The 72089-nt window shown below is 33.8% G+C and overlaps 5 protein-coding genes across 6 annotated transcripts; 3 read left to right on the plus strand and 2 right to left on the minus strand.

The window, feature by feature from the left end:
• The first annotated feature begins 20082 nt into the window (after positions 1 to 20082).
• LOC145061740 (putative protein phosphatase 2C 6) lies at positions 20083 to 22992 on the plus strand. Its single transcript, XM_079009293.1, has 5 exons — positions 20083 to 20732; positions 20918 to 21286; positions 21469 to 21586; positions 21804 to 22027; positions 22200 to 22992. Exons 1-5 carry the CDS (start codon positions 20430 to 20432, stop codon positions 22680 to 22682), a joined length of 1497 nt encoding a protein of 498 aa, XP_078865419.1. The 5' UTR covers positions 20083 to 20429; the 3' UTR covers positions 22683 to 22992.
• A 4191-nt stretch (positions 22993 to 27183) lies between these two features.
• LOC145062749 (glycerol-3-phosphate acyltransferase 9-like) lies at positions 27184 to 30157 on the plus strand. Its single transcript, XM_079010348.1, has 13 exons — positions 27184 to 27425; positions 27521 to 27578; positions 27813 to 27931; positions 28013 to 28112; positions 28209 to 28304; positions 28386 to 28482; positions 28569 to 28656; positions 28789 to 28885; positions 29043 to 29128; positions 29203 to 29322; positions 29419 to 29517; positions 29810 to 29860; positions 29975 to 30157. The coding sequence occupies exons 1-12, from the start codon at positions 27247 to 27249 to the stop codon at positions 29856 to 29858; spliced, it is 1188 nt and encodes a 395-aa protein (XP_078866474.1). The 5' UTR covers positions 27184 to 27246; the 3' UTR covers positions 29859 to 29860; positions 29975 to 30157.
• A 158-nt stretch (positions 30158 to 30315) lies between these two features.
• LOC145062748 (RNI-like superfamily protein) lies at positions 30316 to 32632 on the minus strand. Its single transcript, XM_079010347.1, has 4 exons — positions 32295 to 32632; positions 31981 to 32186; positions 31797 to 31890; positions 30316 to 31714 (listed from the first exon to the last, which is right to left on the minus strand). Exons 1-4 carry the CDS (start codon positions 32616 to 32618, stop codon positions 30416 to 30418), a joined length of 1923 nt encoding a protein of 640 aa, XP_078866473.1. The 5' UTR covers positions 32619 to 32632; the 3' UTR covers positions 30316 to 30415.
• Positions 32633 to 32766: 134 nt separating this feature from the next.
• On the minus strand, positions 32767 to 36127 carry LOC145062750 (Ribonuclease E inhibitor RraA/Dimethylmenaquinone methyltransferase). 2 transcript variants are annotated; one of them, XM_079010349.1, is made up of 3 exons: positions 35976 to 36127; positions 33702 to 33764; positions 32767 to 33377 (listed from the first exon to the last, which is right to left on the minus strand). In XM_079010349.1, the coding sequence occupies exon 3, from the start codon at positions 33343 to 33345 to the stop codon at positions 32845 to 32847; it is 501 nt and encodes a 166-aa protein (XP_078866475.1). In that variant the 5' UTR covers positions 33346 to 33377; positions 33702 to 33764; positions 35976 to 36127; the 3' UTR covers positions 32767 to 32844. The 2 variants fall into 2 exon arrangements, with proteins under 2 accessions (XP_078866475.1, XP_078866476.1); XM_079010350.1 differs by lacking the exon at positions 35976 to 36127 and adding an exon at positions 33874 to 34037.
• A 29731-nt stretch (positions 36128 to 65858) lies between these two features.
• On the plus strand, positions 65859 to 70054 carry LOC145061107 (receptor-like protein kinase BRI1-like 3). Its single transcript, XM_079008485.1, has one exon. The coding sequence runs from the start codon at positions 66192 to 66194 to the stop codon at positions 69747 to 69749; it is 3558 nt and encodes a 1185-aa protein (XP_078864611.1). The 5' UTR covers positions 65859 to 66191; the 3' UTR covers positions 69750 to 70054.
• Positions 70055 to 72089: the final 2035 nt, after the last annotated feature.

Genomic DNA, 72089 nt, shown 5'->3' on the forward strand with positions numbered 1-72089 from the left:
ATAATGTTAGACTTTTAATGTTATATATAGTATAGGGTGCATTTTAACACTTTTAAAATACTATGCGGTTTAATTTAACAATTATACTTTTAATTCAATTAAATTGTAAACCTAAACTTTTATGGATTTATTAAACTTCTTTTAATTATACACCTTAATTAATTAATAAAACCATAAGGGTGTGATTTGAACTTTTTTCAAAACATACTAGAGTTTTAGAATTTAACATTCCTAATTAAACTTTTAATCAACTTTTAAATTCCAAAACTTGAGGGCAAGTTTTGAAACATTTCAACACATTAGGGTTTAGAATTTAAATATGCATCAAAATTAAACTATTTAATCAAAATTTAAATTCCAAAACTTGAGGGCAAGTTTTGAAACCTTTTTTCAAAACATTAGGGTTTCAACTATTTAAATTTCAAAACTACAAAAACTTTTGGGTTCAAATTTAAACTATAAAACCTAAAGGGCAAAATATGAAACGTTTCATAACAACAAGGATCAAATAAAAAATAATTCAAATTAACATTTAATCACATAATTATCCATATTTGATTTATTTAATGATTTCTTGCAAAACAATTTATCAATTTACTCAAAATAATTAATCAATTATCTTATAAGGAAACAATTATCTTATTAATTGATAAATATCTTCAATTAGATCAAAAATATTGTCAAACATATCATATAATCAGATTAATATTGATCTAACATGATAAGGTAACTATCCATAAGCAAAAACAACAAGAAATCCTGGAATACCCTCCATATGACAAGCCGACTCGCCGAGTCAGGCATGGACTCGACGAGTCACCTTGGACTCGGCGAGTTCATCTATGGACTCGGCGAGTCCAGACTCCAGAAACACAAAATTCGAAATTTTCAAACATATCAAGCATCAATACAATAGAAACCAATCAAGGCTCTGATACCACTGATGGGTTTTGGTCATAAGACATCCTATGTGCTCATACAAACCCTAATGCTTGGATCTAGGTTTCTCTATTGTACATGCTTTGAATCCAAGACTATAAACCCTAATTCTAGCATATGGAAATCAATATTAACATATAATTAGGTTTAAGATATTACCTTGATTGTTATGTAGCAATAACAATTCCAATTCCTCCTTGAATTGACTTTGGAAGGCTTAGAGTCACAAGTGTCACTCCTCTAATGGCTTACAAACACCAAGAGCAAATGGAGAAGGTATAAAGAGAGAGGAGAGAGGTAGGAATTCGTCCTTAGGACTTCTTGGGAAGGCTTAGACGAATTCATGAGCCTTAGGGGGTTTATATAGGTGTAAAGATTAGGGTTTTAGTCCTTATCCTTATCTAGTTGCTTGCCCACCAAGCAACCATAAGATAAGTCTTAGAAACCCTTATCCTAGTCGAATTCTAAGGCATTATCTCCTTAAATTCGTTCACCCTATATTTAAGATAATCCTTACCTTATTTTGCAACTATCACATAATTACAATTCAGCCCCTCTAGTTTAATTAATTACACTTGATCACAAAATTAATTCTTAATTAATTATTGACCAATATTAATTAAACAAATATGATTTCTCCTTTAATATATTATTCTTATAACATATTAACAAATCATAATAACCTCTCTCTCTATTTATTTCTCCAATCAAATTGCTTTGGTGAAGGCAACCCAAAAGGACCATGCACCATCGGGTCAAGTACATACCAAAATAGTTATGGACTTAGACACTAATCCAACAAAGTGACCCTCAAACCGGATAAAAGGACCAAAGTGCAAAATTTAAACAAAATACTCGACTTTATTGAACCTAAATGACTCCAAAGGGTAAAACCAAACATTTCATGATAATTTAAGGGCTTTTATGGCAATAACCCAATTTCTGAAACCAAATTAGAATACTTAAGAGTTTTCAAATACATTATTTTCAATAACTTACAACAAAAATAGTTAAAATGTGACAACCGTCAATTTCTGGTCAAGTCAACGTCAAACTAAGTCAACGAGTCAAACCGGTCAACTCAACTAGTACTTGTATGGTAGGACTTAGTCTATGTTTACTAGTGTACAACTCTCTATCCAAATACAAAGAATTACTCGGAAGTTTCAAATGTTTAGAAAACCTAAACCCTAAAGCGGATGAGTGATGTAACGACTCTATAAAGCACTATTACGTACCCTTCGGGGGCATAAAAAAACTCACAACGAGTCATATTGGGGTCTACAAACCTTGCACTAAGGGGGCCAAACACTAATAAAGGCCACCGGCAAAGTCTCTAAAGCCGCTGTCAACTCTGATCCTATCAGATACGCGTGTCCTTAGATAAGGGATCATATATTCCTCCATTATAGATATCATATGAGATATGATTTCAAATCATTCTCTTTGTACTATATCTCGAATCCCGATTTATGACGACTGACTAATTGAACAAATCAAATTAGCCCTAGCCCGACCGAGCATTTAAGTTTGTCATCACTAAATCATCGAGGGGCCCAAAGATATCGCTTTTATCCTACTTTGGATAAAAGGAATGGATAAACTTTGATACAATGCTTGCTTGCACTTACTCACCGAATCACACACATCAATATGTTTTATAACACCAAGTTACTAGTGCGTTTACATATTATCAATGTGCAACCGATTTGCAAGATACAACTCACACATCTCGGTTTCAAGAATATAAGATGTTATCGTCTCACCAATCACTTGTGATACAATTCATGGAGTGATCCAAGTGAGCGTGGGTTTAATCCAATGCCCAAATTCATATTCATAAGCACTCATGAACGTTGCAGCAAACATTTGCTTATGTCTAATACTCTACTAGACAATCCACACACCAATTCACGACAGTCTTCATTCATATCTACTTCCAACATATGAATGACTGTGGCCCGTTTGAATAATTCGATTATTCTTAATAAACTCAATTATTCTGGAAGTCAAAACATGCAGATGTGAAACACAAGAATAATACTAATCCCATATGGCCTCAAACCTTTGAGTATAAATAAAATTCCTTTTATTTATCACCATATTGATTACTCATTATTTGTCGTTTCGGGTAATCAACTTCTTACTTGAATTATTACACTTGTCCCATGCTCCTAGCATGCACACAATGTTTACCTACGGTTCTCACTTTTGTGAAATAGACAAATTGAACATATTTCCAATCATTCTCATTTCACAACTCCAAATCCTTTTCCATAAGTGTAAGAGTATCAAATTCTTGTTACTTATAAAATATGTTAGATTCTAACATTCTATGCAATGATCCTTTTGTAATGTCACTGCACCAAAGTCACAAAGACTATTGCCAATGATATTACAAAGTCCTGTAACGGAGATTGTTACAAGACAATTCCTTAGATATGATGTCTCTCACTCAAAGTACATTCTTTGAACATCCTTTTGCATAAAAGTTTCTAATCTAGACATATATTTTCAATATTCAATTCCCAATATGAATACATTTCCATATTTTCCATATGAGAACTTATTCTTAATAGAATCTTGTCTATTCATAATAATGTCGATATGGTCCATCCAATACGGAAACATTTCCATAATTTCCATATGACAACTCATTCTTAATAGAATCTTTTCTATTCATAATAATTTCGATATGGTCCATCCAATACCATGCTTCCAACTACTCACAAGCGACCAATCCTCGTCAAACTTTGGGTTGTCCTTTGATAGTTGTTTAATTATTTTAGTCAAAACCAATTCTAGTCCCTTTTCCCTCTAAATGCGCTAGACATTTGGAAAATTTTAGAATGGTCAAACATTAAAGCATTTGCAATCGATCCTATACCCGAAGCGTATGGGACACGACGCATAATGTTTTATTTACTATGTTCTCAAAATTCGAATTGTGAAGAGGAATGTCGTAATCATAATCGAAATTTTAAGAACACACTATGTACCCTTGACTAAATTTATTAACATTTCTCAACCTAATCCTTTAGATTTGAAATGAAGCATAATATTCTCTCTCCCTTAATTATAGCAAAACAACTATTCCATCCTTACGACTTTGTACAGAATGACTCTTGTTTTCTATAATTAGTATTGCCAACTTGCAATACGTGCCTTAATAATCATATAATCATAACTTTTATGCTCCCACTATCATGATGATTATTATAAACATAACACTTATGCTCCCACTAGCTTCGACATGTATTCAGAAACAGCTTAACTTAGAAAAACAATACTTATTGAATTTCTTAAGTTCATGTTTCTAATACTTAATGCTTTGATAATCTTTTATCAAGGCCTCTTGAACTTATACACCTTTGCCTTCGATAGTTCATATGTGTGTCTAAACAATTAAGACTAATTGCCAAACCTCACAATTCAAATTATGGAAAGGGATACCGTAACCATGATTGAATTCGAGAATGCAATTTTACAATTACTATCTTCTTAAAATCTTTCTTAGTGAAAGCATTTCCTCACAATCTTTTTCATGAAGGAGGAAATCTTATGACACTTAGATTTAAACGGTGTATGTGTTCCTATCCATGTGAATTTGTTAAAACTAAAGTTTACGACAAATTCAAACTCATATGGACCGAACTTTCTTAATCTTGATTTCTTGCCTTATGGTAGCACAGCTGCCCACCATGTCTTCCAAGCAGTTAAGCAGCTCACTCTTTCCTATCAATGTACCTTTCATTGATTAAGGTGCTTTGTCTTATATGCATTCAAAATGAGAACTCATAGAACTCACATGCATAATTAACTCGATTGGATTGGCCCAGAAACAAAATAATGTCAACACGATAGGTTGTAAACCTCAACTCGTGTGCTAGTGATGATTGATAAGGTTTATTTGATTTATTCTTGAAACCTTTCAAGACCATTAAGACTCCCACTGACTCCTTGACATATAAGATTCTCTTGTCAATAAACATTTCTTGACAAACAAATATTCAAGAGTTAGTGTAGCTTTTATCAAGACAAAACACTTCATAACTTTGGTCCTAGTTGGTCTTTGTCTTATCCAAGATATCACAACTTTCCACAATTGATGAATGTTATAAACCTTCTTAATACTTGTCACTCATTGTCACAATCTTAACTTTAAGACTTGTTTTGGAACAAAGTATGACTGACTTCTTGATTTAACCATTTCTTCAATCCTTGATTCCTCTTCTTGGACATACAATTGTACTAAGACTCACTTAGAGGATCAATTGAGATATGGTTCTTAATCATTAAGACCTATCATAAAGCATAGAAGCTACTCTTCATTCTTCTTAGAATGGAGAAACTTTTATCTTTCTGCCTACTTGATTCTTGTTATTCGTTTTGCTATTGATTTAAACCTTTTCAATCAATTCATAATTACACTTAATCTTGTAAGTATAATCACATTTACTAAACTTTTAGTAAAACATGACGAATATCTTTGTTACTCTTATGGTGAACTTGATCAACACACAACTTTGTGTATTCAATCTCCTAGTCCTTCACTTAACACTTTGTCAATGAATTAGTCTAATTTCCAAATATGAGATTTCTCATTCATCATGCAACCAAGTTGCGTGATTCCAAATTTCTGTCCAATTGAAACTTGGGCGATGAGAAACTCTCTCTATTTGGTAAACTCTCGACTTTCCATAAATAACATAATAAGAACCAACTCCATTATTGCTAATATGCAAACATCAAATTTTCATATATGCCATTGCAAGGATAAATAAATAATATAAAATCAAAATTTATTTTATTGCGGAAAAAATTGTCCTTACAATGCAACTCATTGAAAAACTTATGCTAATACATCTTTCTTAGCAATCTAATTCTAACTCTAAGTAGTAGCTCAAGAATCTAATCTTCGAGAAATGCGATCGAGATCCATTCCTTCATGGTTAGATTCTGCTCACTTCTTCCCTTAAGCTTCCTTTTTTTTCTTCGATCTTACAAAACATCAATTGTAATCTTATCATATTATGTATTAAGAATCCAGAATAGAAGCTTGAAAGAGTTAGTTAATGGATTTTACCTATATTAGAGCCATACGTTCCGACTCTCCCATGTCTTAGATCTCTTAGGTAAATGGGGCAGCTTCGTCTCCAATGCCCTTTCTCTTGGCAATAAAAGCAAATTGACTCTTTTGGAACATGACATGGAACTACTTCAGACATTGACTTTCTCTTATGATCAAACTTTTCGATCATAGCATGTCTTTCGTTGCCATTGTCTATATCCATAGAGGTCTCGAAGGCAGATTCACCAATCAACTTTGCTTTTTCTATTGCGCCAAACCATTGCTGATTCAGCAGCAATAAGCATATAGGTGAGATCTATAAGGGTCACGTCGCGGTTCATCATATAGTACTCTCTTAAGAACTCACTATATGAGTTAGGAAGTGACTGAAGAACCCAATCAACATCCATTTCCTCACAGGCAACGGATCCCAACATTCTTAACCTATCAATGTGTGACTTCATCCCTAGGACGTGTGCACACACCGACTTTCCTTCTTTATGTTTACTTGCCAAAAGGGCTTGAGTGATCTTGAACTTTTCAAGCCTTTGAACTTGTGGGTTTGGGAGAATAATTGGAGGAGGAGGAGGAAGAGAAGCATGATCTCTTGTTCCTCGATCGAATCGTGGAATATCATCTTCATGTGGAATGCTTGTTCCACGGGATTTGAGAAGACCATAGTTGTCAAACTTTGACATCTACAAAACGGGAGAAAACGAATTCAAGTTAGTTGATTGATTGAGTCCTTAGTAAATCACCCAAATGAGATACTAAGGCTAGGACCCAACACAATATTCTACAACTCGGGAGAGGGATGCCGTAACCCTAATTGCAGAACATTTGAAGGTAAGTGAATGACGATTCACTAATTTCCACCATGAAAAATGAAAAAGAAATTTACGTTTTAAATCTATGAAAACTCCTAGATCCTTTGAGATTCATTGAACATTTCAATGACATGTTTAAATCTCGATATGCCCCTCTTGTTTGTGACTGGGATGCCGAGGATCACAAAGCGGGTGTGAATAACCATGCAAACTTACATGGTGCCCTCACATGTTACAGTCACCTATTCGATGTGCCGGTAAACCACACACGCTCCACCGAACTATGAAAAACATTGAGTCACCCTTTGCTACCTTTGCTTAGAACCATTTAGTGTGCCGGTAAACCACACACGCTCCACTAATGTCTTCGCAAGGGCACAAAGTGTGATTTCATGGAATTGCATCAATTCACTTTTGTCTAAGATTGGGAATTTTATGAAAACATTTAGTTACTTTTATACTTCATTATACTTATAATGGAAGGTTTTTGTCTTATCCTACCCGTTCGGCTAACGACCCTCCACTAGTCAAGAGTGCGGTGGGTAAGAGTGGATACCCATTCAATCGCCATTTTATAGGCAATTTCCTTAAACACCCCTTATAGACCAGCTTCGTGAATGAGGCCTACTAACGGTAAGACTGACTTTTACTCATATATATATATATATATATATATATATATATATAATGTTAGACTTTTAATGTTATATATAGTATAGGGTGTATTTTATACTTTTAAAATATTAGGTGGTCAAATTTAACAATTATACCTTTAATTCAATTAAATTGTAAACCAAAACTTTATGGATTTATTAAGCCTCTTTTAATTATACACCTTAATTAATTAATAAAACCATAAGGGTGTGATTTGAACTTTTTCAAAACTATACTAGAGTTTTAGAATTTAACATTCCTAATTAAACTTTTTAATCAACTTTTAAATTCCAAAACTTGAGGGAAAGTTTTGAAACATTTCAACACATTAGGGTTTTGAATTTAAATATACATCAAAATTAAACCATTTAATCAAAATTTAAATTCCAAAACTTGAGGGCAAGTTTTGAAACCTTTTTCAAAATATTAGGGTTTTAGCTATTTAAATTTCAAAACAACAAAACTTTTGGGTTCAAATTTAAACTATAAAACCTAAGGGGAAAATATGAAACTTTTCAAAGCACAAGGATCAAATAACAAATAATCTAAATTAACATTTAATTACATAATTATCCATATTTGATTTATTTAATGATTTCTTGCAAAACAATTTACCAATTAAGTCAAAATAGTTAAACAATTATCACATAAGGAAACAATTATCTTATTAATTGATAAATATCTTCAATTAGATCAAGAATATAGTCAAATATATCATAAAATCGGATTTATATTGATCTAACAAGATAAGGTAACTATCCATAATCAAAAACAGCAAGAAATCGCGAAAATATCCCCATCTGACGAGTTGACTCGTCGAGTCAGGCTTGGACTCGTCGAGTCTGCATGGACTCGGCGATTCCAGCCCCAAAAAACGAATTTTCCAGATATGCAATGCATCAATACAATTGAAACCAAGTTAGGCTCTGATACCACTGATGGGTTTTGGTCATAAGACATCCTATGTGCTCATACAAACCCTAATGTTTGGATCTAGGTTTCTCTATTGTACATGCTCTGAATCCAAGACTATAAACCCTAATTCTAGCATGTGGAAATCAATATTAACATATAATTAGGTTTATGATATTACCTTGATTGTTATGTAGCAATAACAATCCCAATTCCTCCTTGAATTGACTTTGGAAGGCTTAGAGTCACAAGTGTCACTCCTCTAATGGCTCACAAACACCATAAGCAAGAGGATGAAGAGGAGAGAGGTTAGAGGCTGCCAAAACTCATGTGAAACCCTAGCAAGAAGCTTAGCCACGTTTTTGGTCCTTAAGGGATCTATATATAGTGAGGCAATTAGGGTTATCTAACAAGGAAACCCTAATTTGGTTGCTTAAGCCCTAAGCAACCCATGGACTCATTTAATCAAGCCCTTGGACGATTTCCTTATGGGTTTCCCATTAGAATTCGTCCACCCCTTGATTCAAGACAATCCATGGCCCAAATTGCAATTATCTTATAATTACAATTCCAGTCCCTTAAGTTTAATTAATCTCTTTTAGTCACAAAACTAATTACCAATTAATTATTGACTAATATTAATTAAACAATATGATTTCTCCTTTAATATATTATTCCCATAATATATTAATAAATCATATTTAATCCTTTCTCTCCATAAATCATCCTATCAAGTTGCTTTGGTGAAGGCAACCCAAAAGGACCATGCACCATCGGGTCAAGTACATACCAAAATAGTTATGGACTTAGACACTAATCCAACAAAAACACCGTGACTTGTCGGTTTGTAACCCAAGTTTTGTATTTTTGACAATTTAAGCCCTAAAATGGGTTTTATGTTAGAATATGTTCATCATAACCTTATAAGCTATTATTCTTGACTTTTTTTAGTGTAAAATAGCTTAGATTATGTTTGTTTCCTTTCTCATGTCATAGATCTCGGGTTTACACCCCTTTTGGTAACATATTCATCACAAACATACATGAAATCACACACATACATGCATAAAATCACACATAGCATACACGTACATATAGATCTACACATTTTCTTGTATTCTCCCCCATAAAACACTTGAAAACCGAAAAGAGAGGGGTATGAAGCTCATCTTGAGTTGTGGTTTCGGTTTTGAAGAAGATTTGGAGAAGTTTGGTGCTATTTTTGGCCCTAGCAAGTTCCTTAGATGGATCTCGAACTTAGTGGGTTCTAAGATGCAATATCATGAATTTGAATGGATTAAGAGATGATTTTTGATGAAAAGGAGTGAGTTAAAGCATGGATCAAACAACAACTTACCTTAGATTTGTGATATTAAGAAGATATTTCCTTGTAGCCCTTGTGATTCTCGAAATTTTTGAGGGAGAGTGTAAGGATGTTCTAGTGAGAGTTTGAGAGAATTTGGAAGAGGGTGAGGGTGTGTGGTGTGTTCTCGGCCGAAGGAAGAAGAGAGAGGGGAAGAGAAAAGATGAGGTGAATTGCCTAGATACATGCTAGTCCATGCATGGGTGCATGGTGTGTAATAAGGAGGTGGCACCTCCTAAAGTCAACCCCTTTCTTCTTGGGTTTGAAGTTTAGGCCGAGAGAGAGAAGTAAAAAAGAAGAAGTTTTGGGCTTTTTCCCCTTAAGCCCACATTATAGATAATTTAGATAGTGCTTGGCTCAAATAAATCAAGGTGTAACCTTTATGACTCATTAGGGTTAAGTTTGGTTGGTTGTAGCCCATTAAGGCCCAAAATATGATGTTTCATGTATATGAGTCCAATTAGGGCCCATTAGAGAGTTCTAGGTTCAAGATAGACAAATTGGAAATTTATTAGTCCATTAGGCCCAATAAGGAAATCCTAGTCCAAAATGGACTTAAACCTGGATTTCAAAGGTTTCCAATTCTTTGTTGACCATTTGTAGTGCTAGAATGAATTATTTGATGAGTTTTTGTTGTTATATAATAAGCATCATGCCTGCTTTCACATTGTTGGTTCCCATTTGTTATCATTGTTAAATGTTTACAAGGCATCGAATTTCCTAGTTGTGACATCATCCCCCGTTAGAGGGAATTTCGTCCCGAAATTCTTTTGAAAGCTAGATTTGAGGATGCGAGAATAGGTGAGGGTACTTCTGCTTCATTTGATCTTCGCGTTCCCATGTGAATTTTGGCCCGCGTTTCGTGTTCCACCATACCTTCACAACCGGAATGCGACTTTGCTTGGTACGCTTCACCTCCCTGTCCATGATTTCGACTGGTTCCTCAACGAACAGGAGATTCTCGTTGATTTCAATTTCGTCAAGGGGAATGACGAGAGTTTCATCGGATAGACACTTCTTTATATTGGAGACATGGAACATGGGGTGTACGCTGCTGAGCTCAGCGGGTAGCTGCAGTATGTACGCCACTGGGCCAATTCGGGCAAGAATCTCGAAAGGTCCAATGTATCGTGGATTCAATTTTCCCCGCTTTAACGAATAACTCCTTTCTAGGGAGAAACTTTTAACAACACTCGATCCCCGACCTGAAACTCCCAGGGCTTTCGCCGTTTATCAGCGTAGCTCTTCTGTCGGTCGCGTAATGCTTGTAGTCGAGCTCTGATTTGAACTATCTTTTCCGTGGTTTCACGTATGATCTCCGGTACCGTTAACGTCTTGTCTGATGCTAGTTCCCTCGCTAGCTAAGTGTCGCCTACCTCAGCCCAACACAACGGTGATCTACACTTACGTCCGTACAGCACCTCGAAAGGAGCAACTTTAATGCTCGAGTGGTAATTGTTGTTGTATGAGAATTCGACTAAGGGGTAAGTGGGTATCCTAGGACTTCCCAAAGTCTATCACGCATGCACGAAGCATGTCTTCAAGCGTCTGAATGGTTCGTTCGCTTTGACCATCCGTTTGTGGATGATAAGCAGTGCTCATGTCGAGATGGGTTCCCAGTGCTTTCTGAAGTGATTGCCAAAAACGTGAAGTGAATCTACTATCTCTATCTGAGATGATAGACACTGGTACTCTGTGAAGTCTCACGATTTCTCGAATGTATATTCTTGTCAATTTCTCCATCTTGTAGGATTCTTTTATTGGCAGGAAATGAGCGGATTTCGTCAGTCTGTCGACTATTACTCATATAGTGTCCAATCCATCTGACGACTTGGGTAGCTTGGTCACCAAATCCATAGTAATCCTTTCCCATTTCCACTCGGGAATTACTAGTTGCTGTAATAACCCCTAGGGCTTCTGGTATTCCACCTTTACTTTGGCGCAAGTAAGGCATTTGCTAACATAGGTGGCAATCTCTGCCTTCATATTAGGCCACCAATAATGTTGTTTAATGTCCAAGTACATTTTGTCCGAACCCGGATGAATGGAGTATCGCATCTTGTGAGCTTCATTCATGACTATCTGTTGAGATTTATGTGCTTGTATGCTATGTTATTACGTGATAGAGGTAGGGGTGAAATAGTCCCCGTAACCGGTCGAAAAGACCGAAGGGGTAGGCCAGCATCCATATATGCTAGGCAGTATGTGATTTATGTGTTTATATGCTAGGATATTATGTGGTAGTGGTAGGGGTGAAATAGTCTTCGTAACTGGTTGAAAGAAACCTAAGGGGTAGGCCAACACCCATATATGTTAGGCAATTATCGGTTGAAAGAAACCGAAGGGGTAGGCCAACACCCACATACGATAGGTGGTTACCGGTTGAAAGAGACCGAAGGGATAAGCCAGAAACCTGATATGCCAGGCGGTTACTGGTTGAAAGAGACCGAAGGGATAGGCCAACATCCAGATATGCTAGGTAGTATGTTTATTGTATGATATGTGGTATCATGGGGGAACTCACTAAGCTTCGTGCTTACGGTTTTCAGTTTTGGTTTCAAGTACTTATTTTCAAAAGGAAAGGAGTTTGCATGATTGCAGCGTATCACACTATGTTTTCCGCACATGAGATATTTGGGAGTTATACTCTGATGTTGTTTTCTTATGACATGTTTTGATTATTGACATATGGGTTTTGATATAGAATGATACTATGAATGTTTTCAGACTATTGGTTTTATAATTACTTAATTAAAAATGAATTTTTTGGTCATGAATTTTGGGATGTTACAAAAAAATTTATAATATATACAACTTGATACAATCAATTTTTAGTTTGATACATAAATTCACAACATAATACAATCCATTATTCACTAATTCACAAATTCAAATAAGTCGAACCCAAACTCTACCACCATTACCTACTGTCAGATACTGCCACCAACTGCACGTGTCACTTTCACAACTATCATTCATTCCAAATTAGATTTGTATATAAAATCATGGATTCATTGATTCAATATTATATTCACAGTTTAATAAACCAATTAATTTACTAATTAATATTTTAATGTAAAATAATTATAAAAACTAATATATTCTTGCATACTTATACAACACAAAAAGTAAATATATTCACAAAAGAATTAATACAAAAATTGATACATAAATTAGTCATATTTTAACACAAAATTCATTAAAATTTCACAGCGTAATACAATCAATTCACAGTTCAATACACAAAATTCACAATTTAATGCACAAAAACTATACATTCACAACCATATTCTCAACTTAAAACTTACATACACATCGTTAGATCTATAAGCTAATGCTTCTTTCAATGTTTATTTATACAAATCTTCAGAATTTAAATTTTACATATTTTATTCAAAATTAGATTAAATCATATTTGTATATAATGTTACTTTCATCTTATATTTTAGAAGTAAACAAGGAATTAATAAAAAAAATTCACAGCTGAATACATTAAATTCACAATTTAATACAATAAATTTAGAACTTAATACAACGGTTTAATAACAAACAATCACAACTTAATATAATAATTTCAAAGACAAAAAATTATGCTTCAAAGTCATATTCTCAACTTAAAACTTATATTCCACGATTTTAATTCACAGTTTAATAAAGTAGTTTGTCTCATTCACGGTATTAATTTACAACTTAAAAACATAATTGATTTTATTGAAGCATTTCATCAAAATATCTTATGTGCACCAAAAAAATTCACAATTTAATAGGGCATTTCAGGAATCTCATTCACAATTTAATAAAACAGTTTAGAAAACTTATTAAACTTAAAAACATATGCATTCACTCATTCATAGTTAAAACTAACTTTAACATAACTAAACAATAGTTGAAACATTAAAAATCAAACTTCAGAGCTTAAAAAAGTAAATTCACATCATTTGAGACAATTTTAACATAAGAACACACATTCTAATTTTAATTCACAATATAACAACCATAAAACATAAACTACGAACAACAATTTGATGCATATATTATAACAAATACGAAAACAAACACCAATTCACAACTTAACAACAGAAAAAACTATAATTAACAAAAGTAATCAATTAATGAGAAAATAAAGCATTAAAGTTGCAACTTAACAAAAGGCAAAATAATCAAAAGAAAAATCGACATACCTGATGTGTTTCACTAGAGATCAGAGAGAAAGAGATTGAGGAGGTGGCGATGCTGAAACATATCTAAGGTGGTGGAACTACCATCGACCATCGGTACCACTATTATAGCTTCAGATCTATACATGAAATTACACTATATAAACCAAATCTAGAAAAATTGAACCATATACACCAGATCTGAACGTGATGTCCATAGTAAGAGGTTATGGTGGACATCAGTGGTGGTAGCGATGGTGGAAATGAAGTTGACGGTTATTTGGTATCAGATCTGACCAAATTGCACCATATCTGAGATGTTTTGCGTTTTAGATAAGCAAAGTTAAGCTGAAACAACTTCGTGACTCCAAATCTAAGACCAGTTGGCTATTGATGGTGGATATGAAGGTACTTTCATCAAATCTGTGTTTCCGTTGGTGGTAGGTTAACGATATGGAAGAGGAATTTGCGGTGACAGTGATGAACGAAGGTGGTAGTTATGCCGCTCGTCGGAGCTCATAAATCTGGAGGAGAAAATTGTAGATCCAAAGACGAAAATCATAGATCTGAAGACAAAAGTCGTAGATCTGAAGAAGAAAATCGTAGATCTAAAGCTGAAAATCATAAATCTGAAGTTGAAAATTGTAGATATGAAATTGAAATTGTAAATCTAGAGCTAGCTGGAGCTTGTGGATTTGATGTCGGTGGTTCACCGGCCGTAGGAGGCGGCGGCGGTGGCAATACGGGGGTGATGTCGGTGGCAAATGGTGATAATGTTTGTGTATTCTTCGAGTTTGAGATGAAAGAGAAGATAACCATAGAAGAGTGTGTATAGATCAAAAATAATAAAATATGAAAATAAGTTCTTAAGTGGTTCTTAACCTTTAGGGGTTCTCATTTGATCGTATATCCTCTCTAATAAATGAAGATTTTTTTTCCACTTGTCGCACTTTTTTTCAATTTGCCAAATGTCATTGTGTGGTTATTTTGAATTAATTTTTTTTCACGTAACATTTTATAAGTTTTTCTATTATATTAAATTCTACATAGTAGATGTAATAATTACAATAAATGTAGTAATAAATGGTTATTAATTTAACTAATAACTTTAATTTTAATTTCAAATTTTCAAAAATTAAAGTTGATTATTTTCTTTTCTTTATTAAAATTATTTGTTTAAATTTAAAAGATTATAATAAATCATTATTTTTCTTATTTTTTTTACAAATTCAAAATTCTTAAATATTTTGACTTATATATATATATTTTTTTAAATTAAATCATGTAATACATGGGTCTCACTATATATATATATATATATATATATATATATATATATATATATATATATATATGTTCAGGTTCATTTGAGACCATTCTAATTTTGTGAGACCGTGAGACCAAATCTAAAAATAATTTTAAAATACAAAATAAATGGAAAAATCCAAAAATTCTTTTTTTAAGTATTATTTTCGGAACTTGAATTAACTAAAAAAAAATTCTGTTTTTTTTTAAAATACGTGAAATATTCTAATAGAATATTACACTAACATATTCTAAAAAATAATTTTAAAATGCAAAATAAATGGAAAGATCTAATTTTTTTTTAAAATATTATTTTCGAAACTTGAATTAACTAAAAAAAATAAAAAAAATTCCTTTTTTTTTTGAAAAATACGTGAAATATTCTAATAGAATATTACACTGTACATATTTCAAAAAATAATTTTAAAATGCAAAATAAATGGAAAAATCCAAAAAAAAAAATTAAATATTATTTTCGGAACTTGAATTAACTAAAAAAAAATAAAAAAATAAAAAATAAATAAAAAATTGCGTCTCACGGTCTCACAAAATTAGGCCGTCTCACATGAAACTAACTATATATATATATATATATATATATATATATATATATATATATATATATATATATATATATATATATATATATATATATATATATATATATATATATATATATATATATGATCTTTAAATTGTATTTCATATCTAATAAAATATGTATTTTATAGTCCTTTTGCTTTATGTAGCTTATTACTAGCTTTGTTTTTTTAATATATTGTCTTGTCGGTTAAAAAAAATTAAAGGATTTTATTTGTTAAAGAGGGAAAGTCCAACACGAGATATGAAAACCGAATGCTAATTGACTTTTTCTTTTAAAACTAATGTTTCATTAATTAAACACTACTTGTATACCCGTATAATATACAAGTTGATTAAAACAAAATGTTAAATATAAATGATTAAACAACAAGTTTTATTTGTATTTAAAATTTGAAATAAGTATAAATTAAAAAAAATAAAAAAATTAAATTAAAATTATGTGTTTAGTTGTCAGGCCCGTGTATTAAAAGTGTTAATTATAACAAAATTTTAAATACGAAGGTTTCAATTGTAAATTTATTTAAAATTGAAATTGAATTTGAAATTGGAAATTAATATAGTTATTATGGTATGTTTAATTTATAGAAACTAAATTAATGCTATATATAAATGAAGTAAATGACAAGTGGAAAATAAACATCTCAAAATTATAATAAAATGACATATGAAATAATGCTTGAGAGTGTGACAAGTGGCAAAAAAAACTTTCATTTATTAAAGAGGATTATTGGGTTGATGAATTCTTGACCACTGACCGTTACAATTTTTAAAGAAAAACAGATTTTATTAAGGGTATTTATTTTCAACATCTTACAACGGAATTTTTTTTTGAAACATCAAATATATTTGTAACGGCTGCACTAAGATATTTATTTTCAAACATGATTTATATGTAGCGTTATTTATTTATAGGTTACATTTTTTAAAGTAATGGACGCATTAATTGTTATTTTATAATTTGTAACATGTTTTCTAGGATCTATCGAATAATGTTACACTTTGATTATAGCAACTTTGTTAATAGAATGTGTTGTATTCAAACACTTTGAGTAATCTAGATAGTTGTTTGATTGTTAAACTCTTTCATCGAAACAATAATTACTTTTGTTAATTTGATATCTACACTTATCGATCAAATTCTTCTTGTTACTAGCTGGGGTTTTCAATATTTTAATATTAATGATCTATATCTTTATATACGATTATACATATTCTATAAATTCGTATTCTTTTAAATTGAGAAACCCCTTAATATATATTTTCTTACAAGTTGAGAAGGATTGCACACACATACACATATATATATATATATATATATATATATATATATATATATATATATATATATATATATATATATATATAGAGAGAGAGAGAGAGAGAGAGAGAGAGAGTTAGGTTCAAATGTTTTTATTATTTATTGTGTGAATGTATAGTTGATTCTGGACCAATCATTTTAGTTATTTTAAGAAAGTATTAATGTATATTAAATGCTGAAGATGTAATTAATACTCATTATATCTTCAACATGTAATACGCATTAATTACTTTTTTAAAATAACTAAAATGATTGGTCCAGAATCAATCATACATGCACACAATAAATAGTGAAAACAAAATAACCTAACCCTATATATCTATTGTGTGCATGTATGATTGATTCTGGACCAATCATTTTAGTTATTTTAAAAAAGTAATAATGTGTATTAAATGTTGAAGATATAATGAGTATTAATTACATCTTCAGCATTTAATATGCATTAATTACTTTCTTAAAATAACTAAAATGATTGGTCCAGAAAATCAATCATACATGCACACAATAGATATTGAAAACATTTGAACCTAACTCTCTCTCTCTCTCTCTCTCTCTCTATATATATATATATATATATATATATATATATATATATATATTTCATATGCATGTTTCTCCGTTTCTAATTTGATCTTTTTATTCGGAGAGGGAACCTTCTTAACGAGGGTTCTTAGACCAGCTTTCGCGCATCGACAACTCATCCGCTTCGAACATGAGGCTATACCTTAAGTCCTGCAGTCGGTGCATGCGAACATGCATATATATATATATATATATATATATATATATATATATATATATATATATATATATATATGCATGTTTCTCCGTTTCTCAATTGATCTTTTTATTCGGAAAGGGAACCTTCTTAACGAGGGTTCTTAGACCCGCTTTCGCGCATCGACAACTCATCCGCTTCGAACATGAGGCTATACCTTAAGTCCTGCAGTCGGTACATGCGAACATTTATGGCCACACATGTCGAGTAGTGCTAGGATTTAAACATGAATCAATATGTTACACACCATATTTTCCACATGCCTTACCAAGTCACTACAACCCAAGTGGTTTTTTCTCAATGGATCTTAAATTTAGGTCTTAATGAACTCGTCTTATAAGAGAGTGAGTGTTGTCTAACAAAAGATAATTTAGGTCTTAATGAATTCATCTGATATGAGAGCGAGTGTTGTCTAAAGGTAGATTGTAATATTCGGACGACCCACATCAAGCTGCCTTATTGGTCCATTATGTTGAGAGTAATCTGTGAAACACCACCAATAGTTTGGTCATTTTAGGTTTGGAACTATATACCTTCTGTAAGCAAGCAATCAAAGAAACCAATGAAAAAATGACACAAAATAATTTAGGTGGTTTGATCAACGTACTATGACCATAGACCGGAACTGAGTAAATCTTCTATTACTCAAATGTTTACAAAAGTGATATATTGAAATCCCTAGCTACAAATACTTATAACCAAATCCATATTAACTATTGGGTCGAACCTATATACAAGAAAACCAAGAATAAGAAAATATGTCCATACTGTAGGGGCTCCCGTATATTCCTATATGAGAAGTATATGTTGTGTACGTCTTTAGGGGATCCCCTACACTCTTATATGAGAAGTGTATGTTGTGTACGTCTTCAAGCCTAATTACCCCTAGACTACTACAAACAATTATGACGTGTTCGGAAAAAACTAATTGGAAGTTGGGAGCTAGTAGCTAACATTTGGAAGTTGGTAGCTAGAAGCTAGAAGCTAGAAAATGTAGCTTTTATTTGTATATGAGTGTTCGACACACAACTTCTGCATACAATTAAATGTTATTCGAAATAAAATTTGGATTTTGAAGTTTTTTGTTTTAGCTAAAAACTAAAAGCTTCTCCTGTCGAATGAAACTTCCCCCCCCCCCCCCCCCCCCGAGTTTTTTCTTAGAAGCTAAAAGTTAAAAGTTAGAAACTCTCAAAAGTTGTGTGTTGAACACACCTTAACCTTTTGAAATCGTCATGCGGGCTTCTTCACTTCGTTCCGGATCGTGTTATTTATTCGGATCACTAAAATCCAAGTCACACTCTAACCTATATAACATACTGACCACATAATTCATTTAATATGGTGGACACAATTGTTTGCAAGGGGTAGCTCACGCACCCCTCAAATTTTTGGTCGTAACAGTTAGGGTGGACACAATTGTTTGCAAGGGGTAGCTCGTGCACCCCTCAAATTTTTGGTCGTAGTCTAAATTTTTTGAGAAATTTTTAGAAAGGTGCAATTTTTTTTGACATATTATCCTTAAAATCATGTATTACTTCTAACATTTTGTTGTGAATCCACCGCTGAATTAAAAGGTGTGTAAACACTTTTTTGTTTAACAAAAAGGGGAAAAGACAATATGTTATTCCAAGAATGCAGTAAAAGAATACATGTTAGGTTTCGGTGAGTGAAGCTTAACAAACATGAGGGTGGCGTCCACGTGGCGTGGCAAACACTATGCCTCATGTATCGCATGGAGCTTGGCAAGTATGAATTCGGCAGAATCTTCTCATGCTATCCCATCTCTTGCCACACTTTCTCTCCTCTCATTTTTCCTCTATTTGCCATGGCAAACACCAGCCCTTTCCAACGGCAGAAATATGCCAAACTGATTTGGAGCCGATAATTTCTATCACCACTTCCACCGGACTTAATCATCCCAATCGTAGTCAAACCAACACCAAATGTAATGTATCCTTCGTGGTCCGCCAATGTGGGCAAAAGGAACAAACACTATCATGTACATAAAAGGAATCTTTCAGATTCTTTTTGCATCATCTTTCTTAGTCTATTAAAATGCTTAACAACTTGATACTTTTTATATTTTGTCAGAAAAACACTATATAGTTTTATACAAACATTTTTTTTTGTTTTAATAAGCTAAAGATTCATTTATGTTTTTTCTTTCAAAAGTATAAAACTGTTATATTTAATTGATTGAAATGAAATCTTGGTAGAACTCGTAGGGCGGACTGATCGGAATGGCTTCTATCCACCCACTTTAAACTTTAAACGAACTTTTATTTGATAATTACACACACGCACACCCTCTTTTCTGGTTGTTCATCTGTATTCAAGGGTGTAAAAGTTGTCTTTTTGGAGGCTTGTTGTAGATCCAAATTTGTTTTCTTTCAGATGTCACCTCACTGTTCTTATTGATTGATGTAATAAGAGAACCCCCACCTAAAAATTACGATTCCAATTTCCAACGAAAAAAGACTTCACCTCTGTAACTTTCCGCAAATGGGTACGTGTTATTCCACCACCGGCAGCCGCCGGAGACATAGAAAAGACGGCGACGGTAACAAAGATGATGAAAATGATAGACGGTGGAAGTCCAAGAGTGGTAGAAAGATCAATCTTAAATCCACTGATTTAAAGTTCAAGTTCGGTGGCGGCGGCGGCAGCAGGAGTGCTGCGGCGGAGGAACGTGCCCTCCACCAGGTTCCCGGTAGGCTATTCGGTAATGGGTCCAGTAGCATCGCCAGTTTATACACGCAACAGGGCAAGAAAGGCACAAATCAAGACGCCATGATCGTTTGGGAGGTTTGCTGCTATCCATTATCACCATCACACACTCCACACACACGATTTTTTATTGAAATCTTTCAAATTGAAACGGGTTAGCAGTTTAGGTTAGAAATTACTTGAATCAGGGACAATTTGTGGCAATTAATGCGACTCAAATTCTATCTAAAACAGTAAAAAATCTATTTTTTTTTGTGAATCAGAACTTCTGTTCGACAAATGAAGCGGTGTTTTGTGGAGTATTTGATGGGCATGGCCCATACGGACATATGGTCGCTAGGAAAGTTAGGGATTCTCTTCCCGTTTTGTTGTCTACTCACTGGACGACTGGTTCTGATAGTGAGAACAGAAATGGTAATGAGGAAGAAGAAGACGAAGAGGAAGAAGAAGAAGAAAAATGGTGTGAAGAATTGGAGTTTGGTAATGGTGAGAAAGAACGAGTTCCTGAAAAGTATCTTCCACTTAAAAAGTCGATTTTGAAAGCTTTTAGGTTAATGGATATGGAGCTCAAGACACATCCATCTATTGATTGTTTCTGTAGTGGAACAACTGCTGTTGCTTTGATCAAACAGGTACTTTTTGTTACATGGGACACTATATGATTTGGACATGTTTTTTTCCGACATATATATTTTATGGAGGACATTTACAAAAAAGTGCAAATTTTGTCCTATTGACACCGGTCTAGTCCAATGCATGTCAAATACAAAGGTTGAAATAGACGATATTTGCAATAAAGGTTTCATTGTTTCAGGCTCAAGATCTTATAATAGGAAATCTTGGCGACTCGAGAGCGGTTTTGGCAACTAAAGATGACAACAATGGTTTAGTTGCTGTCCAATTGACCGTTGATTTAAAACCGAATCTCCCAAGTAACTCTCTATTTCTCTCTCATAATTTATAAAAAAGTTTTAGGCTTTCTTGGAAGTCCATGTCTATTCCACAATCACTCATAATATATAAGTACATTAAGTTCCATGTATTTAACCTTAACTTGATGTACAAAAATAATATAATATATATATATATATATATATATATATATATATATATATATATATATATATATATATATATATATCATTTCAGGAGAAGCAGCTAGGATTCAACAGTTTAAAGGGCGTGTTTTTGCATTACAAGATGAGCCAGAAGTCGCACGCGTTTGGTTACCGAATAGTGATTCACCCGGTCTAGCAATGGCTAGAGCTTTTGGTGACTTCTGTCTAAAAGACTTCGGTTTAATCTCCACCCCGGATATTTATTACCACCATATCACCCAAAAAGACAAATTTGTCCTTCTCGCATCCGACGGGGTATCATTTCTTTCCTTTATCTTTCATTATGTCCTGTATAGGTAAACTGACTGAATGAGTAATGATGTCTGTCTGGATAAAGGGTTGCATAAAACAACAAATTTCATAATATTCATCAATTTTATCTAGACACGTATCAATATTCATTTTTTATTTATTTATTTTGAAACAGGTTTGGGATGTTCTCTCGAATAAAGAAGCTATCGACATTGTGGCTGCTGCCCCAAGTCGGTCAACGGCTGCCCGGGCCCTTGTTGACTGTGCCACAAGGGCTTGGCGGCTCAAATACCCGACATCCAAAAACGACGATTGTGCTGTTGTATGTCTATTTCTTGACCCAAAACCCATGTCAATTGCACCCATAGAAGAACAAAAAGAAGAAAATATTAGTAGTAGTAGTGTTACACAGGATTTGGTGAATGTTAAAGAGTCGAGTGAGATTGAGCCATATGTTGAACCAGTAAACAACAAGCCAATTGAAAATGGTGTTGGGGGATCTAAAAGGAGCTTAGCAGAGTGCATATCGAGTACTGAAGATGAAGAATGGTCAGCACTTGAAGGTGTGACACGTGTCAATAGTTTGGTGAGTATTCCACGGTTCTTGTCTGGTGATAAAAGATCAAGCAATTCGAGAAAGTCTGTTATCAAGATTTGATTTTGAATTGAAACCCGAATCTTTTTTAATGTGATATATTTATTTTGAGGTTTAATTATCAAGAACAGTAGGGACAGGTGTAGATTTTTATGGTGATACGAGCTGTAGGGGTGAGAATTGATCAGAGTAGTGTTGGTTGGTGTAATTCTTTGTTTTGATTTTGGGTTTGAATTTTTCTGATTCTGTGCGAAGTTGTAACAGATTTGGATCAATCGTTGTATTGTTAAAGATACAGATTTATTCTGTGTATAGAAATATGATGAGTATATGTGGTGAATCGTATTTAATAGGAGGAGATTTTTGTTGTTTATGTGATATTTTATTGAATAAGATTAGATGTTGGTTTAGATTTAAGGTCACTATGTTATTCGATGCGACAATAATGACTCATTTTAGCTAAGGATATTGGACTCTTGGTTATATTTTAATGAAAATTAAATAAAAATCAATATAGCTTCTCTATTTGCTTTGGATAAGTGATTATTGAAAAAGTTTTTCGTTAAACCCACTAAAGATTTGGAAATTTTCTAAACCATGTGACGCTTCAAAAGATCAAGTCGTTAACTTTTAAAAATGTTTAAATTGTCAAGATATATGATTATGTAACAAAATAATCGAAGACACCATATGATTTAGGACAAATGCTCCTTTTGTACAATTTATAAAGATTATTGCTAATACGTAAGGGTGTGTATACGGCGGTTTGGTTCGGTTATTCGTTAAAACCGAATCATAACCGTTACAGTTGGTTAATGTATTCCAATAACCATTAGGTAACAGTTAATATTGGTTTTGGTTAATGATTTTAGCCGGTTAATGATTATGGTTAATGGTTAATATCGGTTAACCATAATGGTCCAAGATGACATAAAAATAAAAATATTTTTCTATAAAAAATGGAAAACATAAAGTCCAGTGTTATAAAAAGTGAATGATTGTGTATATATAATTGTATTGATAGAAGATTACTTATCGTATTTAATTCCAAATAATTCATTCTTTAAATTTTCAATTCATAATATAAGTACACAACATATATTAAATATTATATTATATTAAAACATTTATTATTATTATTGGTTCGGTTCGGTTTATAGTGGTTCGGTTTTAAATGAAAACCATAAGTCTATAACCGAAACATATATATCCGGTTAATCAAAATAAATGTACAATCTAGAAAGATTATCGGTAATACATGTAAAAAAAAGTGATATTTTTTTATACAAAAACCAAATATTGTTAAACTCTTAAGTCCATTATCATTAATAATAATAATAATAATGATGATGATGATGATGATGATGATGATGATGATGATGATGATGCATGAAAAATTGATCTGCCTTTTGAGTTTGACGAACTTATGCACGTAAGCACACACCATGTCCCATGGGCCATGGCATATTGCCATATGAACCCAATTTAAAAATTTTAAGTTTTAACTTTTTAATATATATTTCCCGCATATCATTTATGTTTTAAACGAAACTTGAACCCACGACTCTTAAATGAAAGAGTCATTCCTTACCGTTAGACCAAAATATTATAAAAATTATAAAAAAAACCCTTATGTCGTATAAAATGACAATTTTGCTGTTATTTTCACATGTTAGCATATTTTGGGCATACGTATTTAAGTTTCGAAACTTTTAATAACATTTTGGCACAAAATCAAAAATTAGTAGGAGTGAGCAAAATAATTGAAAATCAAACCAAAACCGAAATAACCGAATCATTATAACCTATTATATATGGTTCGGTTTTGGTTATCATGGAAAATCAAACCAAACCATTAGCTTAAGTTATTCCTTTAAGTTTCATTCTTGTGAACGTACTCCTTAGGCGGGATACTTAACACGTTAGCTAAAACAGTGTACGGGTCAATACGCACGTCGCCTAGTATCCATCGTTTACAACTATGACTACTGGGGTATCTAATCTCATTCAATCTCCTAGTTTCTGTAGTGAACTAATTCGTTAACATACCACCGAGCCATTTTTTTATTAACATAATGGCACCGAGCCCTTATTGCAGCTCATGCTACTGAATCAACTTCTTTATTTTTAGTGCCAACAATTAAGAATTGTTTTCCTCTACTTGCTGCATCAAAAACCAAATCACAAGCTTCTGATAAAAAACGGAATATAAAAATTAGAATTATATACCTGATTTGAATTTTGAAAAAGATATGTTAAAATGAAACAGAGTTGTAAATGAGTGAGAGAACATCAAATTTTTACATAGCACATAGTATATGAAACCAGTTGATGGAAGCAATCTAAATAGTAAACAGTTAGTAGTTACTATAAGGATTAGATGTTGAATTTAGTGTAAGAAGCATTACTTTTCTAGGCGCCCCTAATTTTTTATGAAATAAAATGCATATTCTCACTAAGCCACGTAAATTACAATTACAATATTTTGACTAACCTGTTAGTTTTAACAGCCATTTTCTTTGAAACGTCATTATCTATATCTATTTATTTATCTTTTATAAATGAGGTCATCTAAACTCATGTGGTTAGAGATGATTTGTTTTCTCAAACCATATTGATTTGAAACCTAGATGACCTTTTATATATCTTAATTAATAGCATTTACAAAATCTATAAATTCTCAACAACCGTTTGCATTATTTTATTATATATGTATCTATATTAGTACTATTTTCTCATAAAATCTTCCATGTAGTTGAAGGTATTGTGATTCAAAAAACTTCCATGTAGTTCATGCACTTACGATTCAAATATGAAGAGTTGAAATGCGTTATGTCATATAAATGGTAATTATAATATGACTTTTTAATTGTGATTCAAAAAGCTTCATGTAGTTCTAGCATTTATGTTTCAAATATTAGTAGTATTTTCATTCGAAAATCTTTCATGTAGTTGAAGCGTTTACAATTCATACATAAAGAGTTGAGGAAATAGGTTATGTCGTATCCATGTTAATTGTAATATGATTTTTCTTCTTTGATAATAATGCTTGAAATTTGATAAAAGCATAACAAATCTTTTGCAATTTTAAGTCACTCTTTTTATGACTTAATGGAAGTATTTGAGACTTAATAGAAACAAGAACACTAGCCCAAACTCATAAACTCCTTCCTTTTTCTCTTTTTTTTTTTCTACCAACATCATTCTCACTCTAGGTGTCTCTTTGGGGTTTTTCTTCACCAAAGTAAGACACAAAGCTCTAGAATTGGAGGTATACTCATGAAGAATGAAATATGTTATGTCCCTCCCGAATATATTAGTTTAACATGTAGATTTTGCTCTCGGGTTTCAAGGTTTGTGTGGTGTTTTCTCTTATGATTTTTATCTAACACTTGATACTAATGTTTAGGAATGATAATCTAATGTCTATTTCTATCTCTCTATTATAAATGAGGTCATTCAAATGATTATGATTCAAGATAGGTCATCTATCTTAAACTATATTCATTTTGAAACTCCTTAACTCTTCAACTTATGCTACTTGAATATGATTCTTTTATGTGATTTCTGTGTATTACTTAATATTCAATGTGATTTTCCAAACAGAAATGTTTTGCTTGGAACATTTTTATGATTTTTCTTTGTCAAAAAAAAAACATTTTGGTTGCAGGAAAGTGAAGAAATTGTTGGATTAAGGTATCTAAGATCATAACTAAATTAATATACGCTTGAACTGAAAGCAAAATTCTTTTTTTAAATATTCTTTAATTGCGACAAAATAAAATGACAATGATAAATAAATCAATTTTGCTGAGTATCACTGATAGTTTTAGGTAAAAGAATAAAAATATTGATTATATTTTATGAACTTTATAAATAATATTATATTTTTAGAGTATATAATAATGAACTTATATAAAAGACACTTATTTGAATTAATAAATATATTAAATATCAAAAGGAATAAATCAAATGTGAACAATTATAAAGTTGAAAGATAAATAAAGTATTTTTCCCTTTAATTTTAGGATAAAAAATGTCGCAAAAGAGAATTTGTAAGGACCATTATTGCAACTTCAAATTCAAAGTCCTCTCTCGTCTCATCCTAAACACATATATCGAGTTACCATGCCGAATTGAGCAAACCGAATTGGTGGGGCGGTGTTCCCCAAGTTTACGTTGGAAATTGCCGAGTTTCACTGAGACCACTCTACCCAGTCTAAAGTGTTTCTCACCAGTGATCACCATAGTGGTTGTGTTAGTAAAAGAAGAGAACGGTATGCTGATTGTTATTTCTAGTTAGGTATGTCAAGGGTTATCAAATGATAATATTGAATAATGAATAGTTCATTTTGAATAATGAATAGTTTAAGAATAAAATAGAAAATATGTGTTTGCAGTTCAAAAAACGAAAAAAAAAAGCTAGGTATTTTTTTATTTTTATTTGAAATTAAGTTAGAATTTATGTTTGATGTAAGGCAGGTTTGATTTGATGATTGTAATTTAAACCAAAACTGGACCAATAGGATATTATTTTGTATGGTTTGATTCCAGTTTTTGGATGCTTGGTCAAATGGGTTCATCGGTTTGACTCAAAACCCAGCCCAAATCTTGTTAGATCGCAGCCATGGTCAACAGTCAAGATTTCAAGAATTCAATCCCCCTTTCTTCTATCTCCACTCCAGAACGTGGCACCAAGATGAGCAAGCTAACCTCATCAAGCTCCGAGCTAGACCTAGATCGCCCCAACATCGAAGACTACCTCCCCTCCGATTCCATTCCACAACCTCACGCCAAGCTTCGTTTGTAACCATTCAATCATCCATCAATCTATTTTATCAATCTATATGTGTATATTGTTATTTGGAAAGCTCGATCGATTGATTGCATATTTTGTGTAGGCGCGATTTGCTGGACATCTCCCCGACGTTAACGGAGGCGGCTGGTGCCATTGTCGATGTAAATGTTCTTTTCCTCTTATCCCCCTTTCTAATTTTGCCTTGATTTTTGATGTTTCTTCTTCTATTCGTGCGAATTGACTCTTCGATCTACTAGATGTTTTATCATCTGAAAAACACTGTTACAGTTGTGTCTAGTGTGCTTTCTGCACTGCGAATTCGTTTTTTTTTCTTCCCTAATGATGACGATTCATGATTTTAGCTGTGTCTAACCAAATTCCATCTGCATGAGCAGGATTCTTTCACACGATGCTTCAAATCAAATCCTCCAGAGCCTTGGAACTGGAATATATATTTATTCCCTTTGTGGTGTTTGGGAGTTGTAGTTAGATATGGGATTCTTTTCCCTGGAAGGTAACTGTTTGTTGTATGTAACTCTGCATAATGAGAAATTGAACATTTGGTTTCTTTGCTTATTGTTTGTTCATATCTCAGGGTTCTTGTTCTGACATTAGGATGGATAATCTTCCTATCATGTTATATTCCTGTGCATTTGCTATTAAAAGGGCATGATAAGTTAAGAAAAAGGCTAGAGGTATACACTATAAATGCATTTTAGACCTTTACTAACTTTATAAAATTTCATATCACAGAAGAAATCTAACTAGTATTTTGACTATTTTGGGCTCAGAGGGCTCTGGTGGAGTTAATTTGCAGCTTCTTTGTTGCATCATGGACAGGGGTAGTGAAGTATCATGGCCCTAGACCATGTGCAAGGCCTAAACAGGTAAGTTATTAAATAATTTGCATTAACTGAAGTTTTTTTTAATCATAATTGTTTTCTCTGATGAATTAATTTAATTTTCAGGTGTTTGTAGCTAATCATACATCAATGATTGATTTCATTGTTTTAGAACAAATGACTGCTTTTGCTGTTATCATGCAAAAACACCCCGGATGGGTTGGTATGTAGTATATGTACACATACATAATTTTCATTTATAGTGTTTTAAAGAAAATGATTTATTTAATGTTTTTTTTATATATATAGGACTTCTACAAAGCACTATTTTGGATAGTTTGGGGTGTATATGGTTTAATCGTTCCGAAGCAAAGGATCGTGAAATTGTAGCAAGAAAGTATGTAAAATTGTAAATTTTATATATATATATATATATATATATATATATATATATATATATATATATATATATATTCTTTTTTTAAAAAGAAAGAAAGAAAAATGTTGTGACATGAGACTGTGGTTTTAGGTTAAGGGAGCATGTTGAAGGAGCTGACAACAATCCTCTTCTTATCTTCCCTGAAGGAACTTGTGTAAATAATCAGTTCACTGTTATGTTCAAAAAGGTACATTTATTGATCTATATTGCATCTTCAAGAAACAATTCCTTCTGTTCCATTAATTTTTTTTTTCTGTTTTAGCCATATATATATATATATATATATATATATATATATATATATATATATATATTGATTTATTGGTAATTTGTATATTATATAGGGTGCATTTGAACTTGGGTCCACTGTTTGCCCAATTGCAATCAAGTACAACAAAATCTTCGTTGATGCTTTCTGGAATAGCAAAAAGCAAGTATTTTTTTTTATATATTTTTTTGGATTGAATTGTGTTATAATTTTATCCGTGTTTGTTTGTTTTGCAGACAATCTTTCACAACTCATTTACTACAGTTGATGACATCATGGGCTGTGGTTTGTGATGTTTGGTACCTTGAGCCTCAAAATATGAAGCCTGGAGAAACACCTATTGAGTTTGCAGAGAGGTGAATTGAACACTTAAAATACATGGATGATGATGAAATTATTACCATAAATGCCCCTGGTTTCTGAAGTTATTACAATTGTGTGCCATTTTGTAGGGTGAGGGACATCATATCTGTTCGGGCAGGTCTTAAGAAGGTCCCTTGGGATGGATACTTGAAATACTCTCGCCCCAGCCCAAAACATAGGGAACGCAAGTAAGTTCAGATTCTATCATTCTTTTACAAAAAAATCCCCTTAACATTTTTGTTACGGATTTGGCCCCTATGATTTACTCAAACTCACAACTTTGGTCCAATTTAAGACTTGCATTTCGTTGCCAGAGGGACTAAAACAAAATGCAAACTTAAGGACAATTTTTAGGAAGATTTAAAAGATTGGACCGAACTTGTAAATTTTGAATAAAGCACAAGGACCAAAGTTGCAATTTACTAATAAATGGCAATATTATAAGTGAAATTTCAACTCTTTTAATATATGTATGTGCAGACAGCAAAGTTTTGCAGAGTCGGTGCTGCATCGGTTGGAAGAGAAATGAGGGTTAGAAAATGGAAACTTTGTCTATTTAGGCATCCTATTTTCCTTACAACAATATTATAAGCAAAATTTTAGCTTTTGACTTTTATTTGAATTTTATGGTTTTTTCTTTTTCAGATTGTAGATTTTCAAGCATTGCTGGGAAGATAGATAATTATTAAATCATGAGCAAATAAGATTATGCCTTTTTGTTGAATGTGTCTTTGTGTGTGTGTGTGTGTGTGTTCGTTCACTTAAATTTATGAACAGGCGATACTTTATACTGACCTTAATTTGTTTAGCAAGAGAGCTGTTTTGTAATGGTTTAAGTGTTTTGTAGAATTTTATTTGTTTCGTATCTAGGTCAAAAGATTCGTGATGTAAATAATGATAAATAAATAAATAAAAACTGTTTTTTACCCCATAACCCATAATAGTCTCTAGGAAGAAATATTATTACTAAGCAATAAATAATAATATTAAGTAATAAAAAGAATAAATCAACAAATACGTACAACTACAATGTTAATGATAACATTTACAAAAGGGTATCTCTTTTAACATATTACAAATTCAGCGTTAAAACTTATGAAATTGCCATCCATCATGACACCCAACCTCACAACCATCAGCACAAATAGTCAACCATGGTCTCTCCCTATGAATTTCATCAAACCCATCATCTCCTACACATATGACACGTGTCTTCCCAATTCCAATCCACTGTAAACCACGAAACAAAGGCTTCTTCAACAACTCAAAACACCCAACAGTTAACCCACTACAATTATAAACATCAACCCTCCTAATTCCCCCTTTCAACCCTAAAACCTTCATGGACACATTTGTCACATAAAAACAATTCCTTATACACAATTCCACCAGCCCGATACAAGAATCAACAACAATGCCAACACTGTAATCAGTGATTCCAGGCATATGACCAAGATCAAGAGACGTTAAATTGTTCCCAATTTTTCCGTTTGATAATAGATGACCGATTCCTTTATCGGTTACCCTTTTGCAACCTCTTAAAGACAGGAATGTAATCGGGGCATGAATTTTACCTAAAATTACCATCCCGGAATCGGTAACATCCGCCCCGGATAAGTTTAAAGAAGTTAAAAGTCTAAGTTTTGAAACGTTTCCAAGGCAGGAATCTGCTACACTTTTACACCCAAACAAATCAAGAATCTTTAATCCACTACAACTAGCGATTTCATGTACTCCTTCACTTGTTATCGAATTACAAGACACCAATTTCACCTCTTCAAGAACCCTAGGAACTTTACTGACATCTTGGAATGTCAAATCCGTCAAAAGATGCGTGTTTTGGATCTCGAATTTTTTCAGATTGGAACAGGAATTGAGAATTGAAGTGAATCCGGCATCGCTAACTTTTGAAAACCCGGAAAGACGAACGGATTCCAGTTGTTTACAACCCTCGGAAAGCAAAAAGAAGCCCATATCGGTTGTTCTTTTGAATGAGGTGGAACTATGGTGGCGAATTCGGATAAGAGAGAGGTGAGTTAGGTTTTTACAATGGATTAGTGACTGAATTCCTAGGTCAGATAGGTCGTCTGATGTGTCAGATGATGGTTGGTCTTTGAGAGCGAGGTCAGTTAGAAGAGGGAGAGAGTGTGTGATGGTGTGGAGAAGGAGATCTGTGATGGTGTCTAATACTAGTGAGATTTGTGTTAATGTTTGGCTAAAAGTTGTATGAGGAATGGGGATTGTTCTGAAGAACACAAGAGTGTCTAATGAAATAGATGGTTGAAGATTAAGGATCTTAATGGTTTTTGGGAGCAAGTGATAGATACCGAGTAGCATGAAGCTGTAATCGTTGATTTCACCTCCCCGGATCTTGATTTTCAGAGACTGTAAATGGAAGGTAAATAATTGACAAATCATGTGACTGAAAGCATATTAGTAGAGAATAGAGATAGGTAATCATATTTACCTCCAGGGATCGACAATTTTCAAGTGAGCCTCTGAAATTCAAATCGAATACAGAAGATTTGTCAATGAAGCCAGAAAACTCCAGCGTAAGCACTCTGAATTCAATCAGCAAGAGTTGACTACGTCAATCAAAATTCAGTAACCATTAAAGCAACTACTAGAATGAAAGTAGTACCAGCTTGTACCTTAAATTTGGGCAAGTTCTTCCGATGCTAGAAAGAAATCTGCAGGAGAGTGAAGAACATTTCAACAAAATCAATTCCTCAACATCTGGTCCAAGGAGGTTTCTGATTGAAGAATCATTGAGGCGAAGACAATCTAAGGTGATCTTCTGGATATTGCCTAAGTTTCTTCTAATTCCATCAAATGTCTGTGGATCTAGAGAAAACGCCTGCCACAAAATCCCCATCCAATTGCAAATATTTAGGACTTAGGGTTTTAAGATGTCGAAGAACAAAATTAAGCAATGAGCGATATGGTAAATGTAGAAAAAACTCACGGAGAGATCTACGGACGAGAAGGAGGAGAGAACGTTGTTGACGGACGATTGAAGGGTTCGTGAAACGCATGCTAACGAGCTGAGCGAAGACAGTGTCTCCGGTTCCAACTTTAAGAAGATTTCATTGAGTAAGTTCTCCGGTATCCTCTCCAGTAAGCTGTCGCCGCCTACGGTTGCGGAGGCGGAGCCGGCGACGGCGGTGCTGGTGCTTCTCTTATGAGCCATCACTGAATGACCGTTTTTTCCCTCCTCTCGCTCTCTTTCTCCCCGATGGGTTTTGCTAAATATTTCCGCTTCCGTCCTTGTATTTTTAAAAATATCCATTTCTTACCCCTTTTATAGGTTTGTTATTAATTCAACCATTACATTAAATTTCATATAGTGATTAGACCATAGACCATTATACTTTGTTTGACTCACCAATTTAGTGATTAACGATGGGATAAGTTTGACATTATGTATAATGAAAAAATACAAAAAAACACAAACATGTTTTCGTAACTTTATTGATTATTCAGCTGATAATACATGTTTTACAGCTCCAACAAAATTATAAAGACAACTCAGTCTTCGAAACAAGAATCCCATCACTATCAGCATACAACCATTCTCCATCATGAATCAAAGTCCCACCGATATGAACTGGCACACCCTTTTCACCATTACCTCTTTTATACGACTTTTGAGGATGCGAAGCCAAAGCCCGAACCCCAATATCACACCCATTGATCTCATCAACATCGCGAATGCACCCATTAACCACAATCCCAACCCACCCATTGTTTTGGGCCAATTGGCCCAAATTTCCACCCACAAGTGCACATCTCATGCTACCACCACCATCAATCACAAGAACTCTCCCCTCTCCTTTGGACTCCAGATGCTCTCGAACCAACACGTTATCTTCAAACACTTTGAGTGTGACTACGGGCCCTGAAAAGGCCCGACATTGCCCGTAGATTTTGAATATGGGCTGTAGGGCCCGAAGATCACCACTTGCTAGGTGGGATGCATGAGCATCGCACACTTCAGCTGTGACAAATGATGACATGGTGTTTTTCTGATAAAATGTGTGGATTTGATCTGTATTTTAATTAAGAGGAAAAAAAAGTTAAATGGATACGATGTGATGTATATTAAAATATAATTTTATTTAAAAAAATTATATTTTATTTAAAAATCGATTGCAAGTAATCAAAATTTTATCATATATGCTACTATATGAATTAGGAAACCAACGTATTTACTCAAATCACGTATGTAATTGCTTTATAAAGTAATTTAATCATAATGTTGATTTGACAGAAATCGAAGTTTAAACAGGAAATTTGACATGAACATGAACAGTAGTAGGATGCTGATGATGGAAATTGAAAAGGGGATTTGATTTGATTTGATTTGATTTACCTTTAGATCAAGTCAAGGGAAGCTGTAGAGAATCAATTGGGGTGAAGTGAAATAGATTCAATCCTGAAAAGAAAGAGAGAGAGATTTATGAATTGATTAGAGCATTATTCGATGATCAAAAGTCAAAAACAGAAAAGAAAAGGAAAAAACGAGATGATTTGTAATCAATCACCTTTTTTTTGGTGAATTGTAAAGGATGAAGAATAAGATGATGAGGGTGAGTGGACTGATGAGGAAGGCGTTGATAAAATGGCATAAAACTTTATCTTTCTTGGAATGTGTGCATTGTGAATTGTTATCATCTTTCAATATATACAACTCATTTTCTTTTCACTTTCTTAGTCACAAATTTGTCATTTTCAAATAAAATATTATCTTACATTATTCTAAACGAGTCAATTGTCCTCTAAAAATCTCCTATAGTCTTATCTGTTTAGACAATTAGTGAAACTGTAGAAATCTATAATCTTCTAACAACATCAATAGAAGTTTTTAAGGAATAATCACCGATATGTTAGTCTTAATTACCCATTTTATTATTGATATAAGTGAGATTCATCTATTTTGTTATAATTTTAGTAATATTTTTTTAAATCAACTGCCTCATAATTTAGGGGACTAAGCCAACTAGTATTGGTCCCCAATTGCCTAAATGGTTGAATAAAGTTAGAATGATACAATAAATTGTTGAGAGCATGCAGCTAAATTTTCCAAAAAATCGGCCTATAGAGAATTAAAGTTGAAACAAAGGTTAGTGTTTATTTATATACGAACTGAATTTGTTACAAATTTACTATTAAATTTGTTAGAACATTGTATGAATTTTGTACATGCATAAAGTGATGGAAGATTTATACATGATTCATAGATTTATAAAAACTTTAATTCATTGTATAAACTGTAAAAAAAATATAAGAATTTGTTTGGTTTGGATGCAATGGCAAGACAAATTAATGGAATAAACCGAATAATACGAAGAAGAAAGTAATAGAATGGTTTTATTTATAAGAATATAAAAGGTCAATCGTACATTTTATTTGATGCTCATATTGGATTAAATTATATAGCTATACGACAAATATGTTATTTGACATTAATAAATTACTATTCAAATATATAATGTTAGTTAGTACATATATTTAACAATATCCTTAACAAAATATCTAACTAAAGGATATTTTCATTGCATTCTAATCTGAGAAATTAAATATCCTCCTACTTTTTGTTCCTAAATATCTTCCTACCCAATGAAATGATGACACATGTAACATTTAATGTTCATTTAATGAGATTTAATGATATTTTAGGATACTAATATGACACATGTCATCAATTAAATGGGTAGGAAAATTTATAGGATTAAAAGATAGGAGGATATTTAATTTCTCATTGTAGGTTAGCCCATAACCCCAACTTATTTTTTTAGTTTTTTTAAGTTGTAATATTAGCAAGTCAAAAATTAGTTTTTTAAATTGTAGAAAATTAGTTTTTCAAGTTGAATATTAGCGAAGTCAAAAAATAACTTATAAATTATTAAAACTTAAAAACTTAATTAGACTAGATTTTAAAAGTGTTTCAAAATTTAAATATATTCTTAATTAATTATAAAAAAACATATTTTTTTTAAATGCCATCATATCATTTTATATTTTCAACCTGTATAACCAAATTGTCATTTTTTATCGGCTAAAAATAACTTATAAACTAACTTTTAAAAAAACTAATTAGACTAGATTTTCTAATTTTTTGGCTAATGAACCAAACACAACGTAAACTTATGTTATTCAAGAATCATAAAACGAAAAAACTAGTATATCATCGTTTACATAATGTAAAGAATTCGATTTTGTGCTTGAATTTGGTTTGGTTCGAAAATCTTTGATTCAAAAACCTAATAAAAAATGTGGTTCCAAATCCAAATTCAAAGCTTACGTATTTTATAGTTCCAAATTGAAAATCAACACCCCTGTATGAACGAATCTTCACATTTTTCTCAATTTCATATCGATATACCAAACTATATTACCACGAACTTCATGAATCAGGGTTTGATAATCAAATTTTCCATGGGTTTTGTGCATACGACTTACATTCACATGATATCAATCGAATCAAACTCGGTTATTAACTTTCTTTTGAATCATCGAAGATTTATTCACCTATTCATCATCCTCCCGTTATAGATTTATAATCCAAATTAAACAATGGAACTATTTCAATCGATGCTAAATCTTCAGAAACATAAGAAGAAGACGGATAACGAGGTGTATTTACCTTGTTGGAGAGCTTAATTTTCTGTGTATTTTCCTTCTTTCGGTCGTGAGTCGTGAGCTGGAGAACACCCGCACAGAGCTTCTATTTTGTGACCACTCAAAGAGGAAAGGATCGTAGTCAATAATTAGGTGTCTGTAGCAATGCCACATATCCCATTGACTATTGACTTCGTGTAATATTTTACTTAATATATTCTTTTAGTAAATGGTTTTTTTAGATTAAAAATATACCTTGTTTTATTTCATAATCAATTTAAAAATTGAGAAATATACACTATTAAGAGATATTGGTTTCATGATCGAAAAAAAAAAACGTCTACTCATATAATAACTCTCAGAAAATATAACATATAATTACGATATCGGAAATAGGAAATAGGAATTTTTGAAAATTTGCTATTCTTTCTAATGTACTACAAATGCTGATTATTTCCAAGCATGAACTTTTAAAAACAAGTTTTTCAAAGTGGTTAAGGTCATATCATCTTCATAATATTTTTCATAGCTTCGAAAATCATTGTGTGTTATTTTCCTGAAAATACAGCTCTCTAGGAGCCGTATTTGAAACACGAAAATTCAAAGCTCCCTCATTCTCTCTTTGATTTAATTCCGGTTTCTCAGTATTCACTTTGTGTTTATTGTTTTCCGTTGTTGTTGGAAACTCGGTAATTCTGCATTAAATCCTGATGTTTTACTCAATTGCTTACAACCCATAGAAGCGAAGTAAAAATATTTAAGAACAAGAGTTCGATCTTGTAGTTATTACATGATGATAATAATAATAATAATAATAATAATAATAATAATAATAATAATAATTGGATTTATTTATTGCAATTAATCAACGTACAATTCTCAGTATTATTTATTGGTTTTCTTGCGTATCTGTTGGTTTGTTTTACAACAATCGTAAAGGTTTTTACTTGCATTTATAAATCAACAGACTAGACACCCAAATCCTAACTGCTAGCTCCACTACATAAACAAAGAGTTTGCCAACCAATTCTATGGTCAGAACTACACCCGTTGGGCTAACAAGGTCAAGTTCATGCTTCATGTGCTGAAGCTCGCCTATGTTTTGGACCCAAAATTGGCCCCAAATCCTGTTGATCTAATTCCCGTGGTGGGGAAAACTGTGGATCCAACGATCAACTTTGATCTAGAAAAGCAAAGGGATATGCATAAAGAGTTTGAGGAATTGTGTGTGGGTCACATCAAGACCTCATTTTTCATTATTAAATAACCCAAAGTATTGTTCATAAACCGAATCATCCGAAAAACACAAGTACCAAATACGAATCATCATCACAAAATATCATAATGCCACAAAATGCCTAGTAACAAATCACCCAGTGAGTGTGTACAATCAGACCTTCACCTTCCTGCGATCCTCATAAGTACCTGAAGCACATATAATCAAAAATTGTAAGCATGAAGCTTAGTGAGTTCCCTAAGATATCTCATACAACACAACACATAAACAACTATGGGTTATCAGCAACCTTAGAGACTATACAAAGTCTCAATAGGCAAACAACATGCTCTGTAGGTTATCAGCAACCCTAGAGACTACCCGCAGTCTCAGTCACACATAAACAACATAACATAATAATAACAGTTAGACACAGCTGGTCATCACAAATACAACTATTCTACCACATATGTAAGAATAAGTGAGGAGAATCACCTGATACTGATGACAGATAAATCTCACACTCGAACTGCCGAAACTAGACTTCGTCTGATAAACACAACAAGTAGCCCTAATCAATTAAGTATACATCCCGATCATAGGTCTAATCTAACAACTACGCCCCTGAAGGGAAAAATGACCATTTTGCCCTTTCATGGTCCAGAACCCTAAATCCTTTGACCAAAGTCAAAAGTAAGCAAAAGTCAACAAGTCCACACTCTCATCCGTACACGGGGCGTACAACTCAACTCAGCGATCAATGGGGACAAGCCTGCTACGCGGGGTGTAGCTATGAGTATGCGCGACGTACTCTGCCTGGTCCATACTTAACAACTTTTATGTATTAATCTATTAAGACACTTATCTGAACTTCATATCTGACCATTATAGAATGTCTTAAACCATAAAGTCACCAACTTTAAGCCTTTGCAATGCTAGATAGGGATTAATACACAAAACTCTAATTTATACAACACCCTAAGTCACTAACTCATGCATGGGCCAAGGGAAACGATCAAGCAACCATTTTTATGAATCTAAGAACTCTAATACATCTAAAAGGACATCCAATATGCTCTGGAGTACTCCATACTCACAAAGGTCCAAGCTTTGGGATAAAAAGCTCATAAAAACCCATCTATGTAGATCTAGAAAGAACATTAGCAAGGTATAGACTTTATACATTCAAAAGATGCACAAGATGAAGAAGTTTCAGGATCTATATGCTTACAAGCAACATCACCTTCTTCAAGGACCTTCTTCCTCAATAAGAATGCACAAAATCACCAAAAGACTCCAAGATCCTCACTCTCATGGTTAGGATATCTAGGGTTTAGAGGGAATGGAGGCTGATAAGAAATGTCCAAGGGATGCATAGGGTGGATTAAATAGGGATCAAACCCTAAATTTTTGGGTTTATGGCTTGAGCTAGTACGCCTTACATACCACATGTACGCCCAACGTACTAGCATGAGTCCTGCGTTTCTAAGGTTCGCTCATGTACGATGCGCATACCTCACGTATACCCATCGTACGAGCCGAAATGCAAGGCTTTTGACATAAAAGGCCAAATATGAAAATTTTAATTAAGCATATGAATAAAATGAAAATACTTGAAAACCATTTGTTACAGAAGGATTGTTACTGTATTATGTACGGTGTGACACGGTCTTATATATATATATATATATATATATATATATATATATATATATATATATATATATATATATATATATATATATATTGGAGCCTCCCTTCTCTCCACAAGGGTCATTTTGGAGAGTTAATTTTGGGCTCCATATATATTTATATGGTATCAGAGCTGGCTTCCCGTATCCCTATGACTCAACACATCCATATTTATCCTCATCGAGCCTCCAAATTTGAGGGGAAGTGTTACTATATCTCACATCAGTGTGACACAGTTTTATAAGTGACTATATATGTTGGAGTCTCCTTTCTCTCCACAAGAGCTCTTTTGGAGAGTTAATCTTGGGTTGCATATATATTTATAAGGATGAGAGATCTGCCGGCAGAAAGGATGCCGACGGCTAGGGTGAGAAAAAGAAGGGAGATTGTTATAGCTTTCATACATGAAACAATTATTATTTCCAATAAAAATTGATTCTCTCGTTAATCAATGAATATATATATATATATATATATATATATATATATATATATATATATATATATATATATATATATATAATACATTCATGAGGGTCGATACATAAAAGGCCAAGATAATACAAACACAATACCACGCTATATACTAGTAATACACAAAATATATACCGCTAACAATTTTCTCATTTCCTGTTTCTATACCAAACACATACAACCATTGTAACCTCATGTCATTGATTAATTATGTAGTGTTCTTCCAAAACGAATTTTCCACTATAAATCCGATGTTCATTTTATTCGTTATTTATGTTTTTTATCATTACACTTTGTATCCTTTTTCATATGATCATATGTTACAACACTTTTTCGAATTAATACCTATCTGTTTTATAAAGGGCAAAGGGAGGCCAAGCTTTGCTTTCAAAGTGGTCTTTGGACTAAAAAAAAATGTTATAAAAAGACCATCAAGCATTTCAGTTGATACAATTTTGACTGTCTTACACAAAGTGATATTTTAGTTATTTAAAGTCGTTCCCATCCGATTAATGTAAATTACATCAACTAAAAGTTAAATAGCTCTTTTTGACGTTAAATAATAACTCCATAGACTATTTATACTTTTTTTTTGGTAAACATAATTTCCTTCTCAAAAACACAAAAAGAAAAATAAAAAAAAAATGTAAGCGTGCATCCGTGGGATTTGTTTAATAAGAAAATGGTCATTTGGTTGGTGAAAAATAATATTAGCGGGCTGCTGGTACGAACTGGGCCAGGAGAAGCCCGGTTATCAATTTTAAATTTTAATCTAAAGAAACATATTTTAATTGCATACTTTGTTTTAAAAATTATTTGGTTATTACTTATTACAATTCAAAACAATAATAATATACCTTGAAAACTGAATAAACATATTTTGTATTTATTTTTCATCGTATAAAGATTTGAGTAATTGGTTTATTATCACCTGACCCAAATATGATTATTAAAGGATAAACTAAAATTACATGTTTATCTATTTTTTAAACTAAGTTGAAAATGTTTTACTGCCTATTTCACATTATGTCTTACGTCTTTCCATGAGAATATATAATAGTATTTTGCAAATACCCAACAACGATTTTTCTAACTATTAAAAATGTCAAGCAACAAAAGAAATATGCAAAAACTCACCCTTAAATTTCATTTTATTATAATCCTCGTTAATAAATGAAATGTTTTTTTTGCCACATATCAATCTCTCATGAGTTTTGACACTTGTCATTTTATGATATTTTTGAAATAAATATTATCCACTTGTCAATTTTTGGTTTATTTCAGTTTTTTTAAATTAAAGTCATATACTTATATATGTAAAGTATTAAATGTCATATATATATATATATATATATATATATATATATATATATATATATATGATATTAAATTGCAATAAATATGTTTTTTCTTTTCTTATTTTAAAGTTGTATATTTAAAAATATTTTTTGTTTACATTTTAATGTTTAATCTATTTTTTTAAATCAACCTGTGTATTATACAGGTTTCACACCTAGTTACTATTAAATGTTTATTAAGGTGGAGAGCCAGCGAAAAGATGAGACGGGGGAGGAATGGTACCGCGCAGCAAAACGACCCTAAGCAAGGCAAGATATCGTGGAAGGGGTCTCTACTCTCTCTACTTTCTTTATGGTGTGGTTACTTGTAAAGTTGTAATTCATACATAAAAATATACCAAAATATGTTTGTATGTTTTTAATTATTTTGTGATTAGTTTTTAATATTTTGTGAATTAATTTTGTATGTGTTTATTTAGTTTGTAATTAATTTAAAATATAAAATTTGAGAGAATTGAAAGGAATGAGAAATATGAGTTTACATATATGTCGTGTGGGATGAGATAGATAAAGATGAAAATGAAATAACTTATTTATAATTATAAGTTCATGAGAATTTTTCAAATATATCATTACATGTTAGTTTTTAGACAAAATTGCAAAAATGGTCCCTGTGGTATGTATTTTTTTGGGGTTTTAGTCCAAACCCCGACTTTTTTTGATTGGTGGTCCTTTTGACTATGTTTGCTTGTGATTTTGATCCCTCAGAAAATTGAAAAGACTAAAATGCCCTTTCTGATATATTTTTTTTATATTTTTTCTATTTACTTTAAAGGAAAAAGAAAATAAATAAGTAATTTGAGCCCACATCTCCATCTCTCTTTCTCTCTCTCTCTCTCTCCCTCTCTCTTTATCTCTCTCTCTCTCTCTGCATCAAAGTTCATATTCTCCATCCAATTCACCCAATTGCAACCCTAAAACATTAAATATGTTCATAAACTGAAAATGATAAATACCCAGATCATATTCTCCATCCTATTTACTGCTTCAAGATGATGGACTGAAAGGAAAAAGGGAACAAATGAAGGGGAAAGAAAGAAGGAGACGATGAGGTGGGCCTCAAGAACCTTAGTCGTCGATTGATTTTACAAGCATGTTATCATTTGTGTTTGATAAATCTCCACCATCTCCATCATCTGCATCCAAATTGAATCTGAGAAACCATGGGTTCGTGTTGGATTTAGAGGGTAAGAAGAAGTTCATCGGAGCCAAACAACACCACCGGAGCAAGGAAAGAATGAGCGAGACCACAAATTCACGCAAGGATTTAGATACATTGGAGCACGACCACAAAAAATTGGAAGAAATTAGACCTAGTTGGGGCTGCAACCAGGGGGTTTGGTTGGAGAAGATGAATTGGGGGGTGTGGTTTGCTTCACCGTCGCCAGAAGGTTGCATCTAGATCTAAAGTCCCTGCCAATTTTTTGCAGCCACTTCCTTTTCCTTGACCCATGATTTATTTCCCGTTGTATCGATCGATCGATTTATCACTCGGTCTCTTTTCCTTCTGCCGCCAAATTATCGTCAGATCTTCGGTCAACACTGAATGAAGATGATCTTCTTTGATGCGTGTATGAGGGATAAGAGAGAGAGAGAGAGAGTGATAGAGAGGGGATAATGAGAGTGAAAGAGAGATAGAGATAGAATAATTGATGGTGGTGGTGGCGGATAGTGGTAGCTAACGGTAGTGGGTGGCTATGTGTTTGTGTGTTAAAGAAGAAATGACGAAAGGGAAAATACGATGACATACCAGTTTCTAAAGAGAGATAGAGAGAGAGGTGGGTCCGGTTTTATATATAATAATAATAATAATTTTAAAAAGTGAAAGAAAAATGAAAAATAAATTCATTAAGGGTATAATAGTCTTTTTAGTTTGGATAGGGACCAAAACTGCATGTAAACCAGCTCAAAAGGACTATCAATCAAAAAAAGTCGAGGTTTGGACTAAAACCCTAAAAAAATGCATACCACAAGGACCATTTTTGCAATTTTGTCTAGCTTTTAATTACATAGCTAAATGTTCTTTTATATATTTTTATTTACCATGTCACTTGGTTTTTAATGAATATTATTACTTTATTATTTACTTTCTTTAACATGTAAAAAACTAGTTTTTCAACTAAAAGTTGAGTTTTGATGTTATGTTTGATAGTGTAGCTTAAAAAACTAGTTGTTAGATGATAAATACTTATAAAAAATAATGTTTGGTACTTTGGTATTTTAGGTGATAAATTGGTTGAAATATGTAAAATGACATAAATAAAATATATGTTCAAAAGAATTTAAAATATTCAATAAACTCGTTGAAACGTTAGTCTGAATATTTTTTTAAAAGCTAGTTTTGATTTATCAAACATGACAATCTATTAAGAAAAAATCTAAAAATAAATTAGATGTGACATGTTAAACATTACATTAGCCGGTCTTAATCGCAACTTCAGAAAAACTAGGCATATTAAAAACTTAATCAAATTTATTTTATTTTTGAAGAGTCAATTTTTATAAAACTTAGCAACGAAGCTAGTTAAAAAAAGGAAATTTTGGATTGATTTTTAGGCTAGCTTTGCTAGATCCACCAATGTTTTATTGTAAACATTTACTAAACATTTAGGCAAAAATGTATATTTTTAGGGGTGTTTGTTTGGATGGATCAGTTCGATCCGATCCAATTAAGTAAATTCAGATTGATTTCGGTTTTCAAAATATAGATCCGAATTATCAAACTAAATTTAAATCCAATTCGATCCAATCCGATTACAATTTGGTTGGATCGTTTTTTATAATTCGGTTTTCAAAAAGTATAACATTTTAAAACGACATATAATAATAATATTATCTGATTTTTATAAAAGAAGCAAAAATAAATTATTTAGTTGTAATTTAAAATTTATAAACAACAACTAACTAGATATATTATAATTTAATATTTAATAGATAAAAAGGTTTTGAGAGAAAATGCATATTATTTTTTTTTATTTGGTGAAACCTTTCGAATTTTTTTCAAAAAAAATAAATTAATAAATAATTATAGATATATTAAAAATAAATAAATAATATATTGTTATTCGTTTTTTTAGACTATTTAGTTCTTATTTTATAAACAAAAACAAATCTGAAATCCGAAATAATAATTTGGTTTTGGTGAAATTCAATCCAAAGTCTGAATATCCGAACCAAATACTCCAATCCAAATTATCTAATTGAACAATTCGGTTTATTCAAATACTGAACAACCCTATCTATTTTATTATGCATTTTTTTCTATCAATTAATCCTCCCATTATTTTCTAATATTTCTTATCTATAGAAAATGGTCTGACAATAATCCTATTTATTTTCTAAATATTCAAATGTGTATAAATAACATATCGATATTATATTTTATCTATAGAAATTAAAAACCATAAATAGTATAATATTAATATTTTTTAATATATATGGTTTAATAACAAATTAAAAAATAATAAAAAAAAATCGTAGGAAAATCCAAAATTGTCTGTATATGGTTCATCGTACCATCTCTCACTCACAAGGTGTGATACTCCCCTTACTTGTGACTGCCACATCACTTGATGCGGTGGAAACATACTTCTTCGCCTTATAAAACACTAGGCGAATGCCCGCGCGTTGCGCGAAAAACACCTATATAGTTGAAGTCTTTACAAATATATGTTTTTTTAAAATATAACAATAATTTTGTTGTTAAATTTGATATCATAATTCGTATACTAAATTGATATAATATATTGATTATTTTGAATTATATAATAATATATATACATCTATTATAACTGCATTATCTCAATAGTTTAAATGACTTCTACCCGCGAATTACACGTGAATAAAATTAAGTATAATATATGGTTTAATGTTATTTGTAGTTGTTATTATTGTTAATTAATTTATTTAAAGTTTATTTGCTTAATGTTTTAATTTCTATCATTATAATTATTTAAAACATCAAACATTGTTTTTTTATTTTAAATGTAACAATATAATCATTTATATATAGTTATTTTTAACAATTGTTACTGTAGGTTATTTTAAGCTACTTATTTGAAAAACTTTAACGATTATAAAAATATATTTATGAAGTATTTTAGTTAAATTGAGATTACAATTTAGTTTTTGTATTTATCAGTACAATTTATCATTTTTAACTATTTACAAAATATTCTTAGGTTTTTTTAAGTGGAAATGAAATTTATATTTAAGTTGACACAGGAATATTATATTTAAATTAACAATTTAAGTACTTTTGTCCAAACTGTTCAAAAGTTGTACCTTTAAACTAATGATGGTTTACATACAACAACATTTTAAATCTAATAAATTAAGTATAATATGTTAAAAGTTAAAGACATAACTTTATAAGTAGAAGTAAGATATTATTTTAAAATTGAAATTTAGTTTATTTATGATTACATTTTAGGTTTGATATTTATTCAACCTTATTAACCAACTTATAATCATTATCAGAAAGACACTACAATTTATCATTTTTAATTATTTACACAATATTTTTTGGGTTGTTTAAGGTAGACTAAAATTTATATTTAAGTTAACCCTGTAATAGTATATTTAAATTAATAATTTAAGTATTTTATATAAATTGTATCTCTAAAATGATAATGGTTTACATCCAACAATATATTAACACTAATAAATTAAGTACAATATGTTAAAAGTTAAAAAACATAACTTTATAAATAGAAGTAAAGATATTATTTTAATATTGAAATTTAGTTTATATGATTACACTTTATGGTTGATAATTATTTAATCTTATTAACCAATTATAATTATTATTAGAACAAATGAATGTGGTGAAAAGAAATATGTATGAGAGTTTCAAATACATGAGGTTCAAAGAAAAATGCTAACTGTATAAGATATATAAAATAGATTGATAATTTTTATTCGTATTTTTTAATTAACTTTTTATATATGATCCATTAACCCATGACGAATGATATATAACTCGTATTGGGTTTGTTTTTATATAAAAAGGTCAAAGCTAGGTATAACATCCATTATTAGTCTTTAATTTAAAAGTAATGTGAAAAATTAAATACGTGGGTGGGTTGTGTAAGTGTAAACCCGTGAGTGATTAGGATGGATAAATGGAAAAATGGAATATTTGTAGAGAAAACGTCAAAAAAGGAAAGCTCGGGGGGGTCCTACGGAACAATCAGCCTTGTTTCTTTGCGGAAATCTCGCGCTTAAAATATTTTGATTTGCCAGATTTCCCTAAAATCAACCTCTCACGCCCATCATTTCATCTTTAATCTTTTAGCGTAAAGATCAAGCTTTTCTTTTTTTCCTTTTTTCTAATTTATGAAAATTAAATTTCTCTTTCTAGTTATATACCATGAAAGAGGATCTAATTATAAAAATATCCAAAAAAGTTTATTTTTGCTATAATTCGGATGATTGTTTGTGGTTTTTTTAGCGCCAAACCATATATATTGAAATAAAAAAGCACGAATAAGGTTCCGGAAAATAAATATGAATACAAACGAAAAAGAATAAAAAATCATGCCTAGAAAACCGATAACAAAACCAAATCAAGGGAATAAAAACGAATAGAAGAGAAACACGTAACACCTACCTATATGTCAAAATGAATAAACGGTGAAATAAAATACCCTTTCGTTTTTAAAAGTATTATAAAATCATTAATTTTATATAAAATTGATTTTTATCTTAATTTATATGGAAAGTAGGGTCTCGATATGTTTTTAAATACTTAAAAATATTTTTATGCAGAATTAAGTCGAAAGTACAAAAAAATATAGAGCATTTGTTAAAAGCATGAGAGAGTAATTAATTTAATAATAATCACACGTTCAAATGTAACCTTACAAACAGAGACCTTGCAAATATCTTTGCCATCTTCTAAGAAACTCCAAGATTTTAAATATGAACACAAGTCAAAATAAGTTATACAATGAAATTGAGAATATCTGATGTTAATTTATTTGGATTAATGATGATAGCAATCATCATACTGAAAACCAATCCCTAAAAATCAATAAATACCGTAAGTATTAATAAACTAAAAGATAGAATACAAAGACTCAAGTAACCTAACGGTAAATGGGCATATGTACGAGTATTCGAATTCAATGATTTAATATCCATAAATCAAAATCAAAGAGTATAATAATCAAATCCAACATTAAGACTTAACACAATCTATAACAAGGAGATTTGTATTACATAGTTCAAAAGCAAAGAAATAATTAATAAGTATCCCGAATCAAATTAAAGTTCTAAGGACTGAAACCAAAACAAAAAGGACATTATATAACATTATAACCCATAGTTCCAAACATATCTAAAAGAGCAAAGATTTACAAAATCATATCAAACTCCCAAAATGGTAATTAAGGAATAATTCAACAAATAAATATGCGTTGCATGCATTTATTTTCAACCCTTGTTTATCTCATAAAATCCAATCTCAGCTTTTATGGGTATTAGGACTCATGTTGAAGGGTCGTATTCCAAATATACACCTTGATGAATTATGTAATGACCGTATTCCAAATCTACTCATATTATAAATCTAATCATACTCAATGTAATAATCAAATCTCACATGGATATTGTGACAACCCGAAATTTCAATCTTGTAAAGCCATTCAATTCAATCAAAACTCAAACTTGTTTCTGTTGACTTTTAGCTTTGTTAAGGGTCTGTTTGAGAGTTCTAAGTCTAGTATCCTCAAGGATTGGGTGTTAGGATGTATTAAATTAAGATCGTTGAGTTGCAATCGAGTCGGAACCACCTTCACAAGGAGTTCACGGCCACAACCTAGGGTTCACGGCCGTAAACTCATGTTGGCCGTGAACCCCTCTTCATAAGCATGAAGATCCTTCATTATTCTTCATTTCTCACATCTTCAAGTCAAGAACTCTCATTTCTCTCTCAAGTATCATCAAGGATATCCCCCTTAATCTTAAAAAGTGTAAGTGATTCTTCCATTCTTTCTTGATATCCTTCTTATTCAAGTGAAACCCTATGATTTCATCCATGAATTCATCTCTTTTGGGTTTAGATCTTCAAATCACCAAGAACACACACTTGTTTTTAGGGTCGTAAACACTTTCAAGACTTCCATTAAGTAAGTATCATTTCCTTATACTTGTTATCCATTAGAAGCTCTTGATTTCCAACCAAGAAACAACCAAATTTGCATGATCTTGAAGAGTTCACGGTCGTGAACCCTTCATGTAGCCATGAACCCTTCATAAGATCTTGATGGGTCGTGAACACTTCATCCATGGCCATAAACCCTTCTTAGATGCAAGTTAGGATCGTAAACCCTTCATAAAATCAAGCCTTGGGCCATAAACACTTCATGTGTGGCCGTAAACTCTTCTATGGCCGTAAACACTTATAGTATGGCTGTGAACACCCTTTCATATAATCATATGTGATTGTAACACTTCATTCCAAGTGTTTCCTAGCACCTAAGGTTGTCCCCTTACATTATATACACTAATTATATACATATATGTGTCATTATATGCTTAATAGGATCCATTGTGCTCAAGAATTCACTTAGCATACTTAGCATCATATATCGATCTTACATTCGAATCACTCACTACAGGTGAGTTCGTACCCCTAAACTTATCTTTTAATGATTTTAAATGCTTTTAGGGGGGAAGGGAATACAAGTAGAAAACAATATAGTTATATTATCAATCACATGTGATTTATAACGATCAAAACAAGAGGATTTCTTATACTTCAAAACTGTGTTATCAAATAAATTGTTTCAAATCATTTTATAAACTGACATCAATTCATCAATAACCATTCAAATGGTTAAAACTCTTTTATATGATAAACTCTTTATCGTTTTACAAAACTCTTTTAAAACTTATATATTGTCAAAATCATGTCTATATAGATATAGTTATATAAATAAGGTTGAAAGGGCTTAGGACTGATAACTCGCTTTATTTCATGTTCCTTGTTTGGTTGTGGACTTAGGGTATCGGTTGTTTGTCCGAGCGTCGTTTAAATCTTAGTTATATATTATGTATATGTATGTAGATATAAAAGTTCTTCCAATTAGTTCAATACCTTTGGGTACCAAAGGTGTACAAACATGATTTGTCATTCAACTACAGAGCTTACTAGTAAACTATAATAGGTATAGTTTAGAGGATTACTACTTACTATTTCTAGAACAATGAAGCATACATGAGTCAGTTCGAACATATTATACACTAGAATAGAAGGAACATACTATACACTAGAATAAAAGGAACATACTATACACTAGAACATAATGAACATACTATACACTAGAACAGAAGGAACATACTATACAAATACAATAAAAAAGATAACATTAATGTGAGCCACTACTTCATGGCATGGCAATATACTTATGTGTCACATTTTGTAACCAGAGTCTCCTGGAGGAAGAGCGTGAGTTTGTGTATAGATCTATACGGGATTGACCATCCTATACCTTGCTGCTAGCTACAGTGGGACCTGCAGGTCTATGGGTGACGAATGTCATACCATTTCGACATCTTTGATTGTCGTATTTTACTAGTCAATCAAGTATGGTTATAATCTCATCACATTTTACTTTAATTAAACAAATGGTTTAAGGTAGTTAGTACATCAATAGTTACTTTATACAATACTACTGTACATCTTCATTTTCCCATTACATTCATATACTGATCTTCTCACATAAACGGTAATATAAACTATTTTCTGGTAATGATAGTCATACTTGGGAAAAACACTCACTTTTACAAAAGAACAAACATACAAAACAGTCGGGTCTTGGTAGGAGACTACTTTCATTATAAGTAGAAAATATAGGATTTTCAAGGAAGTATACAAACATTTACATCAAACTGTAACATCCCGTTTTATTAGAATAATTAAATAAAAAAAATCAGAACCCCGAGAAGTAATTTTTATTATTATAGTCCAAAATCAAATAATATTTAGCGGGGTGTTGGTTTCGGGGAGCTAAATGGCATAATTTAGAAGTTGGGAGTTAAAAGTGTAAGTGTTGGATTGTTTTTGTAAGTATTTATGAAGGCGGGGACTAAATGTTAACTTCTGGGACTTGATTTGAAAAGATTTTGGAGACAGGGGCTGATTGGCAACATTTTGGACTTGATTTGTAAAGGATTTCAGGAGGCAAGGTTAAAAGGGAAAATTATGGCCTTGTTTTGAAAGGAATAATACAAGGAGGGACTGAATGTCTAAAATATTATATGGAGTTTGGATGGGATACGGGTATTAAACCCGTCACCTTAATACACCATGCGAAACCCTAACCCTAGCGGCAATAAGCAGCCGACATCCTCTCCATCTCATATCCTCTAGCCGCCACCTTATGCCACCGGATCCTCCAAGCCGCCACCACCTTATACACCTTCGATCTCTGGCATCGCACCACTTCATACCCGTTTTTTCGACTAGCAAAGCTAATTGCTGCTGCTACAACTCGAGTTGCTGCCTTCTCCCTCCGTCCTTCGCTTGTTGTGTTCTAGCCACGATCACCGCCACTGTACCGCTACCGGAGATGCTGTGTGCAGCTCGCATGATTGTAGGAGGCCGACGATCGAAACATGTTCGTTGATGGGTGGTCGTGAGTGACCAGGAATCTCTGGGAAACCAACTTGCGTAGGATGCTGTTGCCCGTCTCATGATGCTATGTTCCAGCTAACTGTCGCCGCTCACCACCGCTATTAAGGGTGTGTGAGTGTGTGCTGAAGCCTTGTATCGCAAGCATGGGGGTTTTTTTGGGTTGCTGATTGCTATATGGACATAAAGACCCAAAGACAAACCACCATGGCCGCCGGCCATGGTGGCTACCGCCGCTAGCAAGTTGTTACTGTTGCTACCGCCTCCTTGTGTCACCCTCACCACCGTGAGCCACCAGTTCAGGAATCTGTTGACCAGCAGTCGGGGCTTTATCTGCGGGACTTCAATAGTGCCAGGTGAGTTATCCTCACTATACTGACAAGGTCTGCGATATTAGGTCGGTCCCTCCGAATTGATATTCGGGTAGCATTGATATGTTGTATGCATATATGATTCGTTAGATTAGCATCCTGGTAGACAGGATGATATTATGTAGTATGTGGTATGATCTATTAGATCGGTATCCTGGTGTCACACCCCCAAACCAAGGATAGCGGAAACGTCCGGGGGTGGAAGACTTCATGTACAGTATCACAACAACGTGTATAATAGTGCTCAAAGTAAATACAACCATCATAAATATAATTGAAAAAGTTACACCAAAGTATATGTTTACATGTTTCAAAATCAATTACATTATGATGACAAAAATAAATTGTTGACGGTTTAACGTCCCATCCTCAAAGCGCTGAAGTTTTCCTGTTTCACTGATTTCCTGAGAATACAAGTAGTTTTGAAAGAGTGTCAACAATTAAGTTGGTGAGTTCATAAGAGTTTTGTTTGAAGTAGAAACCATTTTCCTTGTAAAATCGATAGAGTTTGATTTCCATAAAATCCAATATTTTCTAAGTTAAGTATGAACAGAATATTTCTATATGATGCGTTAATGAACCCTAGAATGACCCATAGATTTCCCCTATAATCGTCCAGCGTATATAAGTTATATAAGATTTAGGTTAGATAAAACGTTGAATATAGTGGGTCTGCCCTAGGTCCACAACCCAACGAGGAACAGGAGATGAGGCGGGCACCACCAATTCTAAGCCAATCCAGACTAAATACTTGTATGACTCAAGCATATACGCTCAACGATTATAGTTGAAGTCTAACAATGCGAAATTTTAATGTGGACTTAAATCCAAAAACCGGAACCAAACCCTAGTGTAGAATAGTAATAGTGACTGTGAACATAAACTATACATATCATAGTTCATCGGATAGTGATAGTGACTAGTGAACATGAACTATGCATATTATAGTTTACCAAAAGTGGTGGTGATGGTGAATATAACCTATACATATCATAGTTCATCAAATAGTGATAGTGGTAGTGAACATGAACTATGCATATTATAGCTTATCAAAAGTGGTGGTGATGGTGAATTCCTTTCTTGTAATTAAGTTCATAGTGTAGATGAAACATAAACTATACCTATTATAGTTTATCACTTTGTTTGTAATATATATATGCCATAACTATACCGATTATAACTAGCGTGTTCGTTTGTTGGGGTATAATGGCTTAACTATACTTATTATAGTTTATCATAATTATCCATAGTGGTAATAACTCTTTTGTATGTGTAAAACCTTTAATAATGTGTTTGTTATGTAAAATAACCCTAAACTATACCTATTATAGTTTATTAAATATTTGTGTGGGTAGTGAGCATAAGCCTTACTTGTCATAATTTACCAATGTTTGTGTTTTAATGGATATAGCCTTGTAATATCATTTATATATTTACCATACTTGTGGAGGTAAAAATCCATTTGTTTTCTGATGTATGTCTATATAAGAATACAAAATTGTCATATATTGCAACAACACATAATCACATAATGATGTATACCTTGCTCAACATGTTACAATGTGAAATGAAATTTATAGTGTTTTTCTGTTAATAACATTTTCTGTAACTGTTATTGGAAAATTTGTAGAAAAATCATAAAATGTCCAAATCAAGTTCTGTAACTTCTGAGAGTTTGGAAAATGAGTCTAGTTTGTTCATAATTTTAATTATAATTTTTAATGACCTCTTACTTGTGTGAAAAAGTCCATAATCACAGACTGGTCCGGATTGATGTTTGAAATGATAGGCAGTTTTGTAAAAATCACCATAAATTGTAGAAAAATCGTATGGAGATGTGCAAGTAGTCATTTTAAAGCTAAGAAGTGGAACTACATGCACCTAAAACAGTTTTGAAAACTAAAATGTTTAAGTTTTCCAAAACAGTCCGTGAATGGAGTTGAACTTTTCTGATGAAGGCTGTTAGAAAAGTTTAGTTATGTTCTTGGTGTTTTAACTTGTATTCCCCCCCCCCCCCCCCTAAAAACTTGAGAAAACATGAAAATGTAGGGGTATGAACTCACCTTGAGTGATTTCAGAAGATGGATGATTGAGAGAAGAAGTGTTCAACTCAAGAACACTTGAAGAATCAATTGAAGATTCGAAGATCTAACACAATTATGATGGAGTTTGTGTAAGGTATCCATGATTTGAGTATAAAGGAGTGAAATAATCATAAGGAGAAGGGATTATGCTTACCAAATGTGGAGGAAAAACCCAAGATCAGCCCTTGAATCTCGAATTCTGGAGGGAGGAAGTGAGAGAGAAAGGAGTTTGATCTTTTTGGTGAAAAGAGAGAAAATGAGAGAAGTGAGGAGAGAGAATGATTTGTTCCAGCTCTAAAACGTGGGAAAGGGTGATAATTGAGTGGAAAGGACATTGAAGTGACCTAGGTAAGGTGGGGAGGTGTGGCTGGTCATAGAGTGGGTGTGGGAGTGGTTGTTTGTGTCATAAGGTAAAGCTAAGTCAACACTCTACCTTTGTACTTCACCTACTCTCTTGTGGATAAGGTTTTATCCTTAAAACGTGATTATTTAATAATTAAGGGTCCTTATATGTTAAAATAAAGTTTTGGGTGAAAATCCCGTGTTAAAACAATTAAAAACGGGCCTAAAACACAAATTTAGTCGAAAACCGGGAAAAAAAGCATTCCCAGCGAGACCTCTCGGTCCTAGGCCGAGGTTCGGTCCTTGCTGGTGCCGAGTCGGAAGCGAAAGGTGCGAACCAGGAGCGAAAAGCGAAGGGCGAGGGGTCAGTCCGAAGGCTCCGTCCGAAGCAAGTCAGAAGCGAACTAGACCGAGGGAACCTTGACCCGAAATGGACCGAAGGTTCGGGTTCGGGTGAGGCATCCGAGGTTCGGGCCCGAGAGGACCTTTCGGGTTCGGTTCAACAGCCTTCGGCTCAGAAGGGTTCGGTTCCTAAGAGGGCTTTCGGGTCCTAAGAGGACTTTCGGGTCCTAAGAGGGGTTTCGACTCCTTAAGTCCGTTTTTCGTGTAGACTTCCGTTTTTGGGCTGTTTTCGCCAAATTCGAGGGTCGTGATGCCCCGAGTGATTATAGAAAGTTGAGAGAGATTTTGAGAGAGATTCCACATACTTAGAGAGATTTGGGAGAGATTTGACATTCTTGGAGAGATTTGACATTCTTGGAGAGATTTCACATACAAAGAGATATTTGGGAGAGATTTCACATTCTTGGAGAGATTTGGGAGAGATTTGACATTCTTGGAGAGATTTCACATACAAAGAGATATTTGGGAGAGATTTCATATTCTTGGAGAGATTTGGGAGAGATTTGACATTCTTCGAGAGATTTCTCCTACAAGGAGATATTTGGGAGAGATTTCTCATACTTAGAGAGATTTGGGAGAGATTTGACATTCTTGGAGAGATTTCACATACTTAGAGAGATTTGGGAGAGATTTGACATTCTTGGAGAGATTTGACATTCTTGGAGAGATTTGGGAGAGATTCTCGATAAGAAGAGATAGAGTGAAAACGATTGAGAGTGGTTTCGTTTGTGACCTTTTTGGGTGTCCGGCTTCGCAATGCAAGGTCCGTAAACCCTGTTAAGCCTTGTTTAAAGATCTTACACACTCCCGATGAGTATGTAACATTGTTTTATCGGTTTGGCTCGTCACTTACCACTATTTTAGGTTAAGGAGATCTAGATGTACGTACTTTTTGATTTATGATCCCTTATTAGAATAGCGAGTTGTTTAGTAATTACATAACGTAAGCCCTAGTACACAAGGGTTAGTTGAGTTGACCGGTTTGACTTGTTGACTTCAGTTGACTTTGAATTGACCGGAAATTGATGGTTGTCACACCTGGTAAATAGGATGGTATTATATGTTATGTGGTATGATCCGTTAGATCAGTTGTTGTTTATAGACTGCTATGTGATTATCTGTTATATGTACACATGTTTGTTTGGCGGTTGAGGCTTATCTGCTTTGTGCGAAAGCCAATAGACTTAGGTAGGGGTGTAAGTGAGCCGAGCTACTCATGAGCTACTCGGAATCGACTCGTTAAAAACTTGACTCATACTCGATTTATACGAGCCTGAGTCGAGCCTAAGCTTTACTCGGGGCTCATTTATTAAACGAGCTCGAGCCCGAGCTTTTATACCGAGATCGACTAGGTTTTGCGAGCTTAAACGAGCCTATATAAATTATAATATAAATATATTTTTCACTCCCCTTATATTATATATTTATATTATTAATAATTTGTTTTCTTAATTTATTTAATCTTTCTATGAAATCAAACCAACGCGCCTTTGCCGACCTTCCCCTTACTTCGCACACGCATACCATATGACGTTCGACGTGCCATTACCATTTAGGGCTTTGATAACTATTCCATGATTTCCATACGACGATCGACGTAACAATTGAGTCTTGTAAAGTTTTCTCAACATGTACGATTCCCGGAATCAAACTATCTCTCCATCACAATTCACACGCATTCGACGTTGCCCCTGCTCCCCGAATCCATCTCGTTCTCAACAAGTATGATTATTGGAATAATTTCTTGTTTTTTTGTATGACTTCAACTGTGATTGAATGAATCGATCGATATCAGTGATTTGATTGAAATTTTTTAATTAAAAGCATCTTGTATTCCTATTTGTCAACATACGATGTATATGTATATATATGTTCAACATGCATTAGATGTTGTACCTGTTTGTCAAAATCGGTAATTAAAATCGGCAACTCCTAAAAAGTTCATATACTTAGTTTGTTGTCCTTTTCTTAACTGTAAATGCTCATATTAATTGTGAAGTAGATGTATATGTATATATATGTTCAACATGCACTAGATGTTGTATCTTGTCGGCTATATATTAATATTAGGTCATCATCTTGAATGGATACGTAGTAGGTTTGCCTATGCAACATGTTTGAATTTTAGGTGTATGTGTTGGTGTTCCAGATGATCACCTGTATTCAGTTCACATTCTTGACCCTAATGTTTGACCAAATGCTAGAAAATGACACACATATTTTTCAAATCACAATGAGTTGTTTACTTTTGCATAAGTTAAAGTACCGTGTTTTGTCATTGATGGCTAGAGATGTACTTGCAATCTCGATTTCTACTGTTGCATCTGAAGCAACTTTTAGTGCCGGGAGTAGAGCTATTGATCCATATCGAGCTTCATTGGGGTCCGACATGGTACAAATGTTAATTTGCGGAGGATATTGGATTAGGCAAGTTCATAGAGTCAAGAACAAATTAAAGGTATATTTGAAAAAAATCAAAACCACATTATAATTGTTATTTTAATAGTTTAAATTATTAATTGTCAACATTTTTATTTTGCAGAAGGAGGAGTTTCCTATTGAGGTTTTACTGCCTGAGGTGAACACAAAGTAATTGAAGGTAATTAGATGTGTTAAACAACAAATTCTTAATCTGAAAAATATTTCAAAAAATGATTCCTTTGTACATTTTGCAGGTTGTGTGTATCTGCGGAGTGAAGTTGCATAAAGGAATATTTGTCTATTTCTATTCGTTTAGTAATTAGGAGTTTAACTACTATTTTTGTAATTTGAGCTTTTACTCTTTATGTTCTTATATTTGGTTATATTTTAGACATTAAATCAATGCAAATGGAGAATCTACAAATGTATGTTTTGAAGTTAGAATTTGGATTATTCCATTGAATATATGATAAAAAAAATTAAACGATCCAAAAAACCATAAACAAGCTCGAGTCGAGCCTAAGCTCATTTAGGCTCGTATGACAAACAAAATGAGTCGAGCCTGAGCCGAGCTCGAGCCTCTTATTTTTCCTACAAGCCGAGCATGAGCTTTATAACTGGGCTCGAAACGAGCCGAGCGCGAGCTCGAGCCAACATACATTTACACGAGCTCGAGTCGAGCTTAGGTATGTTCGGGCTCGGCTCAGATCATTTATACCCCTAGACCTAGGCATTCCAACTTGTTGGTTGTGGGTCGTGAGTATTCCATCCTGAGGATGATTGGACTCATAGTGTGTGTTGGCATTCCAACCTGTTGGTTGAGGGTCTGGGTTATTCCAACCTGATGGTTGATTGGACCCATAGTATGTTGTTCTTGTTTGACATGATTTTGTTATGGTTTGTATGAGTTGGTATTTTGGGGGTAACTCACTAAGCTCTTGGGCTTATAATTCCAGTTTGTTGTTTCAGGAACTTCTGGTGATCGCGGAAAGGTGAAGGTGTGATCGGACATCTCCTCATATTTCATGGTTTTATGATTTGATTCCGGGGATACTCTGATATTTAAACTATTTTGAAAACAAACTATAATCACTTAATGGTTTTTAAATATATTAAAAAGTTTTAAATTGGATTGAATTTTATGGGTGTTACAAGTTGGTATCAGAGCCTTGGTTTGATTGAATTGGAGAAACACTCGTGTGAATCCAGTCTCAAATCAAGGAAAAGATTTTCAAAATGATTTCAAAAAGGTTTTCAAAATATCAAAGGAGGATGCAGGGTGTACGATCAGTCGGAGCCAGTAAGTAGACCCCAAAATACCATACGGTTATTTGATATTGTGATATGTTAGAACAACATGCTAGTACTAGGCTAAGGATCTTCAGGGATTGCATGATAGAGTTGTCTGATTACATGATGCCTGCTAGCCTAGGGTTTTCCTTATATGAGATTGACACCATTATTGTAGTTGCTTAGTATATGCATCACAGTTATACATAATTAAGATCTTATAGCCCGAGAATGTTTGATTTGGCCTTATGTTATGTTCTTGTTTGATTAGGGGCTTAAGGTAGGATCGGATATTCGAAAGTCTATCAGGCCCAGCGTTATGTATGGCTAGTATACACTAGTGCTGCAGGGTTGGTGGAAGTTTCATGGATGGGTGGGTTATGTGAGGCCGGTAGGTCGGTTGTGGGATAGTTAACATTCCTCTAGGAGTGAGTATTACGCACTCGCTATGTTTATGTATATTGTTAGGGTGTTGCGGTGATACTTGAGACAAATATGGGTAGGTGTGGAAGGTAGTAAGAAATTGTTATATCCCGGGTTGAGGATGGATTATCGTAATCGGAAGGAATTGGAGAGATGGTGTGTGCTTAAATTCGCGAATCACAGGTATGGGTTGAGTATTAGATTGGAAATGAGTGGTTACAATTCTGCTGTTGAATCAGACTCTCGAGTTGAGTTTGGGACAATTTGTGTATTAAGTAGGCGAGATGAGGTTCCGGATTCGTAGATGGTTTCATTTTGAGGGGTATTGATCTCCATTTGATGTCTTAGACCGGGGTGGGTCAGTTCGTTGGTATGGGAAGAACCACAAGACGCATGGAACTAATGAGTAGTAGACGACAGAGGTCGGAGGTGAGGCGAATTTAGTTGAGATTGTAGTACTCGTTGGGATAAAGCGAACTTCGTGACTTGTGTGTCACAATGGGCTGAGATAGTTATTGTGAGAAGTAAGCCAGTGAGACGTTTTTTTTGGTATGCAATGGGTAACCTTTGGAGGTTCAACTATTGGGTCGGGTGCTCAGTGTTGAAGGGGATATTTGAGAGGAAGCTGGGGTAATGTCTATAGATGTCAGAGGATACTTCCAAGCGAGCATGATCATTTTATTGTGTATGAGGACAGAGTTTTGAGGTTCATTCTTTCAGATGAGTTCTGATAGTTGTTCAGGCGGAGGGTCCTTAATGGGATGTGACCTTTCCGTTCCTTTTGAGTTATGATCAGGATCGATTAGAGAATCAGAATTGGTATAGTGTTCTTAGAGTCTGTTATTAGATGAGCGATTAAAATGATGATATTTTGCGAGGGTGGTCTGGCTGGGAGATAGACTACTAGAGTTTTCAAGTTCTGGAGAGACAGGTCGAGTACCGCCGCGGCAGAAGGGCTTTCCTTCTTTGGGCTTGGGAGTTCCTGTTGGGTTCAAGTGTCTTTGTAAGATATGGTTGTATGATATGAGGTCCTTTCGGCGGAGCTTCTCGGGTTATTGGGTTCGATCTATGTGTTAATAAGGAGCAATTTCGAGGGGGAAATCTAATTCAAGTGGAGGAGAATTGTAACATCCTGTTTCGGATCGTCCGTGATTAGGGTTCGTGGGCTGCAACCAGGGCATGAGGAAGCCTCGGGGCTGCGACGAGTTGCTAGAAGCGTAGGGCTTCTCGTCACCTTTCTGTGGATATGAGGTTCATTGGAAACAAAGTTATATCAAGGAATCTATGGAAGTTTGAAGTTTTGTCAAGATAGGTCCCTTATTTGAGAAAGGTGGCAGCTGAGTACGCTGGGCGTACGTGTGATCAGGGGGTGTCCTTATATAAAGAATAAGATGGCCTCATTCCTGGCCACCATCCTCAGACAATCAACCCTCTCAAACCCTAATCCTCGTTCTTGAGCATGTGTGTGTCCATTTGAGAGCATTTAAGTGATTTTTTGTGTTCTTGGAGTGAAGAAGGAGCTTTGAAGAAGAAGGAGTGGGGGTCGAGGCTATAGATCTGAGCATATCTGTGTTGGGAGCTTCATTTGGAGGTATAAAGCTCAAAGCTTTCTCACTCTTTTGTTTTGTGCATCATGTTAGACCAATTTAGGGTTTTGGACCCAAGTTGCATGCTTTATGAGAAAATGAGCTCCAGAGATTATGAGCAGCTCCTTTGAGTGTCTTTAGGAGTATAGTGTCATAAAAATCGAGACTTGGACGTTTGAATCAACCCATGCATGATATATGAGCATTTTGAGATAAGAGAATGAGAGTTTTTGGGTGTTTGTGACTTTATCAGCCATCTAAAGTATCACACCCCAAAACCATGAATGGCGGAAACATTCTGGGGCGGAGGATGTCATGTACAGTATCACAACAATGAATAATAGTAAACAAGCAACAACATCATCCATTACATTAATAATATAATTTCATACATGTGTGTTCTGTCAAAGTTATAGACACCAAAAATATACATATCAAAATAAAAGATGAGTCTTGAACGAACTCCATCTTCTCAAAAGCCTGGCACCTGTACCTGTCTAGTGGTGACCTGAGAATACAAGTTATTTTGAAAGCGAGTATCAGCTTAATGCTGGTGAGATCATAAGTATATTAATGTCTGAGTTTGTATGAAAATGTTTGTAAAATGTTTCTGTAAGATGTTTAGTATGATGTTTTGTATAATGTTTGAACTCTCCTAGAAAACCCTATGTTTCCTACTAACTGTAGCCTTCTACCAAGGCATCTCGTGTCTGTGTGTATGTCTCTTGTTAGAGTGTGTGTTTTCCTAATTCTGACTATCATTAACCAAAAATATAGTTTCTACATTACTGTGCATCGTGTGAATATTCACGAAGTGAATGTAATGGGAAAATATTATCGTACCGTAGTATTTGTAATAAGTGAGTACCGTGGTACTCACTACCTTAAAACAAAAGGTGTTCCAAGTAACATGTGATCGACCTGTATCCTGCTACCGACTCTAGTAAAACGACGATGTAAGACGTCGTAAGAAATGACATTTGGCACCCGTAGACTTGCAAGTCCCACTGTAGCGAGCAGCAAGGTGTAGGATAGTCAATCCAGTATAGATCTATACGCAAACTCATATGCTCCCCAATCAAGGAGATTCGGGATATAAGAGCGGTCATGGCAGGAAGTGCCATGACCCGCTCAATGGTTCACATAACTGCATGAATGTATATGTAATGAATGTGCTAACTGAAAGTGTACTCTTTCTCTGTCTAGCCTATATGTACTGAAATGTTCTGCGTATGCTAGCTGTAATGCATGTTCTCTCTATCTAACATGTATAGTAATGTACTGTATGTATTACTCGTACTGACTCATGAATGAATTGACTCATTGTGTGTTTCATTGTTCTAGTAATAGTATTAGTATCCTCTTGTGCTACCCCTATGGTAACTTACTAGTGATGTAACTAGTACGTATGAACATGGAAGTATACCCTTGATACCCAAGGGTATTGAATGAACTGGAAGAACCTTTATGACTATATATGTACACATGATATATAACTAATATTTAAACGATCTTTGGACGGATACCCGATACCCCATCAGACCACATCTTAACGGCGAAAAGGAAATAAGGCGGGCAGGCCTTCCTAAGCCGTTTAAACATTGCTTATATAACTATACATACATAGACATGCAATTGATAATAAGTATAACAGAGCTTAAGTAGATGTATTTGATAAGTATAAGAATTTGTAAAACAGTTTGAACAGCAAGAAAATCACTAGTTTTGTAGTTATTAATCACATGTGATTGATGTAATAACTATAAGTATTCAACTTGTATCCCCCCCATAAAGCATTTAAAAACATTTAAATCATTGATTAAGGGTTATGAACTCACCTATAGTGAGTGGTACGGATGAACTGAAGACATAGGATTGCTAGGTGTCAAGTGAAGTCTTGAACACACTCTATGATCCTAGTTAACATATAATCACACATATATGTACCCAACTAGTCTAAAACTACTAATTGAAAATGTTAAGACATCCTAGAACATGATAAACACTTTATATAAGTGTTATAAGCCTTAAGGATTGCATCTAAGTTGTTGTAGGACAAGGCTAGTGGGTTTAGGGATCCAAAGGACCCCATTCTTGAGTTTACTCTCCAAGAACCAACACACAAGGAGTTTACGGTCGTAAACACTTGAGTTTACGGCCGTAAGCTCCTAAGCCTTAGGTTATTTGGTGCTTTGAAGCTTTACATGTTCCCTAGAAGCATTTCTACTTGATGGTTTAATCCTTGGAAGGGTTTAGGGCATTAATACACTCCTTTGAGGAGTTTACGGCCCCAAGGCCATTTTTCCTTTTGGGTTTACTACCGTAAACCCATATGGAAATGGGTATTTTTATATTTTCAAGTCCCATGCTCATCTAGGATAGGTTTTAGACAATTATCTAAGGCTAATGAAGGCCTTAGGCACACTTTGGTACCCTTATTTGATGTTCACGGCCCAAGAGCCAAAACCCTTATAGATTACGGCCGTAATCTCTCATGGGGATGGGTTTTTGGTGATTTCAAGCCCCTAAATTAACTAGGAGTGAATCTAGGCTAGTGTCCAAGGCTTTTGGAGGGTTTAAAGCACCTTTTGGCCCTTGAGTTTGGAGTTCACGGTCCAAGAACTTCTTGGGCCGTGAACACCTTACTCTTGGTGTTCTTGGGTGTTTTCTAGTCCTACATACAATAAGATACGAGTCTAGGCCAGTTTCATTGCACAAGGAAAGGACTAGGCACTCATTTGTCCCTTAAAGAAGGGTTTACGGTCCAAGATGTTCTTGGGCCGTAAACTCTTTAATCTTGTTGTTTTGATATGATTTCAAGGTTATTAAGCACATAATAAGATCTATAATACAACTAGATGGAAGTACTCACGTTTTGGGACGAAAGTCCGAAGATCCGTGAGAGAGAATTCAGCTTTTCTCTAGTTGGAAATGGAACTAATGAATAATTATGGCTCAGAATCACATATATACTCCTGGGGTGATTGACAGAAAATATTTTATTCAAGAAATGAACTCTAATATCATAGAGTTTTGAAATAACAGAGTTGCACAAAACCCTAGTGCATCCTCTCTCCTGATATCTCTTTAAGTGTAAATCCTGAAATACTCAAACTTATACTAAAAAGTCTGAAAATTTACTACAACTGTTCTGACTTCTATTGACTTGATATTGTTTGTACAGAATAAAAATTTCGGGTTGTCACATAAAGGCTTAAAGTCACAGACTTTATGGAGTAAAAGCCTCTAAGGAGTCCAGATCTGTGATATGAGCTAAGGTCTTAACGGGTTAAGACCAAGAAAGTGAGAAAAGCCATAATGGACGTACGTCGAGCGTAATCCTAGTACGCCCCGCATACTGGGTTGGTGTCTCCGATAAGATTTCGTGCATGCTTGTGTACGTCGAGTGTACCAAGGGAGGTACGCCCCTTGTAACCTCGCTGTGGGCTTTTTGGGCTAAATCTTATTTTGGGCCTTAAGGGTTGGGCCTGGATCTTTGGGCTTGTGTACTAGGGATTTTGAGCAGAGAAATATTATATATATATACCTTGGGCCCTTATGTTGGGCTTGTCGCTTGGACTTGAGAGTTGAGCCTCGGGAGAGCCCATTCATTATTGGGCCTTAGTGGGTCCAACGAGTTTTAGGTTATTGATAGGTTAGTTAGTGGACTACCTTTAGACCTAAAGAGTGAGGATTTGGACTTAGATCTTAATTGGGTAATTGTGGATTTTGGTCCAGTGTTAGAGGCCGGTGCAGTAGCAGCATCTATAGGAGCCGTTCATCATCCGAGGTGAGTATTCTCACTATACTTTACCTAGAGTGGTAACCTTTATGTGACCGGAGGGTCTTATGTGCTTATATTGAGTATTATTATATCCTGCATCATGTCTTTGTGATTTATGTTGTGTGTTATTCTGAGCTTATCAAGTTAGGACCGGAGGGTCCACCCGAGTTTTGGGACCGGAGGGTCCCACTGAGACACATTGACCGGAGGGTCATATTTGAGTATAGCCATGAGAGGCTAATGAGATATGTGTGGTATTTTGGGGAACTCACTAAACTTCGTGCTTACCGTGTTATGTGATATTTGTTTCAGGTTCTTCTCAGGATCACGGGAAGGCGCCGACTTGATTGTATACCCCAGAGAAAGAGTTATGTTTTGAGGATCCTGAATTATTAAATCAACAATTATGGAGTTGCATTTTGTAAATTAAATAAATGAGATTTTTGTGAAATTTATGTGATTTTAAAATGAAAATTTTGTTTGAAAATTTACGGTGTTACACCCACAGCAAAAAAATGGGCCTCTAAAGTTGAAAATACACAAACCGTTATAAAATTCACTATTAATATTAAAAAATAGAAATATGGCCATAACATTACGAAAACTATATTAAAAAAAATATATATTTCCTAACAGTTTTAGATAAGTTGATTTTCTCTCTCTCTCTCTCTCTCTCTCTCTCTCTCTCTCTCTCTCTCTATATATATATATATATATATATATATATATATATATATATATATATTCTAAACATTTTGGGCCCCTTAGAAACATGGACCGTGAACGACCGCCCGGGTTGCCTACCATCTGGACCGGGTCTGATTAGGATTGATGTAACAAAATACAATGTTGGATTAAAGTTGGTGAATTTTTTGTAAGCCAAAACAACTATGATTTAGTATTAGTCTATTAGATTAACGAATTTTTTAGTGTTAACGAGAGAATATAATCGAGTATATCTCATATGTTTTATATGTATTTTAGTGATAGGAAAGATGGGTGGGGGCTGGAAATCCAAAGTCATGAGCTCCGTGCCCCGCCACCTCGTGCATCACACGACACACAATAGAGTGATTCTGGTCTACTACTTCGTGCACCTACACATAAACATATGATTTTGTACCTCTACATCACTACACCCACTATGCCATACAATCATACACTTACATGCTTCCTTCTTTCATTAAACTACAAATTCTAGAAAATAACAAAATATTCAATTTCGTTTTATAGTAATAACATCTTTATCAATAAAAGAATAACGTATTATAGTTTATTACAGCTAGTAGCATGTAATTATAAATTTTATAATATATGCTCGTTTTGTCACGCTATAGACTTTATTTAATTAAAAGTAAAGTTTGTATACACCATAAAAGTAAAATTTGTGATAAATTCAAGCTTTATAGGATTCCTAACGACAAGAAATGGCACGTACGGCGTCAACATCAACTTTCAGCTACCATTAAATTTTAAAACTCATAAAATCTATAAAATATCACAAGTTTGAATTTATACTCAAGCCTTAACAAATGTCATATTCAGTTTATTTATAGTTAATATATTATATTAGATGTTTGTTATGTCATGGTTGGAGGGCGGATTATAATTATTGAACTGGAGCCTAATTTTGTTGAAAAATCTGGAGTGTAATGTAAGCTAATGACATAGCTTTTTATTTTTTGTACCAAATATGTCAACTATGTCTATCCAAACACAAATAAAATTATTAAACACATATTACAATTATCAAATCAACGAAAACACCTATCGTGATAGATATTAGTGATGCATAACAATAGCTTTCTTTTGAAAGTTTTTTATGTTTTGTGCTAGTTTATTTATTTTAAAAGGCTAGCAGTTAATTTTGTCATGTATATCCATTTAAATTTATCATTTTTTAGCCTTTTATATAAATTTTACATAAAAAGCATGAAGATATACTCTCTATATATATTATGTAGATTGATAGAATATTTTCATAACTATCATCTTTTAAAAGAATGGACACTTTTGTCAATTGTGTTGAAAGCTTGACGCCACCTAAAACAACCCCAACCCTTAAAAAAAGGGCAACCCTACTACTCTTTGTTATGTATTTTCTTTTCTTTTTTCTACGAAAAGCCCCTAAGACGTGGTAGATACCATGTGTTTTAACACTTACAAAAAAGTGGTCCAATTTGGGTGAGGCACATAAAGAGGAAAAGAAATATAATCAAACACAAAGTTTGACTGCACCCCCTTGATTCGTGAAAGCAACCCCATTTCCTCCAAATTCAAGGACTCATTTCCAATAACCATTAATCTTTGTACTTAATGGAACTCATACGTCTTCACTTTTCATAAAGCACAAAATAAATGTTTGGTCCTGTTTAGATGTTTATTACGTACGATACAACAAAAACAAAATATAACAATCGTGTCCTGTGTATGTGTCTGTTGTTAGATAGAAACTTGCTTTTAATTATTTGTCTGAATAAAAGACATGATATCTCGTAGTTTATCCAAACTTATCTGATTCGGTCCATTTCAGTTATCTGATTCAGTCCATTTCAGTCCAGTTCAACTCATTACAATCCAATATCTCTAACTTTTGCTTATACAATAGTTATTTTTTTTATATATAATAGATGTGCATGCGTGAGTGGGTAGAGACATACAAAATGGAATCATGGATAACATGTGAGGAATTAATATACATGAATCTAGAACCCCCACAAAGTGTTAAAAATATTTAATAATACCTAACAAGTCATAACGGAACCCTTCACCTATAACCAATTTATGTACTAATACGTAGTGTCATTCTGAACAAAGAATCCAACAAAAACCTACCCAAGGTCCAAATTCGACTTTTTAAGGTTTTTGTTTTTTTATTTTCTTTCACCACTCACTACTCAAATACCTACACCTGTACACCCCCCTCTCCTCCTCTTTTCTTTTTAGTTTTACTGAAGGACCACTACTTTATTTTATTTCAAACCTTTTTTTTTCTTTCTTTCTCTCTCTATTCTTCTATTCTTTTCACTCCTTATTTTGATCTTAAAGCTTTGCAGTTGATCTTGAAAAAGACAGTCTTTTATTTTTCTTGTTCATTTGCATGCGTATTTGTTAATGGGTAATGCAGAGAGAAAGTGAAAGAAAGGAATTGAGATTGTAAGATGAAGGGATCGTTTTCGTTTAGCTTTCTGGTTATGGTGACGTGTTTTTGTTCTGCTTTGGTTATGAGTCAAGAAGACGATGTCCGGAGATTATTGTCGTTCAAGAAATCGTCTGTTGATTCTGATACAAACGGTGTTTTATCAGACTGGATGTCTACATCGACGTCGTCGCCGTGTTCATGGCGGGGGGTGGTTTGTTCGAAAGACAGCCGCGTCACCGCCGTCAATCTCACCGGTGGATACCTCTCCGGTACACTTAATCTCTCTGATCTCATGTCGATTTCCACTCTTACTGATATTTATTTCGCCGGAAACTATTTCTCCGGGAACCTTTCTTTCTCTTCTTCTTCTTGTTCGCTTCAAACGATTGATTTATCGGCGAATAACTTCTCGGCGACTGTGGACGTTCAGTCGTTGTTTCTGACATGCACCAGCCTTCGTTCTCTAAGCTTATCAAAAAACAAACTTTCCGATTCTTCAGTTCTGTCTGTTTCTCTCTCCAACTGTGCGAATATGATCATGCTTAATTTCTCCGGCAATAAGTTCGCCGGAAACCTTCCGAGCACTCTCGCTTCTTGCAAGTATCTTTCATCTCTAGACCTTTCCAACAACTGGCTTTCAGGTGATATACCTATTGGTTTTATCCCCAAAGGACCATTCACTCTTAAATTCCTTGATCTTTCCGGCAACAACCTCACCGGAAAATTCCAAAATCTTGACTTTGGGAGCTGCCAGAATCTTACTGTGATTAATCTTTCTAGAAACGAAATCTCCGGGAGTGGTTTCCCGTTTAGCTTCACAAACTGTCACCTTCTCGAGCGGTTTGACATCAGCCACAATGCTTTACGTATGAAGATTCCGGGGGTGATGATCGGAAATTTTAAGAGTTTAAAAAGCCTGTCGTTAGCTTACAATCAGTTTTTCGGGGAGATTCCGTCGGAGGTTGGAAACGCTTGCAGCACACTCGAGGAACTTGATCTTTCCGGCAACCAATTAACCGACGCGCTTCCGTCGACATTCCGTTCATGTGCTTCACTCTCGACGCTCAATCTGGCTCACAATTATCTCTCCGGCGACTTTTTAACGACTGTCGTAAGTTCCATGTCGAGTTTGAAGTATCTGTCGGCGTCGTTCAACAACATCACCGGGAATTTACCGATGGCGTTAGCAAACTGTAGTCAGCTTCAAGTCATCGACTTGAGTTCTAATGATTTTACAGGGAACATACCTTCTGAATTCTGTTCAGCAACGACGCCGTTTTCGTCACTCGAGAAGTTACTGTTGGCTAATAATTACCTATCGGGAATTATACCAAGTAATCTCGGAAGCTGTAAAACTTTGCAAACGATTGATCTCAGTTTCAACAGCCTCACCGGCGCAATTCCGTCGGAAATATGGAATCTCCCGATGATTTTGGACGTCGTAATGTGGGCTAATAACCTCACCGGTGAAATCCCGGAGGGAATTTGCGTCAAAGGAGGAAACCTTCAAACGTTGATTTTGAACAACAATCTTATCACCGGAACACTCCCGAATTCAATCGCGAGTTGCACGAATCTGCTTTGGGTTTCGCTTTCGAACAACAAACTCACCGGAGAAATCCCAAACGGAATCGGGAATTTAATCAATCTCGCTATTCTTCAATTGGGGAACAATTCACTAACCGGCGGCGTTCCGTTAGGGCTTGGGAAGTGTAAAAGCTTGATTTGGCTCGATTTGAATAGTAATTCTCTCGATGGGATGCTCCCGAAAGAACTTGCCGATTCAGCCGGTTTTGTTTCTCCGGGACCGGTCTCCGGGAAACAGTTTGCGTTCGTGAGGAATGAAGGTGGCACCGCCTGTAGATTCGCCGGAGGATTGGTTGAATTTGAAGGGATACGAAAAGAGAGACTCGAAGGGTTTCTGAATTACCATTTTTGTCCATCCACCAGAATCTATTCCGGTTTGACAATGTACAATTACGGAAGTAACGGCAGCATGATCTACCTTGACCTGTCGTACAATCTGTTAACCGGAAGTATTCCTGAAAGCTATGGTTCCTTAAGCTACTTGCAGGTTTTGGATTTGAAGAACAATAATCTCACCGGAGATATTCCATCCAGTCTTGGGAACTTAAAAACAGCTCTTCTTCTCGATCTTTCTCATAATTCTCTGCAAGGATTCATCCCGGGATCATTAGGAGGTCTCTCGTTTCTCAACGACTTCGACGTGTCAAACAACAATCTCACCGGCCCGATCCCTGCCGGCGGACAGCTCACCACTTTCCCGGCGGAGAAATACCAGAACAATTCCGGTCTCTGTGGGTTGCCATTGATTCCTTGCGGTTCCGTAAACGGCCATTCCGGTGTTAAACATGGACGAAAGAGAACAGCCTCCATGGCCACAGGAGTGGTGGTCGGGATTTTGGTGTCTCTTATATGCATCATGATCCTTACATTTATTCTATTCAAAATGAAACGATACCAAAAGAAGGTGGAAACTCGAGATAAATACATCGAAAGCCTGTCGACTTCCGGAAGCAGCAGCTGGAAACTCTCCGGTGTTCCAGAACCTTTAAGCATCAACATCGCCACCTTCGAGAAGCCATTGAGAAAATTAACATTCGGCCATTTACTCGAAGCTACAAATGGTTTCAGCGCCGACACATTAATCGGCTCCGGTGGGTTTGGGGACGTTTACAAAGCTCAATTAAAAGATGGAAGTGTCGTCGCCATTAAAAAGCTTATACACGTCACAAGTCAAGGAGATAGAGAATTCATGGCGGAAATGGAAACAATCGGGAAAATCAAACATCGTAATCTGGTTCCTTTATTAGGGTACTGTAAAATCGGTGAAGAACGACTTTTGGTTTACGAGTACATGAAATGGGGAAGTTTAGAAGCTGTTCTTCACGATCGAGTCAAAGGTGGTGGTTGTGTTCCAATTCTAAATTGGGGATCGAGAAAGAAGATAGCTATTGGATCAGCAAGAGGGTTAGCGTTTCTTCACCATAGTTGTATACCTCATATTATTCATCGTGATATGAAATCCTCCAATGTTCTTCTCGATGAAGATTTTGAAGCTAGGGTTTCAGATTTTGGAATGGCGAGACTTGTGAACGCATTAGACACTCATTTAAGTGTGAGTACACTCGCCGGAACTCCAGGATATGTCCCGCCGGAATACTACCAGAGTTTCCGGTGTACTGCAAAAGGAGATGTTTACAGCTATGGAGTTGTGCTTTTAGAGCTTCTCTCCGGGAAAAAACCGATTGATACAATGGAGTTTGGTGATGATAATAACCTTGTTGGATGGGCGAAACAGTTGCAGAGAGAAAGAAGAATACGTGATATTTTGGATCCTGAATTGTTATCAGATAAAGCATGTGAATCTGAATTGTTTCATTGTTTGAAGATTTCGTTTCAGTGTGTTGATGATAAGTCATGGAGAAGGCCGACAATGATTCAGGTGATGGCGATGTTTAAAGAGTTGCAGGAAGATTCAGGGAGTGATATTCTTGATGGGATGTCAATGAAAAGTTCAGTGATTGATGAATCTCAAGAGAAAGATCACAACTGAGCCTTCGTTTTTACTCAAAGCATTTGGAATTTGTGTTCCTTTTATGGTTCTTAAATCTGTTTTCTGTCAAAATTTTGGTAATTGATGAAATGTTGCAAATTTGTTATTTGTATATGTTATGTGAATATTTGATGAAATGTTAAGAATTCAACGAGAACATTTCTCAAAGTGTATAGTTTTTGTAAATAAGTTAGCAAAACTTTGTCTTTATGGGTGTGATAAATCAAACTCCTACAAATCCAACACCTTTTGTTTGTATCTTTTTAGTTTAATGAGCTTAACGAGTTCAGCTCTTAATATTGACATTATGCGGAACTTGTTTAGATTGTTAATGTTGATTAGTCATAGGTTGTTTGATATGCCTCCTATTGGTTTTAGTAAGAGGTTGGGTCTGATTTAGTTAAATTCAGACTGTTTCATATAACAATTACAAGCTAACGTTTTGGTAAAAATCCCCTTTGTGTGCACCATTGAAGGGTTCCTTTAAATAAAAATCCCCTTTTTTGTGTGATATGAATACAAATTACAAGAAGAGCTATTGTGGTAATCAATGATAAAAGTTAAAGATGATTTTTTGGGGGTTTGGAATAAAATGAATTGTTGATGTTCTCAATCTTTTTATTTGTCTTGGATCTAGAGAAATGTCGCTTTTTAATCGTTTTATGTGAGTACTTTTTATCCATGTTGTATGTATCATCATTACACACTGTTGCATTAGAGTGTCATTTTTCTTACTTAAGATGTGGTTTGATTGATTATATTCTACTTGTTGTAGCACTATGCCCTTTAATCCGGTTTAGCTAATCATGCTACATGTTTGACGAAATTTCCTATTGGAGAAGTGGGACCCAAACCCTTTTCTAAAGGCATAAAGATCTACACAATTTTAAGTTGATCCTAGACATAAAAACTTACAATTAATGCATGTAATTATATTTTCTGTAATTAACAAGTTTAAATAACTTTACTCTCGCTATGGACAATGTATTTTATTATTTTTACCAATATTATACACGTACTTACATTTCTTTATCATTAATAACAATGTATTTGTATCCCACATCAGTGTAAGTCTTCCATCTCTCCATGAGGAATATATGTAAGTATATACTATATGGCTATTATGGATAAAAAAATAAAATATATTAAAAAGTACATTGCTATTTCTTTCAATATGTCATATATATATATATATATATATATATATATATATATATATATATATATATATATATATATATATATATATATATATATTCCTTTATGTACTTAAATGATCAACTATGACGAAACCCCACCTAAAAATTAAAGATCCATGCAAAGAAGCTAAATGTGGAAATACTAATCTTGATTGATAGTAATCAAAAGTTACTTGAGGCCCAAGTTGTGAATTTTGAAGGGGGGTTTAAGCACAATCAAAGGTGGTTGTGGTGGTGATGTTGATGGTGGACCAGTGGTGGTGGTGATGATGATTGAGCATCATATTTAAAATCCCTTTAATGGTAGTGGGTTTTGTTCTTTAACTTTTAAAGATTTCATCTATGCAAGAAAAGCATTTCAGCCTTTTTGGAAAATATCTTTATCTTATAACCCAACAATTTTCTTTAAAAAAAAAAAAAATCTAATCATAAGCATCCATTTTGAAGATAATTACAGAATGAGAAAAATTAAAGTTTAAAGCATGTAAAGAGTAAGTTGACTTTTTACTGACACTTCTGTACAGGTTTTGGAATATGGAATTCTAAAAAGAGAAAGAAGGGGGGGTCTGGCATGCTTTGTTACACAAAAAAATGGTCAAACTATCTTTTTGACTAGAATAGATTGATCCAAAAATAAAACAGGAGTAAAGTGTAGTGGTCATAGGATTTAAAGACTAATAATATAGTGTGCATGGGTGAAAATGACAATTTTCTTTCCATTTGCAATCAATATTTACTAAGCATTATTAAAAACTGGTTCTAAAAGTTGGCTCAATCTTTAAAATAGTATTCTTAAGTAATAAAAAAATAATATAATAATATGTAATAAGTATGACAGCTATAAACATGCACTCATAATAACACATGTAGCATACACCATAATAAACATGGAAGCTCAATAATGAAAAGTCTAAATGCAAATGGTGCCTTGTAAGTTATAACCACGTAACATTCATCTTTATCACATATTTCTGAAACTAATAGACCACTAAGTGAAAAGTAGCATCCCTCTAAGTGGACTCATTCAACTAATAATAATTGTTCAAAAACTACATAGTTGGGATTGAACTTCAACATCTTCTTATGGAAATGGAATCCCTAAAAGTTAACTTATTGTTTCCTTTTAATAGATTTATTTGTT

This window comes from Lactuca serriola, chromosome 7, assembly GCF_051521515.1.
Source record: "Lactuca serriola cultivar US96UC23 chromosome 7, Lser_US96UC23_V15, whole genome shotgun sequence".
Classification (NCBI taxonomy): Eukaryota; Viridiplantae; Streptophyta; class Magnoliopsida; order Asterales; family Asteraceae; genus Lactuca; species Lactuca serriola.

Excerpts from the sequence above, each read along its gene's own strand:
- LOC145062749 (XM_079010348.1), top strand. The coding sequence starts at position 27,247 with ATGGTCAACAGTCAAGATTTCAAGAATTCAATCCCCCTTTCTTCTATC. Across the intron at positions 27,932-28,012 it reads GGGATTCTTTTCCCTGGAAG|GGTTCTTGTTCTGACATTAG; the intron begins GTAACTGTTTGT and ends TTCATATCTCAG. Across the intron at positions 28,113-28,208 it reads AGTTAAGAAAAAGGCTAGAG|AGGGCTCTGGTGGAGTTAAT; the intron begins GTATACACTATA and ends TTTTGGGCTCAG.
- LOC145062748 (XM_079010347.1), bottom strand. The coding sequence starts at position 32,618 with ATGGATATTTTTAAAAATACAAGGACGGAAGCGGAAATATTTAGCAAA. Across the intron at positions 32,187-32,294 it reads TCTCGTCCGTAGATCTCTCC|GCGTTTTCTCTAGATCCACA; the intron begins GTGAGTTTTTTC and ends ATTTTGTGGCAG. Across the intron at positions 31,715-31,796 it reads AAAATTGTCGATCCCTGGAG|TCTCTGAAAATCAAGATCCG; the intron begins GTAAATATGATT and ends TTCCATTTACAG.
- LOC145062750 (XM_079010349.1), bottom strand. The coding sequence starts at position 33,345 with ATGTCATCATTTGTCACAGCTGAAGTGTGCGATGCTCATGCATCCCAC.
- LOC145061107 (XM_079008485.1), top strand. The coding sequence starts at position 66,192 with ATGAAGGGATCGTTTTCGTTTAGCTTTCTGGTTATGGTGACGTGTTTT.
- LOC145061740 (XM_079009293.1), top strand. The coding sequence starts at position 20,430 with ATGGGTACGTGTTATTCCACCACCGGCAGCCGCCGGAGACATAGAAAA. Across the intron at positions 21,287-21,468 it reads CTGTTGCTTTGATCAAACAG|GCTCAAGATCTTATAATAGG; the intron begins GTACTTTTTGTT and ends TCATTGTTTCAG. Across the intron at positions 22,028-22,199 it reads TCCTTCTCGCATCCGACGGG|GTTTGGGATGTTCTCTCGAA; the intron begins GTATCATTTCTT and ends ATTTTGAAACAG.